At 41.3% G+C, this 72,089-nt stretch overlaps 1 protein-coding gene across 1 annotated transcript; it reads right to left on the reverse strand.

Moving 5' to 3' along the window:
- Positions 1–2,363: 2,363 nt before the first annotated feature.
- LOC105265917 (uncharacterized) lies at positions 2,364–39,111 on the reverse strand. Its single transcript, XM_011303734.1, has 6 exons — positions 38,383–39,111; positions 19,609–19,817; positions 19,096–19,231; positions 17,424–17,557; positions 6,335–6,572; positions 2,364–4,319 (listed from the first exon to the last, which is right to left on the reverse strand). The coding sequence occupies exons 1-6, from the start codon at positions 38,435–38,437 to the stop codon at positions 4,234–4,236; spliced, it is 858 nt and encodes a 285-aa protein (XP_011302036.1). The 5' UTR covers positions 38,438–39,111; the 3' UTR covers positions 2,364–4,233.
- Between the last annotated feature and the right edge of the window lie 32,978 nt (positions 39,112–72,089).

The following is a 72,089-nucleotide window of genomic DNA, read 5'->3' on the forward strand; positions in this document are numbered from 1 at the left end:
ATCTTCTCGGTGAATCCGCTGATGCTGGGAATACTCTATTACAAGCATCGCCTGTATGTGGGGAGCATCAGTCAGCATCACTTGTCATCGTCTGAAAGATGAATGGTGGACATCCAGAGAACTGGACGCCTGGGATCGCGTTGGAGTGTCAGAGTGTAAACCTCATTCCCACCATGTCTCTGCTGTTTCCCGAATGTTCTTCAGTTACTATTTGTAAATTCCACTCACCAAGATTTAGCTGAGTAATTTATCGCCATTAATAACTGGACTGCACCACCAAGACGAGACAAATGAACATCCCGAGGGAATGAATATTGGCTGGAGGGGTGTCAAGTGGACTGAAACAAAAATTAATGGAGAAAAGATGAAAGCCCATTCACTTGCCGTGACGAATGACATTACCAAAAGAGAGAAAAAAAAAAAGAAAAACTAATAATAAAAGGTGAATTCTGGTGGGCCTTTTTCCCTTGCCTCACCACCAATGTCTCCCCCATTACGCCTGTCATCCATGAACACCATCTACTTATTCCGTGTTCTATCATGCCTTCGTAACGGCTCTATATGTTGTTGACCCAAATGCCGCACAATGGCATTCCCCGCTTGTTCACGTATCTTCCACAGTAGCTAGTGGTGAATTGTGATTGTGCCAGTGTAGGTGCACCTGGACGAGCTGAAGGTATTGGCGAATATTGTTCTCGACGATCTCACAACGAATCAATCTGCAATGGCCATAATACATTGTGAATTACACCGCTGGGTTCCGTAATATCTATGCTTCAAGGGTTATCAATTGTTTACTTAAACCCAGCGTTTTCCATCAATTTGTTCTGCAGCTTGAGCATTAATTTCGTAGTAATGGAGTTTAAATCTTGCCGGTTTCAGCTGGGAAACATGTATGGAATGGATGAGGTCATTAGGACAACGGAGCAAGGCTCCGGTGCTTGGATTAGCCGACAGGATTTGCGATGAGTACCTTGCAAGTGGAAAGCACAATTCATGAGGCTTATGTCATCAGTTCGCTTTTACCAATTCGAGATGAACAATAGCTGGGAAATTGTGACGAGTACAGATCGAATCATCCAATGGGAATCCCAACCTGGATGAGGGAATCAGCTATGCTGTATCTTTTGGTTCTTCTCTCCGAACGCACATTGAACTCTTCACCTCTGATCAATCCATTCCTACAAGACTCTCATCACTCCCTTTTTTGCCTTCGATTCTTCTGAAATCAAATGGTTCCTTCCACCCTCAGTTTACCTTCACTATCCGTCTCACCTACATTCGAAACCATCCATTGTGCTCGTGATTCGTAACATTCTTCGGTGAATCAAGAATCTCCGCCCTGGGCTTTCCTCTGAACGAACCCATAAAGGTGTTATTCAAGAAGAGGTAATATTGTGCACCCTTATGTACACCTATATACTTTGTCGCAGTATATAGCCAACAGCTTCAACTTCATCCGAATTTAAACTCACCTTCAATCGAATGTCGAATCACAATTGGTGATGCTCAAGGCAAGCACGACATCGGGGCCAATCGAATCTTCGAGCGAGTCAGGAGGGTTATCCAGGGTGAAACTATTCACTGTAGATGTGGTCCGGATGAAAGCGGAAATGCCAAAGGAATTCGCCGTTCAATTTTGCTAAGTACAATCGATTGAATCATTGGCAAATTGGTTATTCGACTCCACGAGCCTTCCCCGGCATTCGTCATTATTCTTTGAGCATTCTCCGAGCATTTATCGAGTACTTTCAAGCGATAACACAGCATTCATTGCACCTATATTAATACATCATCATGTATATGCGCTGAGAAGCCCAGCGATGGATTGCAATTTGCACGGTTTTGAATCCTGAGCTTCCGCAAATCCATGTACAATAGGAAATGTAAGTAAGGATGGAATAGAGGCTGTACATAAGGGTGCGCATCTGGTTGAATAGAAACCTCGAGGTGCCCAACATTTGATAGTACCCTGGTGAATGTGTGCATACACTTGAACCCCCTACCGTGAAATCCACAAGTATGTATAATATTCACAGAGAACACCGATATCAAACACTGATACTATTAGTACACTGGGAGATCGCCAATGAGCTTTGTTGAATGTGTGGTTTGGGATGAGATGGAAGAGACAGGTAAACGGAGGGTATCCCTGGGAACAAAGTTTATTTTGAATCAGCTTGAGAGCTCTTGCTGGAGGGAGTTGTGGACTGGTGTATGTTACCCTTCCGCTTGGCTGTATATTCTCGTTTATCCCCCTTTTGGTCTACCTTTAGTGTCTCTTGAAAACAGGCTCAAAGTGCATTTGCTTTGAGTTAATTCTTGATCTCTCATGAGGATAATGGAGGTGGACAAGTCATTACTATCATCATTCCATCGATAAGTTTATTTCTTTTATACACAACAATAAATATCGACCGTAACATAAGTCGCATTATCTTTCGCTTCGTTTATCATCATTTTTTTTTTTTTTTTAGTTAATTCTGCTTAAAAATTGTCATCTAATATATATGCGTTGCTCATCGAAACAAGAGAGACATGAGATATTTCGAATCACCGCAAGATGAGTCTCTCAGTGCCTATATGTTACTCTTTTTGCGTACGTGTGTTTGTAACTCCCTCGCGCGTCTTTATCCCCCTTTGAATCTCTGGCAGCGTTCCGCATTCTCCAACAACGCAAATACGTGCAAATACTCCAAGGGGGAGAAGAACGTGAATGGGGCGTTGAGTGGTTTCAATTTGAAGGGAAGTTGAATTCTTTTTTCGTGACTCCTCTCTTTTAGACAAAATTGCCAAACAGATGCTCAACTATTATTACGTTTTCTGATTCACTGGAAAAATTGAACACACGTGCCGAGACACGAGGCTCTACATCCGTGAGATCGTCGGTTATTTTTTATTTTTTATTTTTTTATTTTTTGGGTTTTATTTTAATTGGGTGATGGATTTCTCTTTTTATTGTTTTCCTTTTGTGGAAAAACAAAGGATTCTTTGGCGATTGAACTTAGGTATGAGATTACGTAGCGATATCCAAAAATGCTTACCAAACTTTTACTCGTAATTAGTTAACTTTGATTATCGTAATTGGCATTTCAGTTTAATTGAAGTCAATCGTTTTTTTTCGCACTGCTGAGATCGATCTCTTGTAGGCGCCATTCGAGGGTATCCAAGTACAATAAATTCGGAGATTTCCAATCCTCAAATTTCTGCACTAAATTGTCGTGGAAATAAATTATTTATTATTATTTTAAATAAATTACCCAATATTCCGTGGCATTTTATCTTCACAAGTGAATAATTTTTCAATTTGACAATCAGTCGATTGTCAATATGAATATTATAAATTTTAAGAATATCCTGTAACAGTTGAAGAAAAAATAACAATTCCACAAATTCAATTCCGAAATCGCGGACTCAAAGACGGGGTAATTAATTGATTGTAAAAAAAATCAAGTACTTGGATATCCTTAACGTAAAAACGAAAGCCATGCACATTGGCATTGCGTGTAACTGTAATTCGTTCCTCGAAACACATTTGGTGGAAAAATTCGACAAGTGAGAAAGCTTGAGTATTGTTAAACGTAATATCAAATTTGGAAGGATATTGACATGAATCTTTTCATATTTCTCAACATACCGCCCTGATACCCAGAGCCTAGCAACAAATTTCACTCGTGTCCCTAATTTCTCGCAAGACTGACAAATTATTGACGGACAACAACTTCATTGGAACTTTATCGATCAAATTCCCCAAGGATAGTTTCCATACTTCATTACGCAAGTTTCTACCGTGTAATTTTGACATTCTCCGTTAACAATCGCGATGAAAAATAAAAACAGCCTTCATTGCGCCATAAAGCTAGGATAAATTAGGAAGAATAATTAATGGCAATGTCACCTCAACGAAGCAAAAAAAAAAATAAGAAATAGGTTGTTTCTAGAAAATTCTTGTACATGGCCGTCTTATTTCTATAATGAAACCTATATAAAAGTTACATGAATCGACGTCGATTAACAGTTATTCCGACAATCCATATCTGAAACATTTTTATTCGTATCATCACTCTGCTCTCTGGTCCTAGGACATGAAAATTGCATTCCACATGACCCGGGGCTCTCTAATATTTCACTTTTAAAATCATGTCGTGCTCGAGTGTCTGCCCTGTTATTTGGTGACTAGTTTTGGCCTTTTCCGTGCTGTAATGCTCCCACGAGATTTCCACCGTTTCATGACTATCTTAAGAAAGAATGGAGTGCGCGGAGTGATAGAGCTGCTAGAAGATGTGCACTGGAGATGGCCCTGCTGCTGTCTGAAGTGACTGCAACAAAAAAAAAATGACAATAACCTTCACCTTTAATATTGACAAACCACCGCGATAAAAATGCTCCAACGAAAAATTCCCAGTGAGACTAAAAAAAAACTCGTGTCTGTACTTTCAACATTTCACTCTTAATATTTACAATGGAACAATTAACACGGGCTGTAATGATCGTCCCATCAATTCCCTCGACCAATGAACAGCATAAATGGCGGTTGGGAAGATATTGGCTTTTCCCAACCGAATGATTCGATTTTCTCCCTGTATTTTTAAACCCACTCTATCTTTGTCAATTTCAGTTTTCAATGTACGATCAAATATTTGGCTTTTCCACTGCACGTCGGTTGGACACCAAAGAGCGCTCTCGAGAATTACGATCTCTCTAATCCCGCACCGATGGCTGAGGGAGGCAGAGGGTTATATACCCAGGACCGTATGTAACAGCTGGTTTTTCATGTCGTGTGTAGGTGAGGGTATCCCCCAGGCGAGAAAATATCGGAGATCGTTTCTCACGAGTTGATATATTGTTCAATGTATTTTTGCACACAGTTTCTTTTTCACCCACACGATTGAGAAACGTTTGGCGATATAAATACGGGGATTTTTCGGAGTTTGGTGGTGGTATTGAGTGACTTTTTTCAATCTGTGAATCTAGATTGTGCATCAATCAAGATTTAAGTATCCGCTATGAGAAGGCCTAGGGAATTTCTCCATAATGAAACTCTAGGCCATTTGGATTTTAATTTGAGTCCGGTACTTTCTGCAAACGCGTTACGAGAGGTAACGCATCTTAAACTATCACTTAGGATTTGCCTATCTAGTCCTGGCGGAGATCCTCAGCATCCTCAGCACTGTAGATGAGGAGGTCTGAGACAGAATAGAATGGCGACGGCGTACAATGAAGTGGGTGCTTTCAACTCACTGAGTGTCAAGCCGTAAGACGAGTCGATAAGGATTCTCAGAGCATCACGTGACTCTCATGTACGACGAGGATGTAGTTTACAAGAGAATAAAACGAGCCGAATAATCAGGTATGCAAAGGTTTTTGATAACGAGGGGGCATAAATGTTTGAGAGGAGAATGAAGCCCGCTTGAAAGTTTCCGAGTGCGAGGGGTAGAATGAGGTGGGCTGGTCTCTCAGGGGGTATGTACATGTGAGGAAGATGTATATGAGAGTAGACGGAAATGGCAACAATTTTGGCACCACTCGTTGCATGAAGTGTGTGGAGAATTTTCAATTTCACATGGGACTCGGGCCAGTGGTGAAACATGATATGTGTCTTCGAGGTCCGTGAGAGCGTTATGCGAAGACTTAATGGAAATATTATGGATTTGATGCATAAATGTAACAACGTACATACTCGGAATATTTTCTCAGTGAGAGATGACGTAATATCACTATTGGGGATTATCGGAAAATGTCCTTTTATCCTTCCATTTTTCGTTGAAAACATTCTCTACGCTTCTAGTTTAAATTCACTCCTTTAATTCACGTCCACGCAGCCTGATTCCCAGAATTCACCGTTAAGACTGGATAAATGACTTATCAGTTATCAAGCATTCACAACGGGCGTGATCAAGTGTTGGTTGAATTGATCCCCCGAAAGTTTTCATCAAACTTGAGACACCCAATATCATTGAATCCTTTTTGTTGCATCGAATCCCCCAGAAGAGGATTAGTGCACCTGGGATTTAGCTAATTCACGCAAGAACCGAGAGATAGGGTTGGATGGGAGCTATATACATCAGTGGTTTACGATGTGTCAAAGTTTTGGAAACATCCAGTCACTCTACCCCTGTCTTACGTCAAAAGATAGCAAGCCTCTGCCTGTCAAGCCCCTCGAGCTTGGCAAGTTGGAAACAAGCTTTCCCCCTTGGAATCTTTTGGTGGTCTGTTGTGTCGCGTTGCCCCTGGGTTGTCCCTGAGAGGCTCTGACAATTCACCACTTCAAGTGACAATTTTCTGGGGGAAAGAGGGTGGGTAGAATGATGTAATGTTGTGACTGATAACTTACTTTGAGCGGGTACAGGCTCCCTCAATCCAATTTGCACCTGCAACTCACTCTCAGCCTCGTACATCCCCGGTATTCGTGCGATGCAGTGAATGGTTAACTGGTTATTTGAGTAATGGAAGGGGAGGAGATCAATGCTCAGTTCGCCCCACTGTAGTTGTGATTCTTCAACGTAAGGAGAATTATTACCCATGTTGTAGTCCGATCTTTCCATCAGTTGACTCGCATTTATCGGTCCAATCTGCAACATCGATATATCATAAATTATATTTACATCATCATTTGAAATAATACCTGATATATTCTTCTTGGAATTGCAAACCAAAAACATTTAACACCACCATATGTTTTTCTTTTCGTTGTCATAATATTCGAATAATGAGGATATTTGAAAAAATTTAGCGTAAAAAGGCTGACCCGTATAGGAAGGAGTTAAGAGTGGGTAACGGCTAGCCAGCACTTTTTAGTATGTAACAACCACCCTCGTTTGGGTGGAAAATTTAAATTTCGCTTACGTAAACATCTCACTCATGCAGATACTCGCGCACACGTATATCTGTGTTGAGTGCGTCAGCGTTATGAAAAAGTATATAACGATCGAGCCAACAGTGAGTTAAAAAAACGGTTTTTTTTTCCTCGGGCGAGGGGAGGGGAATTTTTCGCAGTCGAGGCTTTTAAATTGCCACAGAAAATCTGACAAAATTGACTCGATGGCCCTCATCTTGACGCAAATCCCAGTTTATCTAATGGAAAATGAATGATTCGAGTATGAGGACATTGCGCATTCCAACAGAATTGTACATTCAACACTGGAATTCACACACCCGTGTAATTCGATGTTTGTTTTGAAAACATTCATGTCGGTAGCGATTGATGCCAGTGTTTACCTGAATAATATTAATATTAACCTCTGGCTTGGTTACAACAAATTTTGGTGGGAGCGCTTGCATGAATATTCAAATTGAAGGAAAATTCACTTCTACTTTTGAAATAAAAAATATTCGTTTGTACGAAAAAAAAATTTTTTTTCTGTATATGCAACTCCACCGAGTTTGAATATTCAATCGTTTTTCACTGTTATTCACAAAAGACTGTTATCTATCTCATGTGAAATTGGGGTTTTATATATTTATCTGATGGCGCGTATTTAATCTCCAAAAGTGTCCGGTTTTCGGTGCTCCGATGACTATTTGGAAATTGTGGGGTTGATATAAATGTGAACTCTCTCTCGTGAACTTTGAGAATTGATTGAATCGCATTTGGGAATTAAAATGAAATGCATTTACTGGACATGATCAGGTTTCGTTATCATGTTTCATGACAATCAGAGAGGGATTTTCGTTGATATATATATTGAATTTATAAAAATCATCAAACGATCCGAACAATTGTAAAAAGTAGAATAATATTTTTTCGATTAATTTCTCCTGAGGATTCCTAAAAATTGATAAATATTTTTCTCCTGGCCTCTGGTGAAGCGCTGACTGGCAGACCTGGCAGGAGATGATAAAAAAAAAAGAAAACAGACAGCGGTATTATTTCATCAACGCTGAATGGTATGACAGTAGAGAGTGATTTTGAAAACCGGGTCCATCCTCTGGTGTAAGAATCCCTGTCGTCTGTTGAGGCGTCGATAGCCGTCGACCCTCGGTTTCACAGTCAAACCATCCCCACCTTCACCAAGGACAATGATACCCGGATTAAATTCAACGGATATCACAATCCCCACAACTGGGATTACTTCGGTGCCAACATAATACGACGAAACCTTCGCACTGGCGCAACTCCAGTCTCTTTTGATGCAATGATCGTTGGAAATTCAACACAAGCGATGGTACGTGTATAATCGGGACAAACTTCACCACTCACGTAGATCCACTGTGGGAAACTCCAGAGTTCCACTCGAAACCCGTAAGCACACTCGGTGAATTCAACGTTCTCCACTCATCCACCTTGAATTTTGTTTGTATACATTTTACGCAACGGCGTTTTGTCCGACGATATAGTGGAAAAACCGGCGCCAAACCCTCCCCATCGAGCCCCCTCCCCTCCCCCCTCCCTACCCCCTTTTGTAGAATATAATTCACCACTTGGGAAATGCATTTGTGCGCGAAGAACCCCAACTCCCCCTCAGCTCACACGCTCGTTTTGTACCGTTGAATTTATGCCGGCATGGGTCTCGTGAATTCTCTCAAACGGGCCATTTTTGCCATCGCAGGTTTCCACCTCCATCCACAAGCACCAGGAATGATGGTGAGGGTAAACAAAAAAAAGGAAGATAAACTTGAGGTTTTACAGGGTTATATTTGATGTCACACACACAGCAGCGATTTCTCTCCGTTTTGTAATCATCGAGGCACTGGATGTCACCGCGAATCACTTCACAAAAGTTGTTATGAAATTTTGTCACTTGCTCCTTCAAATTAAAATGATATCGGTTATTTCTATTTAAAAAATATCCCATGGGAATTTACGAGATTCGAATCGATGGTTTTTTTTGTCGCATGAAAAAAAATGGAGAAAATTAAAACTAAAATCGCATGGGGAGAGACCATTTCCAGCCTCGAATCTTTATCCGCTCTCTCGATGAGAGCTCCCTGGGGCCGTTTGAACTGAATAGAAATTCCCTGGTGCCCCCAGTCAATCGGATTTACCAGTATAAATCTGGCCACTGGTATGCCCTCCCAAAAACGTGGACGTTAACGTCAGAGTGAAAACCCATAAAACTTTCTCGAAACATCACGCCCTCTGTATCATTGGAGTTTGATGCTACTTGAATAGTTATCTCCATTGTATTGCATATCGTCTGCAGAAGTGGTTGGCCGATGGAGCCCAGCAAGCACGAGCAAAGTGGCTAGAGGATGGGGGTGAGCTTGGAATCCTTGAAACTTCGTATGCATGCAAATTCGAAATGGGGAAACGAGTAGACGAATTTCAATGCTCAACTCACTCAAACATCTACAGCTTGTAACGTAGAACACCTCGACGCTTGTAGCTTAGTTGCATCCGATGTTTGTTGTTGCTCCATTTTTTTTTTTGTTAATCGGTGCTTTCATTATTCCCCAGCTACCTACCGTTCTCTGTCCTCCACTCCTCTGTTTTTATCACTTAAGGTTTCATCTCGCGTCAAGATTACCCTCGCTCAGTTTCCGTGCCATGCAAGCTTCTATTAGGTTTTTATGTACAGAAGAGGGAGGAAACGAGATTGGGAAGAAATGAAGAAATGAAGTCAGATAAGCATCATCAGGTTTATGACACCACTCTGGCATCTCTTCAACTCGGATCAAGATTACGGAATGTCAGGGCCAATTGACACGTCTCGAGATCAATCAAGATGATATCCTTTTTATCTTGTTCTCGTGTGGCTGGAATAATTGAAAGTGAAGGAGTCAAGGTGGCAGGGGGTGATCCGGGTATCTTGATGTGAATCTAGGATCAGAAATGGAAGGCTTGTTGGGATTCAACTTGGATTCAACAGCATCTGCTCTTCACTCCTAAATATCCATCTGAATGAGATTGAAAGGATTAGGTGTGTATGAGTAACGAGAGTTGAATGAGTACTTGTTGTAATTCTGGTTAAAGAGCAGCAATGGAGTAGAATTGAATACTCTCCTGTCACGGGTCATATACACCTCGTTCTCTATGTCCACCTCCGTCATCTCTTAGTGGTCGTACTCCTCTCGTAAAACGATACAACACAACTGAAGTGGCAACTGCTGGTTGTTCCGGACATTCAACCTGTTTCGAATGGCTAGTCTCGCGCCTCATATTCATGACGTGGATTTATATCGGCCCAGCGAGGCGTCACCATGCCACCGGGTTCACGCTTCGGGTAAGGTGAACGCGAATTTCATGGAAGGTCATAGAACGATCATGGGGACTTGGTTTGATCTAGTCACGGATCATTCATACGATTGATCGACAAGAGAATCTACATTACTGATTATTCTCATTCAACTGAAACTATACTCTCATCACCCAATCATGCACCATCAAATCTGATCATCTCATTGAATATAAATTTTGATATTGCTTCGAGTAGCTCATATACATTTCAGTGCAAAAGTTGAGTTGATCCCTGGAAACTTCATCGACCAGAACAATCCCAAGGAAACCAGAATGCAGAATCTGATGTATACTAATGTAGTTGGAGGAGCGTCAGGAGAGACTTATGAATTGAAAGGAAAAATATCCAGTGCCTCAGACAAAATCAATGCAACTAAACAAAAGAAGAAAATCACAAGGCTCTTAGAGAACAAAGACCTTCACCCGAGGGTTTCCAAATTGAATTGCACCGAAGGGTGAGTTAGGGTATGTTTGATGGCAGAATAGTGGGTGGAGGGGTTGGAGAAACGAGGGCAGAGATCGCTTTGTTGAGCGTCATCGGTAAACACAGCATCTCAGTATTGCCAATAAAATGAGGAAGTCCCGCTTTGATGTTCACATTCGAATCGTAAACGACGGTAAAAGGTAAATGACAAATATCTGTAGAAAGTCCGGACGAGGGGGAGGAGAAAAAAAATATTGGATTTTCCCCCTATGCTTACATTACATGACAAACGACAATGGCGAATGAAATATCGCTTAGACGTTCTATCTTCATCTAATGGCTTGTAGGATTTGTCCTATCGGCGCCAGTGGGGAGGGCTATGGACTCACGTAAACGCTATTTCTCCACCTTGGGGTGGCAAGAAGTTTAGATTGAGGGTGTTAGTGAAAGAAAACTTTGGCCAGACGATACCGTTCGGTCATCTCCGCCATTTGCAATCCTCCGGTGGAATACAAAAATTCAATTGGCCGACGACGATGGTCAAAGTGGTTAAATTGCTTCGCCGGACGACGGAACCCGGAACCAGGAACATCCTGGGTTCAAGTCCGGTTTGAGGTACTGGAGTCTAGACAACAAAAATCGTCGGAACATCTGAAAAAACATATTTTCCATGATTTTCGTTGGTCACCAGGAGAGTCTGCACGTGGGGGACATCTCCTGGGATACAATGCTACATCATCGGATAAAAATTCGGGCTATAACACCGCAATAAATATAAACACCTGAATATGGTATTCATGTCGAATAAAAATGAAAATAAAAGATAAAAAAATCGAATTAAAAATTAAAAACAATGATTGCCCATTGAATGTCCAATTTCCAATGGTTTATCGTTATCGATTTGGGGATTGGCAACCAAATTTCACCGTTTTGACAAAAAAAAAAGAGATATTTATGGGAATGAGGTAGGGATTGGTGTCGGGGGAATGCAAGTGGCACTGGGTGGGAGGGCAATGGTGGAATGAAATGCAGGGTGAGAGGAGACCAAGATGAATGGAGTGAGGGATCGATCGCCGCGTGGGCGTTTACACACTGAATAATATTCTGGTGCTCTCGACATCATGAATTGTCCCCAATATCTGGTGCATTCCAGCAATGGCTCGACCCCATGGTGGACCAAAACATCCCGGCATCTAAACATCCTCTTGGCAGTAATCGGACCGTGATAACGAGGGGGATAACTCGGTGGGCTGTATTGATATAGCTTGTATCAACTCAACTCCACCGTCTCAACAAATCCCGAGCATACAACTCATTTTGTTCCCCCAATTTCTGCCCCAATGCTGATAGAAAATGGTATCCCTTTTAAAAAAAAAGGATGAGAAAAAAGAATCGTCTGGAATAATAAAAAAAATATTGTATTTATCAATTGAATTTAATTAAAGAAGAAAAAAAATTGAGTTAATGTAAATTACCGCAAGTCTTGACAATTTGCGGACACTTGCCGAAGGAGAAGCTTGCGTTCCCTCATCAACAAATATTTGTAGAAAAGTTTATTCTTTGAGTTAAAAGTTGGGAATCACGCTCATGAATTCGGTCCGTCAATTATCCCAGGGGCTAGGGTCGATGCAATAGAGGCATCCGCAATCAGACAGCCGTCTGTCTCAAGCGAGAACCGGCGAACTTCCCGTCCGATCAAATCCATAAAGTTTAATCGTAGCTATTACACAGCAAGCGGATACGCGAGATCCCTGCATATAACCCCCAGAAAACGAGATGACTATATATCCAGCAAGTACATAGTATCAAGTACCTGGTCGTATAAGCCCGAGTCTTACATGGACTAGTGGCTGGCACGGGGTAAAATTCTACTTTCTGTCCCTGGATGCAGTCACCGTGGAAAGGTAGATTAGATACAGGGTAGATGGCTCTATGACACTAAAACGATAGTCAACCCACTAGCCACGCTAGTGAAATACATCCCAGCAGCATCGCCCTTGATAATCCCAGTGCTACACTCTATGAATTACTCACGTGGGGATAAAAAATCTTCCAACAGCCCTCTCGTAACGGGCAAAATTTATCTGGCACTCACTGTCCAACGTATTTATGTTTTGATAAAACAAAAAGGGGGATGAAAACGCGGGAGGCTGAGGGGGTTGTGGATGAAATAGAATAGGGAAAGTATTAGTTCATCCCCATCCATTACCAAATGGCATATGAAATTTTTTTACGTCCACTAAAATGTGATGTTTACAAATTCGAATATTTCCGGCTTTTTTACCTTTTAAAGAGATTATTTTCTTCTCATCTATCATAAATATTTCAAACAAAATGACGCATTGAGGAATATTAATTTTTCTCTGCTCTCGAATTTCTCAAATAATCCAATGTAGACCAAGTTTATATTCCAAGGAGTAAAAGAGCAAAAAGAGGAAGCGAAAAGTTTTGCTTTATCTCAAATACTCTACCCGCTGGGTTTTTTTTTTTATCTCCTTTAACCCTATAACAAATTCCACTTGGCTCGTTCACACCTGAAATACGCTTTACGGTGGGGCGCAGTACGGCAATCGTAAGATAGAAACCGGATATCCTGATGCGCATAAATTTACACCGATTTTCCGGAGTCCAAAGGCAAAGGGAAGTCGATGAGGCATGTTTGACGGGCTCTTTTTTTCCTCTTCTCTTTCTTCTCTTTCTATTACAGTATCAGCGAAGCACTCCTCTGTGTGCTATCAACGAAAGCTCGATCGATAATTGGCCGTTCGAAGGCAAGCTTTTACTCGGGGATTGAAAACGTTTGGTCGCGAGTACTCGTAAAAAATGACGAAGAAAAAAAAAAATGAAAATCGCACTGTGTTGCCACCGCTTAGAGTTTTTATTGTCATCCAAGTCTTTGGGATTTCGTTTTATTGGTCTCGATGGACGTGAAAAGAATCGCTGGGTTGGTGATAATTGCAAATGAAAACGTAAATGCGGAAGTGAAAAAATAAAATGGGAGTAACGGAAGAATTAACAATTATCGAATGAAAAATTGTTGATTCTTGAATGGCCGATGTGACGAGCACAATCTCTCTCTCACCTGTACAACGATAATTTCGCAATTGATCACAATCTCAAAGTAATTTCCTTGAGAAGTAATTGAGTGAGAATGTGCACATCATTGGAACCATTAATGATCCTCATTTCTACATGTTGAACAATTCCTCCTCTGGCATTCGCCATCCTCAAAGTAATAGACATCCCCTAAATTCCGATATTTGCAAGAGCCTGCAGTTGACATCAGTCACCACAATGACACGAGGGATATGTCTTTCCCCCAAAATGTCGAAACCAAGAATCCAACCGCTTCCAAAAGGCCCGAGCATCATTACCCAGTAACGACGAAGTGTAATCTTCTCCAAATGATACAGAACATTTAAGCTCCCTATCTCCTCGAGGTAGACGATACGAGCTTAAACGTTACCAGATATTTACTCAGTCAAATATTTGTCCAGAGGCAAGTGCCACGTACCACATTTAGACAGAACATAAATGTTAAAACTACTCAGCAGCTAGGTTGAGAATTATATTACCCCCAAATGGTACATCCCAATGGAGAGAAATGACCCCTTCACTTGGGTGAATAGAGGTGAAATGAAACAGGGGTCTTGATGGATTTCAAATGAAGTGGTTCATCTGTCATTGTGGAATACTGAAGGTGGGAGTTAAGCGATTTGGATGAAGGGGGCCAAAGTAGGATGACTGAAACAACGGAGCCACCGATAGCTTCTTCACGAGGAGACAATAGATCCATCTGCATGGGCCCTCCATTACCCGATCAGAACATTTGCGTTCGTCTATTGACTTTGTCTTCATAAGTAAGTTTAGCCCGTCGACTAATGGAATTCTGGGCTTGGCTTTTCCACCAAAATTTCTCCGACTCCACTCAACTTCCAGTTGTTGCTACCATTGCATTCATCTCACTTTGCTGTCTATTTACACTGGTGTTGTACCTCACCGGGAAGATACGAGTTCATCCTGTGGACGTGTTTCGTGTACCAACAAGACGGGGTTTAATGGTTCATGAGGCAGATACCGACCAGTGAGGATAAAAGGGTCATCAGGAATCCCAGCTGCCCATGCGTTTCGCTTTCTACTTCGTATCGACGATTGAGTTCATCTGAAATGGATCCGAAGCTCAATTAGAGGAGCACGAAAGGGCTTTGGGTTACACATAACCGATATCATGTAGATAATAATGCCCCAGTCAGGTGAGCATTGGGAGGGCTTGATGCCAATCTCCATGAAATTGGAGAATCGGATGTGCCTGTTGAAGTCTCCCGAACGAGAATAGGACAGAAGATGTGGGAATTAGGGCAGAAGGAGAATGGATACTGAATCCGATCGGCAAATGAGATCGCCACTGAGAGCCGGAAGCTCATTGACATCATTCCACGTACAATTAGTCAATCGTCGGAGTTTATGGCAGTCCCCAAGAGCTAGTGTGCCACTGAGCCCTGATGGCATTTCTCTTTCCATCCAACCACTCTTCATTAACCAAATGATGATAACGGATGCTACACTCAATAGGATGACTGATCTGACAACGTTATAATCAGCATGATCAAAGCCATCATCCATGCTCAATGGAACTCATGTGACGCTTCTGCTATTTATTATCGAGTGCCGAATGAGCTATCAGTGATTGAAACAGACAACGGCAAAGGGACTTACAGCTTCTAGCCTCAAAAAATTACAGGCTGTACATGAGCATAGAGAGGAAAATAACAAATGATGAAACTTGATATCAACAATGTCACCTGACAATAGTGGGATTCACATGGGCGCTGGTTGGAAACAATGGTCTCAGCGTTGGGTATCAATTTCTTGACTCAACAAGGCAACATGGATCTCATCATGCATTGGTGTCCCCGCACTTGAAGTCACCGTACAATTGAATTCTCACTGTCGACAAGTTAATTCGTAACGAGGGTAATGCAGCATCAAGTCGGGTGTAAGTTTTCACGAGGTCTCGCCTGTGGCTTTAATTATAGTCGGCTCGAGTTGAAGTGCTGAGAGATACCTGTGTGTGTTGTACACGGGGTAAAGGCGGGCCCCGGGTTATACGAGAAGAATCCTCTCGGATTTCAGGATGCGGACGACAATGCACTCCGCATGTGGCTAGCAGGAAAGGTAGAATCTTTATATTACAAAATTCCAAATCGAATAGCTTCTCCTTCTCCTCGATATCCATTAGAAATTCAACATTGCCTTGACATACGTTGGATATAGCTCGATACCTTTATTGCATCGGAAATTAAAAGACCATTCGGAATAGTAGCACCGAGTAAAAGCTGTTTGACACCGTGAATGGTGTTTTACAGGTTATCGACGTTGCGGGATACTGCGTAAATCCCCATAGAAAAGTCGTATCCGCGGGATATACTGGTCTTCGGGAAATCCTATCCATCGTACAGCCAAATGACCCTGACAACGTCAGTTCTGACGGGATAGCTGGAGAATAAAATCGAGAGAAGAAACGATGAAATCCTCGAAAGATAAACCGCACAAGAACTCGGACGGATTTCCATGCACCGGAGCTGTGACTTATGTATACTCTTTACTATTTCGCCGACAGTTTATTCACCCTCTTCTGCTATTTTTCTTTGTCTGACTCCTGGGTAGGGTGAGCCACAGCTACAAGAAGCCAGAGCTGATGTATGCACGGTGTATTGTTGTACGATTAGAAGGGTCGGCAAAATATGGCCCATCACAACCATTCCGCTCCGAATAACTACCGACATTATCGCACCCCCCATGGACCATCAGTTTTATTAGAATGTATATCCAACACGCGTTATTCCACATACTCTCTCATTCTCAAATGATGACATCGCAGAATCATCTTGTTTTTATCTGCATCAGTTGCACGAGTGGTATGTGGTCATCGATTTTTCATGAGCTACCAACTAATGGAAGAGAAGTGGATAGATCCGATTGACTGTACGGAATGAATTACTTGATGTGGCGTTAAGGGATGGGCAACGGTCAAAGGATTGAGGGAGAAACATCAATGGCTGAACCTGCGAATGAGGACTCCATTAGATTTCAACATTTCCCTTCATTTTCCCTCGCACTCCTTGTAGGATCAAATGGAATCCTATCAGAATCACGTCATCAACACCCGCTGATAGTCCAAATCCCGGGAGGATATCGATTATCAGGATGCCATTGCCATCTTGTCATTATATTCTAGCAGTTGATTCTTCCGCATTCGTTTTGTGAAGTTCTGAGAAAGAAATTCCTCGCGGATATTTTTCCTTTTTTCTCGATGAAATTTTCTCGTCATGAAATAGAGAAATTCTCGCTAAAAATCTAGACTGGTTTTTCTCTCACTGGCGTAAATACGCTGGGCTCTATAGGAAATCCGAAAATATAAACTCGGATCACGGAGGGAAGTAATTTTCCACGTGATGACGGTCGTGCGGAACGATCTTTCTGGACGTGGAGGGTTTCGCTGGATCGAAGGAGTGTATCCCAGGCGGAAAAAAATAAAAAAAAAAAATCTAGTTCAAATGGCTCGCTGAAGGGGTGTGGCAAATAGTGAAACTTTGGTGCACACGTTCATTAGATCGAAGTTTACCCCGGGGTAATCTTTTTCATTCGCGCCAAAAGTGGTGGAACGTTCGTTACAAGGAAAGATGGGGGTGAAAGGGTTGAAATTTGGTGATGGCGATGACGAGGGCGTCAAGATTGGAATTGAGCTATTATAGTAACTGGTGGTATGAGCTGAGACGATGGGTTCTCAGGGTAAGAGTTATTGGGCTTATGTGCATTTACCTCTATGGTGTTCAGCTTGAAAACAAATTCCACCGGGGGCTTAGATGGTGTAGCTGTGCAATTTGCTTTGAGCGTGTCTCCAGGATCGTAACGATTTCGTTCTGTTGAGATGATGGGCTTGCCCTTTGGTAGAGCTGAAACAAAATCATTCCAGTGAGTAATTCATTGAATTTATTTGATTATCAATAAATTTTTGTCTTCCCTGTCATGAGGATGAAATAAATTTATCCGAAATTTATCCGAAATGTATCCGAAATGCTCCGATAAACTCACCGCTTCATCTCTAAAGACATAATCCAACTCAAATCCGTATTACATCTCGAATTAAACTCATTATTTGTTGGAGGTAGAAGGGGGAAAAAGGGGGAGATCACCAGGTGAAATTCACAATGATTGTTACATCTGAATATACCCACCCTCAAATTCACCCCATATCTCGTAACCGCTCACGCTTCCCTTTAGATTTCATACGTCGTTTAACGTACGAGTTTCACCCTAGTTTTCGAATGAAATTGCTCAACTGTACCCCGAATCCCCTCGAAGCCTTGGAAATTCGTGAATTTCTCTCATTGCCAATCCACACTAGCAAATGAACTCACGATTCGCGAAACGATAGAACAATTAATCGAATCGGGTTACCGTTAGTTTGGGGTGCGATCGTGACCTTTATATCTCGAATATCCAAACGGCACACAACTCGAAATAGGTTTTCTCAATAAGCGAATAACCAAAAGAGAAAAAGATAAAAGCTGTTAAATTTTTCAACCTCTACATTGAGACAATCCAATCGTTTTACGCAAATACCGATGTACCTGGAGGTAGGATTGAAAAGTAGAAGATAGTAACGGGGTATTCCCTTGTGGTTAATGCGGTCGATCGTCTCGATGTGGTGGCGTCACGAGAGAAATGGGAAAACTCGACGGGGGCTTCGTGATCCTTTGAGAAGCTTCTTGCCTTGTCTATAACCCTTTTCGAATCTCCACGGTGTAGCCGCGAAACCATGGCAACACAACCACAGGGCTCTTTATCAAGAAGCAGGTAATGTAATCTTTGGTGAGGATCAGCGTGAAGCAGACTCCAACGTGTCTTTTCTTTTGTTCTAGGTATATAGGATAGTCTCGTTATCGTTGCATGCTGATTAAAACTTTGGTGTACGCGACAAAGGTGGAGTTTCGCTGATGAAATTTATTGGTACTGACGGCTGATTAAGGAGGAGTCGTCCTTTGTAGATGTTGACTGTCACATAGTAAGGCTATTATAATCCTCATTGGCAGATTAATATATTTTTCATTTAAATCTTCATTACATGAAGAACTCAATAACTCCCAATGAAATACTAAAATGACATGGGTCTTTGTTTTTCACCCGTTGGTAATCGAATTTGGAATCGAGAGCAACTCCGGCTTTCTCAGAACATGTGCCACGTCGAACCTGATCAGAATGGATCAATTCCAATCCAATTCTAGTCCGATTGGAATCGGGTATTGATTAGATATCGGTGAGGAAGAATACGGGGAGCTATTCATTGATGAAATCACTGTGTCATGATATTTGACAACGAATAATCCATCGGAGGAACGAGATTAAATGAAAACTGTTAAATCCCTCTGCTGACACCCTCGGACACGAAAAAATTAATCAACTATTGAATGATAATGATAATAATACGCACAAACAACCCAGAGCTTCTTGATGCTCTCCTCCGTGGAGAATGTTGGTGCATCAGCTGTCACCTCGCAGCTGAAATTACCCGTCAGGCCGTACCCCACATTCATTACAGTCACCTGCTCGTGATCAGAATTATTACGCTGAAACGAGAAAAATAAAATAATATGCATTAATCCACCAACGATACAAATCAAATATCCCTTTTTTATTTCACCCCTGAATATTGAAATTTCATGTGAATTAAATGCTATCGTATTTGCGATACTATTCATGGATTGTCACGGTGCTTAGGCTCAAGCCGATTGCAAATAGTCCAGGGGTATTTGTGCAAATGGTCTGGCAAACAATGATTCACGGGTTTGGGTATGAGTGCCACAGGTGCGAGTGCTGAATTGACAAACTTTATTTCGTTTGCTGATGAATAGCGCGATGCACCCATAAAAAATATCAAAATATATATCATTTGGTATTTTTTTTTTTTTGGTTAAATCAATCGCATGTTAATTGTCATACTCACGTGAACGGTTATTCCAGTTATGTTGAATACTTTAATGGGTGGACTCTCTGATGGTGAATAGCGGTAAAATTCGTGCTTACCCCGATACCACTTGACAGAATACAGGGGTTCATTCTCTCGTTCGTAATGACAACGTAATGTTACCTCGTGACCGCGTTCAACGATCTCCGGGATCATCTCCAGGACGACATTCCTCAGACTACGCACCCCTACAAACATAGAAACAGAGAAATGATAATTTCAACGGGACATTAAAATAACTCGTGCTGAATGCCTGATCGGGTATTTGTAATGAGTTTTTTTTTTGACAAAAAATGGGGTGGGAAAAAGAGAATGCATCAAGTCTAGTGCACGTCATTAGGCGGCTTTTATACAGAGGGACAACGAGTGCCGAGGGTTGTACGCGTCAGCGAGAAATTGCAATTCTGGCAAATGACTTCTCGTGGCATCCTCTCGGTAACGTCGGTTTTCCGTTTTCCGCACGCTCTTTCAACTCATCCCTCCCTCGACTTGCCGGTCCTCAGCCTCCTTTTCTCCCTGCCTACGCGCTCCAAATTCCAACCACTTTGCCACCACCAGTGCGCGAGATTATTCCCCTCATCGAGCCTCAACTCCCACTCGTTTCTATTATGGACATTGTCGTATTCGTTCAATATGTGGTTAAGCCAAAAAGAATTGGAGGCCATGATTGGAATTCTCAGTCAAATGAGTTTTTTTTTTTTTTCTTTCTCTCCGCATAAACTTTTTCATCCGGACGATATGACAAATCGAACTTGCTATTCACGTCACAAGTGATGGGATCAGGGGAGATATCAGTATTCATCGAATAGCGTTTGCCTGTGAATTCAGTGATTCTGTGTTTGTTTGATTTTTTCTTTTTTTTCTCATCACAGCTGGTGGATTTTAATAAGGAAATAATGAGTTTATCGCCCCGAAAAATTGAGGAAAATCCCAGGCAGTTTGAGGTAAGAAAAATTCACGGAGTAGCTCATTATCATTTGACAGAGACTAATTACGATTACTAGCGTCTCTCAAGGAGTCGAATAAGTGCGCTGGAAAATGTTGGACTTGGAAACCCAGCAACAACTCTACTTGAGCACATAGGCGTGAACTGTTGAGTCAGCAACTTGCAATTCAGCTGGATGGTGGATCTCACCCAACTTCTGGAGCAGCTGTTCAGAAAAGTTTCTCGTCCTCCTATTACTCGTTCAATTTTTAATTATCGATAAGAAAAATAAGACACGTCACTTATTTTGCAGATTTATCAAGATTCGAGACGTAAATTCAGATGAAAAAAGGATTTATGCAGTCTATTATTATGTCTTTGGGATTGAAGAGCTCAAGAAATATCACATCAAGTTTGAGTTGAAGAGGTGCATCACCTAATTGTACTCTATCTACTCGTCACTCGCTTTATAAGTGACGGTCTAACCCGCCAACCGTCAAGTTCTTTCGTACTTTAAGCGTTAATTTTTTTTCGTTCCGTCGATTGCCTTTCCCTTCCCGAACAAGGAGAGAGAAGAAAACATGAGCAGAGCCGAGGGGATGGGTTAGGAGACGAGTGCGAAAGTTTTAATAGCTGCTCTTCCCTCAGTATTCTGTAATATATAGAGGAACTGGTCTATGAGATATTTTCCTCAGCCAACTTGTTGAAATTTTTTTACCTCCCCTGGACTGATGAGTATTAGAGAAGAAAATTGAGGGCTCCGGAAATTAAAGGAAATGAGAAATCCATCGAGAATATAAAAAATTCACAATTATCGTGATTATCATTGCGGCAACACTGCAGTTACTGGTGATTTTTTTTTATTCTTCTGGGGTTTAGTGTAACGATCCAAGTGATTACACCTTGGAACGCAAGATAGGGTGGAACAATTAGAGATGAAAGTGCAACATCGTGAAAGAAAGTGTAAACGATGTTGTCTTCTTGTTCATTTATACTCCTCTGAATAATTGCACTGACACTTTGTGATGCATTCATTCGTAACTTCCCTCGTTTCATTATTTGCATCGTGTAGAAACACATTTACGGTGAGTTTCAAAGAGATGAATTCACGATAGTTACGGCGATAGTATATACCAGGTGGCTGGGACATAGTTTTACAGCGCCCGCATCTGCAACGTCTCAGAGGAAACTACCCTATAAGTACTTGCATATCCAAGCCTCATTATTTTCATGGGATTCATGAGACAACAGAGAAGTTAACTAACGTCGGATATCAGGAACTCAACGGTCTATTTGCATTCTGAAAATTTACCGGTAAAAATTGAAAACCATTACTTCCAATTCCGTTGACAATCGCTTAATCGTCAACTCCACGCGGAATAATTCATCAATTTTTGTACTCTCTTCAGGATTATTTTTGTTTTTTCAAGTGCCATCAGGTTTATTCGTATATTTTTTATTCTCTCAACAATAATTTGTATGCACCACCGTAAACATTGACGGTAGGTGTGAAGGAGTATCACTGGCTCTCGCGCGATTGGAATACATATCGATTCACACCGGCGTCGAGTGGCTGTGGACAAGAAATCATGTACTTTTTATAGTTTCGATACTACACACTCTGAATGGAAAGATATTTTACCAGGAAGAATGGCCTTGTCACACCCAGTGCATCCTCCAATATTCTAATATCGAGTAAGAGCAGAGAGTTTCGGTGTCAGCGCTCCTCCGGTTAAATTCAATTCGATGAGTTCATAAATTATTTTTTTTACCGCGGATTCTGCTGATTTTTTAAATGTCATTTTTATTTATTTACGCGGACGTGAGTGGGGGTGTGAACCCTCGACATAATGACGAGGTGGGAATTCTCAGGGAAAATATCTCAGATGGTGAACAATAGAATGAAGAACGGAGAGTGAGTACCAGGAGAGGTCGTAGATTGGGACGACTCATCCTTCTCGCTTCTCCATCCGGAACTTTACTAGTTTCTCCTCTTCAACCACGCGAAACTATTGCATTTTCTCATGATCAACGAACTAGAAGGAGCCGCGACGCTTCCATCGTGCCATAGTTCACTCTTAGGACTCCACTGTTGGAAAATTACTCTTGAAATCTTCAACAACGACAAATTTACAGGAAATTCACGTGCATTTTCCCAACGGTAAATCATTTAACCTCTTAAATATTTTATTAAATATCAGGTTGACTTTTCATAACAATTATGCATACCAATGATCACGTAATTATTATTTATCCGTCAGTTTTTTTCATAACATTTTTTTATTCCGCATAATATTTTATTGAGGAATTCTCGGTTTTACTGCGCCTTAAAATAACGAAATTACCGTGAATTTACGTGAACGACTTGATCTGAAATTGACTTAAAATTCATTCTGGAAAATGCAAAAATTTTCAAAGAGCATTGGACTTTTTCCACTTCCACTGAAGAATGGCGCGATAAAGTGGAGAATTCATATCAGTCTGAAAATCGCAATTCCCGTTGTATCGAAAACTCGTCCAATGAAAGAGGATAATCTTTACTACCGGGTGTGAGTCGAAATTTTATACTGCTGCATATAGATGGAGTATACCAAAGGAAGAGGAGGGTTATTGAATATATTAAAGGTCATTCACGATTTAGAGATATACCCACGGAAAACTTATCGTGTATTTTGATGGCCGAGGGCGAGGAATGCGTTTTTATTGACGGGGGGAGGGGTTAAGGGGAGTTGAATATAACGATTCCACTATCTAATAGGCAATCTCTTAAATTTTCAATTGACTTTACGGATTCTCTAAAGAATTAATCGAATTTCCTAGTAAAAAAAATTGCAGAATAATTTTTTACGCTCCAGTTAAATTTCAAAATGTGACCAGACATTTTTAGTCTAGGGATGAGGAATATACAGAATTTACCCTACTCCAGTAATATTTTATCTTGGGATGCAGGACTACGACTCTTTGGCAATATCCATACTGGAGTAAGCATCGATTTCTCGGGTGGTCTCGGGGTTTATCGTGTCCAAACGTATCAATCCGTTTCGGTGATTGAGCGACAAAAAAAAAAAATGGGATGAAGATGGAAGCGTTTTTTGAGGAGAATGGGCCACAGGGCGAGGGTGATATTTCTTTTTAACCTAGGAGAATGGATGACGGGTAATAATTGAATTTCAATGACACTGACACATTCAATGACATTCGTGTTGCGGTGGTGGGATTACTATCTATCACGGTGCGTCTGACAAGCGGTTGGATTTCAATGAATGCCGTGTCAGGTGATTAACGGTTATAACGCAAGTCTGAAGATTTCGATTTGACGCACTCCATGATATTTCAGACCAAGAAAAATTCATTTCTCTTTTTTCGGGATTCAATAGATTAATTTAGAATTTCCAGTAATTTCCAGTAATTCCCATTAATTTCCAGTAATTCCCATTAATTTCCAGTAATGACCTCACATTTTAATGATTACGAAAACACTTGAATTCACTTGCATTGATCATTGCATTCTCGGAACAAAATACCCCCTGGGTATCACCGGTGAATAACCGTCATTGTTATTTCTCCGGTGTCGTACGCGTTCACCTGTTTTATATCGAGCCTTTTGTCTTAGCGTTCTCGAATAAAAAATAGAAATAAAGCCACATGGTAGAGTGAAAGAAAACGAGGGGAAAAAATTGCGCATGGCCAGGCTTCACTGGCGATGCAGTCATGCTTACCAATTATCCGTTCTTGTACGATACAAGAATACCCATTTATGCATCACGAGCTTTTGTACGCTGATCGTTCGGTCGTTTACGTGGGAATATGTCAAGTTGTGGACAAGAATAAATTGTTTGAATGAAAAACACGTGAATTCCTCCAAGTCTCACTGGACTATTATATTTTATATTATTTAAACAATTTTATTTAATTTCATTCAGCAATTTTTTGATATCTGTATCGCTATATCCAATTTTTTAATGTGAAAATCTTGTTAAAAATTTAAAAGCTTGACAATCAAAGGGAAAGACTGAAGCTATGGCGACAGAATAAGGATTTCTCGAGCAGCGGTGGACGGGAGAAAACGAGTAATTGATGAATGCAAACAGCCTCCACCCACGAACATGCCAAACAGACTCAATACACAAAGCCCCGGAAATTACTCTGCACATTAGCTAGTCTCATTTACTCATCAGCGGCTAACAACCGCGTGCATTTGTTCACTAGATGAGGTTGAATGACCCATGGCAGTGTGCAACCAACTGCTCGTTGTTTTCTTTCACCCTGCGGCAGCAATTCCCATTTTTTCCAAGTTTCCACACTTTTCCCCAGAATATTCCCCTCAATTTTCATTCTGCCATCCGCCACGTCAAACATTTTCAAACATTTTCAAACATTTTTCTATATCAGGCTACACTGGTATTTTATAATTTTTTTTTCTTTTTTTTTTTCGCAACTGTCAGTATGTGAAACAGTGGCCTGACGACTGGATTCATCGGAAACAGAAATTTTAATCACCACTGCAACTTTATGAGCGAACGAGCGGATGAATCATATTGAGCGTTCATAATCTCTCGGTTTATTTTTAATCCTGAAAAAACTATCGTACCGCCCCATCATCGATTTCATCAATGGTTAAACGGTTGAGTGTACACGTTTCATAGTGAATCGACACATATTGACCGCCGGAGAGATATTCAATGCGTGTAGCATTTGAAATTGCATGTTACCGAGTGATCCCTTGATTTGTTCGTTGATGTTTCACCAGTGTTCGGTTGTTCCACTCGAAAAATTCGCTTTTCCGATAATTCCGCGGATAGATCCCGTTTTAAAACCAACGCAAAAACTTCAGAATTGACCGCGAACTTGGAATTGAGATTAAAATGCTCACCCGTTAGCAGAATCTCTTTTTTACACCGGGCGTTAAACCTTTGGCCATTGATGAAACCCGGCTTTTGATCAATCACCCTGAAAATCGAGTTGAATCAAGCCAAAAAAAAAAAAATCAATTTGCATTAAGTGGCAAAAATAGAGTTAACCTCCGGTGAATTATTGAAGTCTCTAGTTGAGACCGATTTTCGGCTTGACGCGGGATGTGATTTTTTTTTTTAAGTTCGAATGAGAACAGGTGTGAGCTCCAACAGCGGATTTCTCATACCCGTGGTCTTTTTCTACTTTAATATATCTTCGGTGGAGTCATTCGGATCTGTGATAAAGTGCAAATTCCGAGTGGAATCCGCAAAAGGAAAACGCCCGCTCGCTGGCCGCTCGGTTTTACCGATGATTTACGTACGCGAGTACAGTTGGAGCATATTCATACAATCTTCTGAGTACTCAGTGCTTTCACTGGGGAAATCCATGTGTTCATTGATCCTCTTCCATCGTAATCCACCACACGGTGTTTGTGGGTGGAAGACGGTCAACCAACACTACGTGACCCAGATACTAAAACCTCTGTAATCATTTGGATTAAAATCGTACGTCCGCGATTTTCGTGGAAAATTGTAATAGCTGGCATTTACTCCATGCGACCGTAATATTCAGTGATTAATCATTCTCGTTATTAAATCATTATTCCATTCGTTTTACTGAATGCCCGACTAGCATTTGATTATTTTTTTTAATCCCGATTACATGCTTTCGAGAACATTCGGATATTATATTTTATCTCATCAAATTTTATTTTATCCAGTATATTTTCAATCGCAGATTTTTTCAATTACCATTTTCCGGGGACTAAACATGATAATTTCTCGGAATGAATAATTTTTGCAATTAAATCGCTATTGAAATGATTTATCCGAATTTCCCGGAAATGCTGGGAGTGTAATTCGTTGAAATTCTATTTTATTTTTCCAGAAAATTTTGGAATTATTGTCGAGAGCTGAAGATTGATGGAGAAGTGAAATATTTTTACAATAATTTATGGAGTGGACGTTCACCCCAGGAAATTCTAATTCTGCTCCAGGAATATTTTCCCGACAATAGACATACTTGGTCGTTATTTATACGCCCTCCACCATATGCTACCATACGGGCTCTTGGTCCCGTGATCTCATCACCCTTTTGTAGATAAACAAACTTTGAATGCCACGGAGGCATAGTGAGAACACTTTTGCTACGATGCATAACGAGGACAGTACAAAGCGAGAGGCATCTGGTTCAAGTGAACAAGCGTAAGTGAGAGGTTACCAAGTTGTGGGTGCACGTGACAACTCGTCAACTTCTCGCTACCGAGATCCCCTTGCCACTTATATTTTCCTCCTTTCCACATTTAATGGAATACGTCATGTTTTTGTTTCAAGAATCGAGTCGCGAGTTGCTGATTAAAAATAATCAATGGGTCAGTGGATTTAAATCTTATGAAATCACTTGCAATCATTTCAAATCATGAAATGAGCAATTATTTTATTCCATTTGATGAGGGATAAAAATATTGAATATTTTCTTTTGAGAAATCAATTCGCTCATCCATCATGTGGTTTTTTTTTTTGCGAATACGTCCTCAACCTTTGAATGGATAACTCCAGTTTTTATGGAAATCGAAGTGCAAACATTTTCCACTGGAATTTTTTCTCCGTCCATATTTTTTTCCATAAGAATTGTCAACGACAAATGTTTTGTTATTCAATTTTGACAAAAGGATTGTGAGGACAATTGGCTTGCTGGCCGATAAAATTTAAACCGCCGTCAGTGAAATTTTTCTGAGGAATTTATCCCCGAGCGAATGTAAATTTCATAATTCATTCCTAGAATTCACCATTGAAATTCCCTGATATTTCAATAAATTGATAATTCAGGGAAACTAGAGCTGCATTGAATATGCAAGACGTTACCCGATTCCGCAGTGCCACAATGGAGATAAATTTAATGCGCCTCGCCGTTAAAAAATAAAGAGTTTAACTCGAAATTTGACGAGTACGTTTTTTTAACGGCGAAGGTATCGCCGTTAAGTCCCCCCTCCGAGTTTCGATGAAAAACTGAAAACGATTTTATCGAAAGCTGAAACTAAGATGTTTCTCATGACGGAGTCTTGTCCCAAGATCGTGAGACGGATTCGGTGAAAATCCTCGGTTCTCCGACGTAACGGCAGTGGTGCATCGAGATCTCAACGTCGAAGGGCTCGATAGTAAAAGGAAGACTCAAAAGAAAATGGAGAAAAAATTGTGAGTAGAATGGGTCTACGTTGAAGGCACTGACGCGATTGCCTTCTCTCGCCACTGGGATTTTCCCGTACAACTGCGAATCGAATTCGTTCGTTGGGTTCTCCTTGCCATAATCCTAGATCAGCCGAGAAATACGATCAGTCGGTGGGTGGAAAAGAGGGGAAAAAAAGTAGAAAAAAAAAAAGGGATGAGGGAGTGCAATACTAAGTACGTTTCAAGTTGAAGCGTACGCCGAGTGAACAATGCGTAAGTTGTGCTCGTAGAGTGGAAAGTAAAGAGTATCCGCGGATAAAAAAAAAAATGAGGGAAAAGAAAAATGAAAATGAGGGAGTGGAATATTTGAGATATAACTTTCGAATGACTGCAGACAACGTTCATTCCAATCGCAAACTCAAGCTTTTTTGTCATGGAGCATTCGTCTGAAAGTTCTTTGATGCGGGATTTTTCTTTATACGAATAAAAGTGGGCAGCACGCAGCGGCTAGAAAAACCATTTGCTACTACTGCCAGGGAAAAAAGACGAATTGTTCTCTATCGTTCGTCGGATGTGCTATAGAAAGGGACTTGCGAGATGTACGAGCCTCAAAAGTTGGAAAATGCTGGTGTAGCTAGTCTCTAACTCGAAATTGAAAATTGCCAATGGGTAACTATTGCCACTGACTGCACACTTGAATTTCCCCCATCGCTCCGACAATTAATCATAATCTTTATAACTTCATTAACTTATCAGATAATCATCGATGAGAACAATAACTCCTGCAGATGATGATTGAAAAATAAGAATTAATTATTTGCCTTTAACTATGGATTTTCATATTAATTTTCCGCTGTTTTTTTCCGGAATTAATTTACTCAGAGGATGATACATTGTTTACATCTTGTAGTGGGGGGTAGTAGAGTGGAAAAACCGAAAGAAATGGGGAAAAGGGGGATGAGGGGTGGTGTGAAAATATTGAAAACGCGTGGGGAAACAAAAGGTAAGTACATGTCTTATGGAGAGAGTTTGCAGTTTCCTGAGCAATCTAGCTCGTTTCACATCGTTTTCACCACTCGTGTCTCGGAGGCATGCGCCCTGAAAACAGTTTAGCAAAGGTCTCGGGTAAAACGTCGGCTGCGTGTTTTATGAATACTCCATGAGGTAATCCCTTAGACCGTCCATATCCAATAAGTGTCTGACTATCCTAGATAAAATGGAGAAGTGAAAAAATTTATCAACACCAGTGAAAAAAATCGCATTCAATTATTTTTTCTCTTCAGAATTCATCAGTAAATACTTTATAAAACCAGAGAATAATTACCGCTATTAATTAATTAACGGGATTATTTACCCTCGGAGGGGTGTTTAGGATATCGATGCATTACCATAAACGACGGGCGATCGATCTCTCGAAGAGTTTTTCTTGAAGTAAAAACGAGTAGATTGCGTAGTCGTTGTCTCTTGGGGTCTCACACATTCAGAAAGTCCGGAGTAGGAGAGAATAGGAACTAGAGCCATTGAGAAAGTGGGAGAATGGGGCGGAAAGTCATTTATTAGATCTTGGGAATGTGTACGCCGTGAGGATCAGTGATACCGAGCTGGGTCAAGAAAATAAAGTCGCAGATTCAACTCAGAGGAGTTTGTGATTCGGATTCTGAGGGCTTCAGCGCAGAGGACACGGAATTAAGACGTCTTAATACGTTCGATGGTGATGAGGGGTTAAATTCCCTCCGACGATTGCATTCCGAAAGAAATTTATTTGACTGATCATAATCGAATTGATTTGTTCAATAAAATTTCATCATCAAATTTTTTTTAGATTAATTTATCATCAACTGGCGGTTAATTGCCTGTATATTTCCACTGGTGATATTAAATCCCTCAAAGAGTTCCAAAAAATATTCAGAAATATTCACCACAGACTTTGTACTGGAAAAATTATTCGGATATTCTGTTTAATCCCTTCGAATGGTAATTCTGTCTGTACCCTCACGTAATTTACGTACTTGCTCATTAAAATTGTCATTTCATGAATGTTCGGTGGAGCTCAGCTGGATGGAAATGAAAGGGCTCCTCCCCTGTGTGACGAAGATAATTTTTATCAGAATCCTCGTTACTCCGAGTCTAGTAATATCCATCAGGATGGAGTGAAATACGAGAGGGGACGTGTCATAGGGGGAAAATTCCCGACCTCGTCAATAACTTCCAAGAATATCCCGGGCACTTCTGGGCAGTTGGCAACAGATGTGTGGAGGGGTTACGTTCAATCTCGGGTTTTCCTCCATCGGCTTCTGGAGGAGTTGCACTAATTCTTGAACATCGGGCTCTCGAAGGATTTATCGTCCGGGTTTCTTCACTCCTGGTGGAAGCTCATGATTAGCACCTTAATCTCTCAACATCTCCGCCAATATATTGCCTTGATATTTTCTTTTCAACGGAAATGACTCCTCTCTTTTTACGATACCGATCTGTACTGGAGTTGATAGAAACATTTTTCAAAACCTCAAGACTGAAGTTGACAGACTCATTAAAATCGTTACACGGGGGAAATTAATTGGTGTTTAATTTTACCGTAACTCAATTTATTTGAAGGATAGAAAATAAAATGATTATTTTAATTGCGATCTTTGAGGGTTTTTTTTGTGTGGTAAAAAACAAGAGAGAGGAGAAAAAGAGAAAATTTAGAAAAAAAACATGATGATTGATTGGGACATGCATAACTACCCCATATGGTACATAAACTGGAGTTTCTCTAGAGTACAAGTGACTCCGAATGCTTGTCGTTATAGTCCCCATATGTTCGTTCACAAATCAATTCTCATAGTCTCGCTATGCTTTATGTACACGCCCCGACACCGAAATAACACCACTCTGTTTTTACGAGCCCAGACAAATGAACCAACACACTCCCTTTTCCCTTTTCCCTTTTCCCTTTTTCCGAATTTTTAAAGTCTTCACTCATTAGCCTGTCAGCCATCGTGTTGGGAGACTCAATCTTTTGGGTGACGGCCCTCGCATCGGTAGACATTAGTCCATAATGGAAAACGTAATTCCACCGCTTTTTTTTTTTCACAGTACATGTGTCGAGGGTGATCGATACGTTCAGTCTGTAACGAGATTTCCCATATAATCGATTTCCTTGGGGACAAAAAAAGCAACTCCACAATCGGGAGTGATTTTAGGAAAAAATGTGAGGGATAATCCAACCGATTTTTCCATCCAGAAATAGAAATTTTACGGGCCAACACGTGAATTTTTCTCACACTCATACGAAATTCTCTCATAAATCTTGAGAAGTTTTACTTGAATAGCACTAGAATTTTTCACAGCCGGAAGATTGTGATTTTTCCACCACCAGGGTTGGAATTTATCTGGAGAATTATTCTCCGTGCCGTCTTTCAATGATCATTACGAGATTTTGCATTCGATCATGATGTGAATTTCCATTCCCGGTGAAATAGTCATCCGTCGTCCGATCAACAGCAGAATACTTCATTCCATTGGGAGCAATTTGTCCCGGGTACGTCGAATACGACGGGAGAATAGGGGAAGAGTCAACGAAAATTTCCGCGGGCGATTTTCAACGACGAGGAAAAATCCATCGGACGCGCGACGAATAATTCCCCCGCCGACAAGAACATGTTCCTTCACATTTTCTTCGTTTTTCCAATGCTGTCCACTCAACTGTCCTCGATCGAGAATGAATGAGAGAGAAGTCCCCATAGTTCCTCCTCGATTTCCCGTGCATTCTTCTCATTCTGCCTCGTCTTTTCTACCGTGATTTATTTTTCCGAGGGATCGTTTGGGAATTACGCGACGGTAGCTTATTCTTCCTTCTCTTTGATGCTGCGCTACTTTTTCCACCATTTTTTTGTCACCATCTCTATTTTATTCATTTGAAAAATACACAGTAACTCGTCAAATATCCAAGACCCCTTCGATTTCACTAATTTCTTTTTAATACCGCTGATGGTTTCGTCTTTTTTATTCCATGAATCAATCAAGAGAGCCGCGGAATAGTCTGATGACAGTAGTGAGCTAACAAACTTTAAGCTGTGGGTCTTAAAGTTCACTCGGATGACATGAAAAATCTATTAGGAAAGTTTCAATCAGTCAACCAGGGAGATTATTGTTCGGTGGAAAAAAAAGTTCAGGCTCTGCCAAGAGTTCAAGTCCCTCGCGAAATCTCATGAATAGTACCTTTTGAGAATCAAATTAATAATAAACCTTAATCATCCCTTTTTTTTTCGATTATTCACATTCCAATTTCTGGAAAATTTCAAGGAACTGTTGACACAGTTGTCATGCTCAATATATGGTAATTTCGATATCAATATTGGCTGAGGACATACACATTTTCGCAATATTCAGACGGGAAACGAGGACAGCTAATAATGTGTGGACATACTCCATAATCACGGACGGTTCGTGTGCTTTGATGCTCGGATCCTTTATGAAGATTCTTCCGAATAAAGCCGATGCTCAATAGCTAATGCAGCTGTACACTAAATGAAGAAGAGTCGCGGTTGTCATTAAAAGTCAAAAACATCCCATAAAATGGCGTGCACAAAATGGCGCGTACCACGAAAAATTTCGAATGATAATATTATGAATTATCGACTGATGGTTATTTCTACGTTTGACAGCTAGGGAATTTCACGCCTGTCCAGGGTTTTCTTTAGTGGAATTATTGAAACTCAGATAATTCGCTAATTTCGGAGGGATTGATTAATGAAGATGATTAATTATGGAAGTGTCTTTAGGAGTTGTCTGTGCACGCAATCCTGGAGTGGAAAGAGCCACCAAAATCCACCTGCCCTCCGAAACGAAAAATTCCCCATGAGCATAAGTGCGGTGTAAATCCAATTAACCTCGTATTATATCCCTTCATAGAGGTAAAGTGGTCCGGTTTAGCGGGGGCAGAGATCGGGGGGATCCCGGTGTTTCATTAATTAGGCCTTATTAGGCTGCATTATGCAAAAATGAATCAACCACCACGAGTACTGGGGCCAGAGGGCTGATCCCTCCCATTTACCACATGTACATCCCCCTGTAGTATCCCCCGGTGTTCACCCTTCACAAAAGATAAGCGACACCCGATATAATTATCGGGCTTTTCCCTCCCCCCCATTTTACCTCCCCCACACCACGAGGACTTAACACTTCAACCCCTATTGACATTATTCATGAGAATTTTGTAGTCTCTTCCGAATATACATAATTCTGCTTCTTCCGTGTATCAATCCATTTGAAATATCACGAAATTACCGGATAAATGACTTATTCCATAATTTTTAAAATGACAATTCACCTGTCCATGAAATTTCAATTTTTCTTTCCGAGTATTTTATAAACTCGAGAAAATAAAAAATATATAACGACACCGAAGACCTCCATAAACATAGTTTTCCGACAAGTACATGCTCCCCCTCTTTGAAACTATTCGCAACAAGAAAAAGGAAAGAAAATATAAAATTTTTCGCGCGCACAGCCCATAACTGTCTCCCCCAAGGAAGAAAACTCTCCAACTTTCCATCCTCCACATGATGGGGTATTGTATCTATAGAAATTTTGTTTTATATAAACTCGATATCGATATTCCCATCATCCGTTTATTTATACCATCGGTACAGCGATATGAAAATCTCATCTAGTTTCATTTTTACTGCACCGTACGGCGAGCTTTTTATCGCTTTTCATTCAGGAAGAGAATTTATAACTCCTTGAATTCATCTCGCAGTGAATGTCTCGCGTACACTTGTTTGATGAAGATAATGTACCGTGAATCGACTCCCCGAATCGATCAATCGATCTGTTGAATATCGCAACATGTCAACACGTCGATTTGTTGTCGCCATTAAATCGAATACTTCCGGTTTAATAAATACCAAGAAACAACACCCCCACAGGTATCCCCTCATCCGCAAAATCCGCTAATTACCGACTCAACAAAAGAATCGTTAATTAGCTATTTTCGTTTCCGCGAACAAATACGAGTAATTCCCCGACAATTTCTCTGTGTTTATACGACTCGATGCAACCTTTCAAACTTCTGGTTAGCGGTGATTATAATTTTTATACCCCAACCCTTCCACGACGCAACATTCGAGATATCGTGGTTGATGAGTCCATAAAAGTTTTTTTCAGTCTCCCTCTTCTCTTTTTTTTTTTATTCCACGACAAAAAAAAAACGCCTGCAATACCATCAATACTCAAGCGGCGATGAGGGGATGAGGGGATGGGGGGATGGGGGGATGGAGGGATGTTGGTGGTTGCGTATACAAGAATAAACTGCTATTCGTAAAAATGAAGTAACGAGTATTCATGCTGCATGTGAGAGGAAAGATGGAGTTGAAGGCCTATTGATGCATTTCTCAGTGGGTGTGGGGGAGGATTTTGGCATTGAGGCATTTATGACTGGTGGAGGGAAAGCAAGTGGAATCTGTTTGCGATTTAATACCGAGGTTTTAATTTTTTTTTTTAAATCACGGCTTTTTGTTAGTCTGGTGAATGGCATTGGCTCCCCCGAGGGGACGGAAATTTTTTAAATCCACATGATGGTGATGAGCCACGGAGTTAACGACACGGTTCGGGGCTTTTTGTTCTAATCCCCTGGCCACTTAAGTCTCTTCCGGATAAACAGACGTCATAACGGCGTATTCAACCCCTCGGTTGAGTAAATATGTGCACTCGAGTGATTTAACGGTGCACATACGACTGACAAGAATGCCCTTTTGGTTTTTGTCTCTTTTCGTTGGTTCATATTGTTAATGATCTTTTTTTTCAAATGACTAATAAACATGACGAATATTTTTCAATGGCAGTTTTACTCTACTGATATATCGACTCCAGAGCTTTTGCTGATCCACCGCAAAGAACACCCCCAGGAGTGATTAATCGAGAAGAATTAATTAGCAAAAGCAGGGAGTAAATCTCCAAGCGGAGCGAAGAATCCCCGGAGTACTTTGAGTGGGAATTATTTCGGAGTGGGTTGGATTCATCGGTAGGTGTGGAAATAAGAGGCCCGGGATAATATAGTTCAAGCGCAGTTATCTCTACAGCAAACTTGCCCCCAACTCGAATATTCCCTGAAAGAAAGAGTACACAGAGAGGACTGGGAATAATTAATAAAGGTGAATCAGCATTATTATTGGGTCGCTCTGATTAAACAACTAGTGCTGAAGGATTACGCCGTAAAAACACCGAGCAATTTAAAATCCTCCGATTTTTGTTGTTAATTCGAGCGGATGTAGACCGAGAAGTTTGTTATTTCTGCTATCACACCAGTTGGACACTTGGCGTTGTATATTATTAAACCACCCCTTTCAGTTTATTTTTCGTATTCTCTTCACCGGGAGAATGAGAAAATGGAGATAAGTCAAAATCTAAAATTATCCATTACTCCCTCCGTCAACGTACCTCTCAGCTACCATGAAAAACGTATAGCCCCTTTTTCTTTTGTCTCAGACTTGAACTTCTCTATACAAGCCTGATTCTACAGATTTCCCTTTCCAACCCTCTCTCTTCTAACTCACTGGAGAATGTCAAGCTGGAAGAAATCCCTCTCAGATGGTACTGGCGTCGACACAAGGCGCTCATGATGGCGTGAAATTTGGAAAGAGCCTTCGCGACTTGACTTGTATGCCACACTGAGTTAAGACCGTTCCATCCACCTTTTCTCCATCAGAAGTGAAACGTACAAATAAACCTTCTGGGAGAGAATTCTCTAGAAATTTTCCAACACCCGCGACGTCCGCGAAGTCCTAATCCTCACTTATATCGAGAGTAACATCCTAAATTTCTTAAAACCACTAATTATCTTTCTTAACCGAAATCAAATGAATTCCAGATTGCATCAGTCATGTTCTCTTCAAATTAAGTGCCAATCTTAATCATCAGTTAACGTCACGGTGGAAAAAAAATGATAGAATATGGCAAAAGCCGAAAATTAAAACCCGATGTTAACTCGACTGTATCCCCACATGTGCTATTTTTTTTTTTTGGTTTTTTTTTTTTGGTTAATACGAGTCACCAGATTACGATCGGCATCACCGGGTTCCCCCGGGTGTGCATAGGGTGTATGTGTTTTGACATTCCATGTCTGACGTTGGCATCCCCGGAGTCGCCGAGGTGGAACGGGTCGTGGTGTGTCGCCATATCCCTCCAACCGGACCATATCGTTTTCTATATATAAAGTTGTATAATCTAACACGCACTAGTTTATAGAAGCCCCTGACCCTTCGCTATTCGTCACTTCGAGTAATTTTTTTTTTGCGAAAAAAAAAAACCGCCGACTGACTCATAAATAATTGTATTATTCCTTAGCCCAGGGCCACGCAATTGAGAATATTTTTTTTGTTTTCCATGCGGCGTGAGTCATGAAATTTATTTGTAGACACGAAGTTCATTAGTATTGAGTGAAAATCGCTTGAATTTTTTATTCATCACAATTTTTTTTTTGTGCAACTGAGTATTTTGTTGAGGTTCACTTTAGGAAAATTCTAGGGGAATTATAATCTAGTGAAAACAAGCGTTCAATTATTATCCAGCAGCGGAACAAAGATCATTCAAGAATATTTCTCCAGGCATTGAATAATTCGAGAAGTCTTTGGACTTTGAAGAGGCTTGTTTGACCCGTGTTATTCAGAATGGTGAATTAACCAGAGGGAAAAAAGTCCGGGTTAAGCAGAATAACTGAATCTCAAACTATAAGGCGCCAGCGGGCAAGATGAGAGTGAGATTTGCGTTCGATATAGATTTTTGCAGTGGCAAGAGCGAAGGGAAAAATGCGGAACGAAGCAAAAACGAGTGAAGTATAAAAAGGGGGAAAAAAAAAATCAAGAGAATTACAAAGAGAGAAAAAAATGAATTCGGGGTCCAGCGGTTGAGGAGAATGAGGGGTCTGAATGGACTTTCTCGGATTTCCGAGGCGTAAATGCTGGAGGCGGTTGAGCTTCCAAGTCCATACAGTGACTTTGGTGAATTTTCTTGGCGCCTGTGGCTGAGGCCCACACTTGCGGAAATTCAGCCCAGAGATGAGATAAGTTGGTCGTATTGTAGCGGTAGAAAATGAGTTAAAGGGAGACAAGAAATTGGAGACTGAAAACTAGCGGAGGTTGAGCCAAATGGATAAAAGAACAACGCAGCTCGCGCGATCAACTGGCAATTCGAGATCTCATCGAGATGAAAATTGCTCGAGTCGACTGAAAGATATACCCGTCCTCCGACAAATAATTCAACCTCAGCATTTCCATAACCCCGAGAATTATATTCCAGTAAATGAACAATTGTCGTACGAGTAATCGGTGTACGAGTAATCGATGTAATGATTAGAAAAAAAATATCGGATTAGATAAGAAAGTGTTGACCGCGGATTTAATGTCTTCGGTAAAATATAAAAAAATCCACTATTTTTCCAGGATATTTCTGGACGTGTAATGAAACCCCATGAAAGATTATTGAATTACGGTGGGAAACTCAGTGATTGTGAGTCATTGGGAAAATCGTAAAAACTTTTGAGTCGTTGGGAAACAACTATACACACATCGAGAATGGGTTACACCCATGTGCGCCTGAAAGAGGGTCCCTTTATTGCCTAGTCGTAAACGAGGTGAGGGCGTAAACGTACATAGTATATGAGACGATACCCGGTGCCCGTTAGGGCACTCCGGCGATGAGGAAATAGTAGGTGGTAAAACCCAAGTCCAATGATCGAGTCATTCACGGTGAAGTTGACTCCGTATTCTCGTCGGTTTGAGGGTTGAACTACTGCTGTCGGTTAGCATAACACCTGGCATGGAAATGCCTAATGGAATACACAGCATTAGCATTTTGCTACTATTTCTATTTTGCATTCGAGTGTGAGATACTCGAGTAATTATTCAGAGCACTCTTAATTGGTACCGCCAGGTGATGGCAGTTTTCTCTATTTTTAATTCAAACGTTGACAAACCGAGTCAATGTCGTCACAAACGAATTCAACGAACGAATTCCATATTTCAATTAACTGGGGAGAACGAGCCGCTGGGCGGATTAATTCTCCCCACAAAAAAAAATATCCAGAATCGACCCAGAATCGAGAAGGACTGATCACTATCTCTTTTGCAACGAAATTAAACAAAAATAGATGAACATATAAAAAAGAAAGGCAGCCACTCATTTTACGCCAGCTTACCTCCAGGGGGAGGGGGTGGAAAATCCGGGGAGAGGCCGAGGGATTTGAATTTTCCCGCAAAGGCAACTGGCTTTTCCACTTGCGCCGTATTACGGTTTGAAACGTGTGACAAATTATTTGCGCGCCTTCAAACCGCTTTCTTTGAGTCAATGTAAAGTGCATTAACCTCGGGATAAACATTGAACATTATTTTATGAGTTGCGGCTTACAATTGAGATTTTAATTGATTCAGATAAAAAAGGAAAACAATTATTCCTTCTGTCTGAGGAAAAATATCTTGCACGTGCGAGCAGATAATTTTCAGCTGAACGTCAGACACTGAATTAATGAAAAGCTTATTTTCGCTCTCATCTCGCTCGATGGATTTAATATTCCATTCATGGAGAACTCCGTAAACTCGGAAATCTCGGAAATCTCGTACCTCCTCCGGAGAAAAGTCAACTACAATTTAATTCGCGTGACCACGTGACGTATCAATAAACTCGGGTTTAAATTTTTCATCGGTATTACACCAGCCTCATTGAACTCACCGGTAATTGCTGTAATGATCAGCACGATCAGATTTATCCAGCGTAAATTTCCCATTTTCAGTGTGTCCTCATTAAAGCCTCGTACTCTCTGATGAATTTCTACTCATTAACGATGCTCTCAGCACGAGATTCGATGACATCCTCCCATGTAGTGCGCCTTGATTTCTTTTTCACAGCACAATTTCACTGGGTGCACTGTAATTTGTCCAGGGACCGGTGACTTTCGTCCAATGTCCATTAGCCAAATTGACGTGTGTCTATCCGTTGGAAGGGTCCGCAGGGCGCACTGATACGTCCGTTTGAATTCCCCCGTGTCCCCCCGAAATCCGTCACCACTTGTTATCACTTCTTATTTTCTACCCAGTAGGATAATCGCGAATAATCGCGATTAATTGCCCGCCCAACCAGCCCCCACCACCAATATCTGTAGATATCACATGAACTAAACTCTCGTTATCACTTCGTATTTTAGAAATAAAAAAACCGATAAAAATTGCGAAATGAGTTTTTTAAATTATGCAATTATGGGAGATTAATTTCCGGAGGTAGATTGCACTTTGGTGTACTAACTTTGATTTAGGGGGTATTTGCGTGATGACTTGAACTGTCGGTGACAGGATAATTGTTGGTATGTCTCCGCGGGATTGGAACGAGACTGAGAGTCGCGGCGCGAAGCTGTGGCGGTTCTGTCTCGGAAGAAGACACATGCGCACGGAACTCAGCCACTGCGATACTAACCCCCCACACATTGCGCGCACTCGTACAATCCCCGTTGTATTGCCCCCCACCCATCCCCCATCCCTTCTTCTATTACCCCCCACCGCTCCCTCACCGCCCTAGCGTCCCCACCCCACCGTCCCCACCCCACCGTCCCAGTATTTTTACTCGTACCCCTATGTTTTTCTCTCATTCCGTTTTTTTTCCTCTCTCTTTTTTTTGTTTTTTTTTTTGTCAGGAGTTGTTGCGATGTAAAATTAAGATCGGATGTTCTCCCAAATGTCAGATACTTTCGTCCGAAATTACTCCCCAAAGCCAAATTTAAAACTTTTTTTATGAATCCATTAAAAATAATATTATGATGATGAAAGTATGTATGGGATGTAATTAAAATTATGATTGTTGGATTTTTTTTATTAATTGTTTGAGTTGGTTTTTTAGGTTGTGAATAGAATTTATTGCAAGGAAAATACTGGGTAGATCCACAAGCGGCAGTCGCCTTGGGGCGGTTCAACTAATTGTTTTCTTATTTTACTGGTTACGCCCCCTCTTTCACTGGCATGTTCAAAGTATTTTTTCATTACTTAATAAAGTGTTAATATAATAAAAATGATCAGTAATACGGGAAAGAGTGGATTATTTATTGGCGTGAGAAAATGTTGAATTTTTATTGAAAATTCAAAAGAGAAAATTAAATTTTTGGGGATATCTATTAATTAGCTTTTTTGTAATTACCAAAAGTCTCGTGGAATAAATTGATAAGCCCGAACAATTACACCTGGAATCATCACGATTTCACATTGCTCTCAACTTGTTCAATTTCTTCTCTTCGCATTCGAATTCACCCTTCCACCCACCAAACGAAAAAGTCCAGCACACGGTGAATTCAATTTGTGGTTACAAAAAACTTTTCCACTGTGAATAAGGTTTGTTACCTATCCCTTCACACAAACCCGAGCTAGATTAGGGGCCATTGTCGGTAGCACCTTCTCTCCCGTACGCGAACCACATTTCGAGAAGTTGGCGAACCTACACTCACAGTCACACACAATCACACGTTCTGAATGTTGGTTTAAGGTTGGAAGACACGAGAAAAACGGAGGGGATGAGTTGGAAAAAGGTAGAGGATAGCTCACAAACTTCGAGAATCAACTGGAAAAAAAACGGCCAAATTGATTTACCAAGAAGGTATCAAGTCGATTGGAGACCGTCCACTTGAGTCACCAATTTTTCCCAACATTCTCCCATTTCTCATTTTTCCCCAAAAGCTCTTCCCTGTGAGCACCATATCCTCATCTGTCTCTGCTATTTTTCATTTCAATTTTCCTAACGACTTGTCGATTGAAATCACTTAGTGACAGATCAATTAAAAATGAATTAAAAAATCAAAATAAAAAATCGCCAAGCAGTCAGCAATGGCCCCCAAAAATACAACGGTTTTATTACACTTTTGAGGGGTGAGTGCCGTGAAATATTTCTGTTTTCTCCTATTTTCCCAGTTGAAAAAACAGAATGCATGAGGTTACTTAAATTATCGTTGTTACACTCTTATTTCGTTCCCCATATATTCCATTTCTCTGTATATTTTCTTTATATCTTTCTTTGCATAAGGGCTGGTTACACACACATGGAGTAGAGGAATCTTGGATGTCGTGAAACAAATAAAAATGAAAAAATCTCCCCTGGCATATACACTAACACTGGGTAAGGGTGGGTTCATGCGGTCACGTACGTGACTACAAGCCGGCGAGTTACGGGGACACATTATATTTCGTGTCGGCTGGGCTAAGAGGGAATATGAATGGGTGTGCCAGAGAAGCGTGAAAAAAAAATCATTAAGAAAAAACTGAGAAAAACTTGAAATTAAACAAACGGAGGGGGCCTCAACCAATCACTCCTGACGCTTTTCATTTCCTGGAAGTTTAATGTAACTTTTATTTCCAGTACACTAATTACAGTATACGGTATGCAGCAAACGTGAATTTATCGATGAATTTATCTCCGTGCGAATTCGTTTGAATTGACGGTGACGTAAATAAAGTTTCCCGCGTCTTTTAAATCATTACGAAATCGCAGAGGGACTCAGACAAGTCCGAAATCCAGAGAAATCCCATTGGCGAAATGGCCGGTTCACTGATGATATACTGCAATGAGCATCCTTTGTTATGGTATGATACGTGGGCAATTATTTATCATGAAATGCGTCTGTGTGCCTTGGCTCTATTATGCCAAGGGCCGTCGACGTATTATGCCCGATGTTCCACAGCATTGGACGTACGTGTGGTAACCGTTGGCTTTGCCAAAAATCAGGGAATAATTGAAATTTAGAGACTCACCGTCGCTGCGGTATAACCCGATGGCAATATGGAGAACCCGGACCTTTCGTTTTCCATGAACAATGACCGTGTTTCATCTTGATATCGACAATTGATTATCTTCCATCCGGAATAACCTCGAGCTTTCGGCAATGACAAAGAGCCTCTCGTCCCCTTTATTATTATTATTTTTTTTCTTCCAGTGGACATCTCATTTCCTCGTTGGCTCCATCCGCAGACGGCTCTTCCGTCTCTCAACTTCATGAAGAAAAAAAACGTCAGTTGATGGTGAAAAAAAATAACGATCTACCATAAAAAACGGGAGATTTTATCATATGATAAAATGTTTATTCAGTCAAAAGATATTATTAGATAATAATAAAACTGTATTTGTGGAGTAAATGATATTTATTGGTGAGCTTTTGATATTCTCGTGATGATTACCTAACTCGAAGGGATTAAGACAGCTATCGAGGAAGTTTTGGTACTCAACATGAAAAATATTTTCTCTGAAATCAAGTGAAAACTAAGTTAAGAATTTAGTTTTTTTTTTTTTTATCAGAAATAACAAACTTTTTTACTCGGTGTTATCCCCGTCACTATATAACACACTCAACATTTTTTCTCTCTCCACTCAACTCTCACTTTTCCCGATTGGTAGATACACATGGGTGATAAAAATAATAAAAATAAAAAGCGTCTATTTCCCCGGAGGGAGTGGATAATTGACGGAGGTGATGACGTACCCTCGGATATATTTTTTTTCTCGGTTTTTTGGTTGGCCTCAAAGTGCTTTATGAGGGAATAATCGTCGGGGATCCTTGAAAAATTGTACAGAGACACTTCAAAGACCTTTCAGGAAAATCCCTGTGCCCTGTGCGCTCATGACAAAAGTATGTACATTTACCACCGACAAATGTGAGAAAAAAGGGAGTTAACACACGTGTGAAAAATCTGGGTTAAAAAAAAGTAAAGTGCCTTCACAGGCGTCAAAGGGATATCTTTATATCAGACCCTCGGACGTTATAATTTTCCCCTCGACGAATTGTTGGCGGACCCCAGAAAATGTGTTGAATCTCACAACGCGAATGCCCTTGACGCTGTTTGTACGGGTATGAATGAAAGAGATGGCTATATACTTCATCCCACAATGAATAGAATTTTTTGTTCCACCCGGGGCATTCGCGATTCACGCCAAAAGCACAACATTTAGATTCCTTTATATTCCGTCATACACCGCAGCAGTCTCGGCTTTTTTTTTTCTCCTCTCCTCCCCAGGGGAGAGATAGAGTCAAAAGCTTTCGGAAATATCGTACAACCATTGAAGGTATTGTAATCACTTTGAATCACATGACTACACCTCGCATAAAAATATATTCCATAAATATCGACAGCTTCTGAAAATTCCGCCATCCCGCGATTTCCCGGGGAATCCCGCGTTTTCAAACCGCAGATCATTCAAGAATATTCTCGATTTGTCGTTTAATATCAATTCGGTGGATTAAATTCCGGGAAAATGTCCAGTGAATTTTAATGAATTCCTGGTGATATTAATCCCCTAATATAAAATATATTGATATTCAAATACCTGATTCAAATATGATATCGATAATTTGGTATTGTTATGCCGCAACCTGGCCGGTATGTGAACGAAAAATAAAGGTTAAATTTAAAATGATTAAATGCATAATTAATTGAATCACCCGCGGGCCTCGGGAAACCACAGATATTCCCAGCCATAGATTTTCACCAGATGCGTGTAGCGTTACCAATAGAGCCACAAAGGAAAGACCCAGGCAGATTGTACGCTGCATTTAGTTTTACGTACGTGTTTCACGTCGGCTACGTGAACAAGATACGAGCCGCACACATGCGGTTGTACACGGCAACAACAGGGTAGGGCTAGAGGAAGATAGAGTTCCTGGGGATGAACGGGGTATGTTGTAAAGGTCGTGGGGAGTGCAGTTTAGGTCGGGTGCTACCACCCACGTTTGTTACCCCACCCTTTCAACCAACTTTCCCCACTCTTCCTGTTCATGTGTATCGTTTCCCTGAGTTAGTGGCTAAACTCAGTGTATTTTGCAGAGGGCATCAAGGCTCTTCACATAAATATCACTCTCGTAATCTCCATCTGACTGCCAGATGGCATCCTGATATGAGGGGATGGGAGAGAACATCGAAAACTTGATGAGTCGATCTGACCTTGTATTCGATAAAAAAAATATTTGACCAATCCATATTGTGGGGTTTTTCCCCGTGTACTCCGGGGAAAAATCATAAAAGATAACGATCCCGGAGCATCAGGATAACCCTGGAATTATCCTCGAGTTCTGCCCCATGGGACAGCTCCGGTAAACTCCACAACCGTGTCTTAGATTCTCGCTGGGATAACTCCCCATTAATTTTGGCAGGCGGCATTTGGAATGTACAGAGGAAAAAGAGATAGTGGAAAGAGTCGTAATCGCGTGTCCAAGATGTTCTCAAAGGGGTGGGCCACGTACCTTTTTCGCATATGCTCTCAGTGAAAACTGCCATATACCACTTTTGTTTTTCCGCCGTTTCCACTTTTCCACTATTTTTTTTTTCTTCCCCTCTGTATCATACAAAACGATCTCCCCCGGAGTTAGAATATCGTTCCCATTGGGATGGTCACGGATTTGAAAATGCGAGGAAAGACCCAGTGCATGGAAAAACTTACAGGGGGGAGGGGGGCTTTCTTTATTTTTATCGGTCATCGTAATTTATGATTTTCCGAGTGGGGTCGGACGCAGTTATGCCTGGGTCAAAGGAGGACTGGAAAAAGAGATAAAAGACTGGACCTGGAGTGACGTTAATGTCGAGAGAAAATGGACGCTATTTTCTGGGGTGAATTGTTGAATCATTCAAGCATCAACCCGTGACATTCATGAGTTCATGATTTTCTCATTCATTACCCGGGTAAAAAATTGTCATCGGAATGTTTTTTCCAAATTTTCAAAACTTTTCAGAAAATTTTTCTTTTGAAACAAAAAAAAATCGGGAAACAAAACAATTGGATTTTTGGGAAATGTTTTGAAAAATTTTTAAACAATTTGTTTCGGAAAATTTTTTGTATCTTTTTCTAGAAATTTTTGCGGATATAATTTTTTCTTTTAATTATACTGTTGTTTTCTTACTTCTTTGATTTTTCAATATTTTCAAAAAACGCCATTTAAATTATTAAAAAAATTATCCTATTCAAATTTTTGAAAAATTTTGAAAAAATATTCCGATAACAATTATTTTTCACCCGAGTACTTGAAGTCATAAATGGAAATCGGCGATCGAGGTTTACCAATATCCGATTAAGCCATCGCGAAAAGTATTCACTCACGTTTTTGGCCGGTGATAAACGCAACCTCTCAACTCTCCCCCTCTCTCGCTCTCCCGTCAGGATGAAAATTCGTCTCCGTGCAATACCCATAACAATAATTACCCCCGAATATATGGGTACTTTCCGTTCAGTGTATACCCGGCGGCATCTCAATAACAGGAAGAGGCAATCGAGCGAGTCGGTCTTCCGGCATTCCGGCGTCCCGCTTTTCCTCGCTCAGTTTCAGTCTTCCCAGTTTCTACCAATCGAATATGAAAAGCTCTGCCTCGTCGAATGTAAATAGTCGTCTGCGGCTGGTATCGCATCCCGTTACCGGATGCTACAATCAATATTTTCTTATAAAACTCCCCCTCCCCACCCCTTGTCGCGAAACGCTCGATTGAAGAAGATGAATCATCTGTCTGGTATTCTCGAATTTTCCATTAATATCTCTCATTTTTTTCCGAGAGGCTTAAGTACCCTTTTTGCGTCCCTCCCCACTGCAAGATGAATTGGGTGCTTAATCGTGACTCAGATAGTGATAGCAAGATATTGCCGTACAGTGGTGAATACAGTGAATAGATCATGAAATAAATACCAGAAGCTCCTTAAGCCGATCGTTCACGGTTGTCCGGAAAAAAGAAAATTTTAAAACCGAATTGAATCAAGTGATCCGGAATTTTCATCAACTATCGAAATATTTCAACTAGAAAAAATCGTCGAAGAGACACCACCATTTACTATTTATCACAAATATTGTCATGTCTCTATAAAAAATAGTAAAAAATTCTCATTTGACCGGCGCTAGATTCTAAGCTTCGACGAGTTATCGTAGTTCACAAACGTTATTTGAATAAATATTTTCACTCAAGTATGGAGCTGTGCAATAGCAGGGCTGTGTATGTTCGATAAATATAGTGATATCTACCGAGTGACTACCGACGTATATAATATGTACAGAATCGATTGACGATCAAAGGGAATTGGCCAGTTGGAAATTGCATCTGTACCTTCGTTACCCACGCTTTTCCCTCCCCCAGTTTATAGTCATACGGTGTCCTCAATAGTATTACATCCCCCCGCTCTGCTATCATTTTCATCTCGACAAACAATTCTTCCCTTCTCGTTTCAATTTCAATCTGTTCTAACCGATTTCCCAAATGCCGTCTCGTCTTCGGTTAACGTCGATGAACATTTTTCATGATGGATTTTTTTGGGGGTGAGAAACTTGTCGGTTTTATCACGAGTTTTGAGAGGTGAATTTCTCAGATGGCTATTCCCCTGTGTTTTTTTTTTTCTTCAAGTGTCATTTGACACATGTGGGGGCTATCCAAGCGGGAAAGGATTGGCACGAGGTCACAGCGATCCAATATCAAGAGTTGCCGACTGCCAGAAATTTATGAAAATCCAAGTGTTTCTTGGAAAAAAAAAATGATTTCATGTTCGGTTGAACAGGTATTTTGTCATTTCGAACTGCTCAGGGTGTAGGATTTCCGTCTCAACACTCTGTCATGGGATAAATCGAAATGATCGGTACGAAGGCGTTAATGTTGCATGGAGATAACACGAGGGCCGATGGTATATCAAAAAATTCGATAATGGAGAGTGCAATTGCGACAAAAGCTTCAACGGTAGCTTGGAGGCAATAATTCTCATCTAGGAAGCTCACCGGATAGCATAAGAAAACTAAGCGGGCGCCAGTGGGATAAGAGGGAATTGAGAAGCGGATAATCGCAGACTTGGAGAGTGTAATTAGCACTGGAGGAAACTCCAGGAGGGGTTGTGAGAACGGCGTCCCGACGCTGATCATGATTACCGCCCCATCCACTTTCAAATTCACAAAATACACCCACGTCGAGTCGCATTTCACCCGGTGCCCTTTTTTTTTCTTCCCTCTCCCTTTCGCGTTACTCTTCGAGGGGGTTTCCACCTCGACTAGCAACACTTCGAGGGACAAGTGACGTCAGCGTCTGGAGAGGGGAAAAACTTTCTTGGCCCATTACCATTTCGATTTCTCTGGATTTCTTTGAAATGCCATTTGAATAATTTTTAAACTGACGAATGTCTTCATTAATCTTACTGCCTAGTGCGGGTTGTGTCAGTCAGGGGTGAGAAATAATGCTGTTGGATGTTTGAGGTGTGCCAGTGGGTGGTCCATATTCATCATAATATCACCCGGTTGTGGATGTGAAACAAGGAGTCGCGAGATATCCTCTGTGACCCCTGGCTGTGCTGGATGAAGCTACGATATTCTGGAGAGCGTTAAAGTCCTAGTGGGCCACTGGGGAATGGCCCCCTGGTGCTACTATGAGGGAAAGTTTCGCCGTCTGTGGTAACTGCTAAGGAGAATGTAAAATATTACATCACGGAAGAGCCACTTTTTGGGTAAACTTCCTACTCGCGGTTGGATGACACGTCTTATGATGAAGATTTGATATCAAGACTTGCTGCCAATTTTCAGAGTTCTGATTGGATTGGATTCGAACATGATGGCTGACAAATCGGCCACTGGAGTACACGAAAAATCATGGGATTATATTTTTATTTTATTCGTTAATGATTTAATAATGAATAATGATTTAATAAATAATGAGCTAAATGTAAGTGGATTTGTGTTTATCAATATGGAAAATTGATAAACACAATCCAGAATGTGCACTCTAGGAAGTACGAATGAAAAATATTATCACTCAAGTGATTCTCCACTCGTATCCCCACCGGTCCAACAACCGAAATGTTTCCCGTGACTCGAACAACCCGTTCCACATGCAAAATGACACCATTTGGGTGAAATGCTGCGGGTGTGTCTCGAAATAGTAAATCCCGTTCTCCTCGCGATCGATCTCTCCTGTAGGATCAACTAATCTCATCCCCATCGACATCCTTATTTATCCTTGGTTAAAAATTGCGAGATGAATTTGGCGAGGATAAAAGAGTTGAAGTAAAAATAAATGATTTCCGGTGGGAAAAGGTTAACTAACTCGAGTATGAGAGTCATTCATCTAGCTGGGCGGACATTTTTTCGAGGAGTAACCGAAGAAAGAGTGGTAGAAGAATTGAGAGAGTAGTTTTGGAGGGTAGGCGAAGATAAACTGTGCTGACGTTACAATAGAGTCACCCGATCTCTCTGGTTTTCGGGTGGTGGCCTGAAAGTCATCGATTCGCGGGACAACGATTCACGACTTCCCTCACGGAAATACATATTTCTTGTGTTTGGTCTAGCTGGGGAGAAGTTTCCAATGCAGTTCGAATCCAGGGAAAAAGGGGATGACGGCTATCTGTTATGCCCCAGAAAATGGAGGAGTTATCCATACATAGAGATGTAACGATGAATTGTGGAGTGGAGAATGAGACGAAAATAATATTGATATGTGATGGTGAATTGGTTGTGCTCTTCTTCTAGAGAATCTTGTTGGTGGGTCCACAGGATTCCCCTAATGTCTCCATGATGCTTTGACGCTAATGCAAATCAAATATCCCTTGATACTGCCTCGGGATAATATTATTGCCAGAACGTACACGGGCTCTTGGGTATGTAACTGAATGTCAGCGGGTACGTGTCGTATGTGTTCCCGTTGTGTGGCAAGGATCTTACGGCAATTACACGGTCTGAAACCCTATGGAACAACCTTGGCGTGTACACGGTTTGGCATTAGTGGAGATTCAGCGCATTTCACGTTTAGCACGGCTTGCTACCTCCAATAAGATGGGTGAGATACAGCTTTCCCCCGGTGCATGTACAGGTGAATATATACACGGTTATTCCATTTTGCTCCATTATTGCATCGAGGAATATTCATCGGTTTCGGGAGAGTTTAGGTGCAATATGCGAGGAGTCAAGTTGCCCCGGCCTTTCAGGGGTTATTCAATTTGTTTAAAATGGCAAACGCTCGAGATGCACCACTTTGCTACGGAAGTTTCACTGACCAACTTCCACAATTTCATAAGTTGGGGAGGGCTTTTATCAATCTTGGAATTGATGACTTCTCGGGCAAACTTTAGATCAAATCAAGGCTTCGGATGGAAGGCGTGCATATTCAGGAGATGGGGTCATGCACTCTCGGGGGAAAAAAAAATTGAAAACTCGCTAAGATTTAGGGGTAGAGACTCATCGGGCGCCAACTTTCTCAAAAATTCAATAAAATCCCTGATTTTTTTTAACGATCGACTATTTTTATTATTTTTCTGCTTTCGACTCGAAATATCATAGTCATATGTATTTCGTATATTTTTTTGATAGACTCTGATAATTTTTTCCGCAGAAAGCATAGACCAACTCGTTTGGTATCGTGACTAATTATTTTGTTCGGGGTATGTGGAGGTTGCCTCCATTAAAATTGGTAACTGCATACGAAAAGCTGGAAAAATAGGAAAAATCCATGAACGAGAAAAAAATTAATCACTCGAATGCCGAGTCCATACGTGCAAATACATATTTGTTTCCCAGTTATTATCATCAAATGGAAGCTATTCGGCCCTGAGTTTCGCAGATATGCCAGCTTTGGAAGGAAACACGATTCCATTTATTTCATCGTCAGAGAGGTATTCACTTTTGGGTGCCCGAGGGATAGGCGAAAAAAAAAAAATCCTACACTGCGATGCGTTGGAGATACGACTGCTACGCACATTCGAATGACAGTGAATCACTGGTTGAGCGGTGGAAAATAAAAGCGAAAAATATGCGATGACAGTGGACGGTAAAACATGCGTTGCGGGTGTTGAAATAAATATCCGGGGAATGAAGGCAAAATATTGAATCGCACCGGTGATACGATAGCCCCGATTGTAGTTCTTATTCGAGTTGAGTAATTAATGGGAAGGTTTCACCCGGATAATGGGATTCACACCGATTTCATTCACTTCACTTTGAAACTCGCGACTATTCTCACCCTTTCTTTCAGTCCTCTGGATGAGATATCTTTCTCCATTCAATTCATTGTTGTCGGAAAATCGGCAATCAGGAGTTGGGAGTGGAACATCAAATGGTTTCAATGAGAAATTCATTCGGAGTTGCTTTATGCCCGAGAGAGCTTTAATTTGAAACGTATTTATTCATCTGACGCATTTTGATGTGGAGTTTCAATTGAAAACATTGCAAATATTGCGCGGTGCTGATTGTCACCATTAATGGAACGATGAACAAGGCACTGTCACAAAAAATTGCTATTTCACGGACAGCAGAGTGATAATTGATGTCAACGATACGTTACAAAGTGTAAATATTTTTCATAAATCTTCTGCATTAAATCATCTGAATTTCTACCTCTCATCAAATACCAATATTGATGTGCAGTGAAATTTGGAGGAGTGAGTGATGCGTAATGAATAATGCGAAAGGATTTCAGACGTGATAATACAACCTCCAGGAATGAAAAATCCAAAGCGACAGTTAAGCCTAAGCCGACGCACTCCATTTCCAATGAATCAACGTAATAAAAGTCGATCCAACGCTAGCTCATGACGCTGATAAAACGCCAGCAGCCCCACCCGAGATCAACGATCCCACCATTTGGAATCTCCAAAGTGTCATTTCCCCGTCGCTCAGATCGAAAACTTTTCGAATCCCTCCAAAGACCGGAATTGGTACGAAGTTGTGGATTTATTCTGCGTCAAGACTGTTTCATCGTAAATAATTCTACCATCAACTTCTCCACATCCCAGAGCTAATCATTCTCATATTATAAAGTCGAGTCAATGGTAACCGGAATGAAGGTAATTTACGTGAATTTGAAAATGGAAAATGTCCTCGCTTTGAGTTTCACGAAGTAGGATAACGAGCTACTGTAATTTGGATTATTCAGGGGAACGATCCTTTCATGTCCGAGTTCTTGACGACCCCCAGATCCCCCGACGGTGAGTTAACAAGATTCTCAACATGTAAACGTTCTTGTGTCTGAGGGGTTTCATTATAGAATAGCTATTTCCTTATCAGTCATATGACACTGTCAGAGCATTAATTATCAGTGATCCTGTTAAATAAATCTTCAACTCACGGAGTTGCAACAATTTTTTCCAGTTCACACAGACATCTATAATCCTCTGAAAATATATTCTGAAACAGTTGTGGGAGCGTATAGTCGACTAGTCAAATAGTCGCAGTGTCAAGTGTCTTCCGGAAGCTTTGAGATTCGCTCGTTAAATGCGCAGTCCTCAACGATCACATGCTGAAGAAGCGGTCGTTTTCCACAAACAAGTCTGCGGGTCCCTGTGAAAAACGTATACTCAAACCAAAGATAGTGGAGACTCCGAGGCGATTCACTCGCCTGCACCGGAAAGTGAAGCGTTCCCGTTAAACGCTATAAATTTCCACATGAAAACATACGAAACGATTTCACAGGGCCTCGCTCTCCACTACTTTCGGATAATCGTAAAACTGTGGGGTTGGAGGGGAATGGAGGGGGAATATGGAGGGGGATAGGAGGAGGAATTGCTGGAAAATTCATTGGGCTCGGCTGCAGGGGGATCAAGCTTTCCGGTGGGAATAGGGGGAATAGGGATACCTCAACCAGTTTTTTTTATGAACACCAAAGAATCATGAAATATCTTGGTCCAATGCCATGAGATGTGGTGATTGAAATTCGGTGGAATCGATTGGCAGGAGCTGTCTAAGGTCCTCATCTGCAATCCATTCCCGGTGGTACGTGACAATTACCCAAATTCCGGATTAATTCAGGGTGATATTGGACATGGTCCTAGGATGATTGAATGCGTATCAATACCAATTTCCTGGTTATTGTGAATATCCTCGTGAGAAGTCGAGCCGGTGTGAATTTTTGAATTATCCTGGTGCAACTCGAGGGTCAATGAATATTACGAAGAGTTCTTGGAAGTCCCTCATTACTCAACACCATCAACACACCACACACCTCATTCCCTCGAGACAGCAATCAGCATAAGTTGGGGCCAATCAGCTGGTGTCCTTCCATGCACAAATTCCAGTCCTGAAATCACAAGCTACAGTTCGTCAAAAACCATTTGGGGGCGAGTTGAGTTGAGAAAGGGCTAGACCACGACCGCGATAAAGTGCGACAGGATTTGGTAGAGGGACTCGGTAGATTGCCACCGGACTAACGTGGAAATTGAGTTTCTCCTCGACTACCAATTAGCGGGTCTAACATGGTCACGGTCATACTCTCAAGCAAGTTTCCATACTCTATCATAAAAGGATGGAGTCGGTGAGGGTTTGAATAACGAGCGTAGTTAGGGTACTCGAGGGTAATAGCATTGAGTCATTAATTCTGGCCAACGAGCGGATCTTTACACATTTCACTTGGTGTTTTAGTGGTGTTGTGTAATTCAAAGGTGATGCTCTTCAGGATCTATTTCTTTCTGTTGGACAATTAGTCTCATATCTTATTATATCTTGAGTAACGCAGCGCGATAATCTTCCTCGACTTGGGCCTGATTGAGTGAGTCTGTGAGGAAGGTGAGACTCCCTAGCAACATTTGAAGTTGGGAGCCACATCCATTAATGAAAATCGATTGCCTATCATCGGGTTATGCTCGGAGTCACGTCACAACCTCGTTGAACACAACATCCTCCTTGAAAGTTGGTGCATCAGTCTTATACATGGTTATACCAGACGAGCATCTCAGATATACAACATTCGAGATATTTAAATCGTTTCCTTTATCATCAGGTACTCGAACGGGCATCAAGCATCGCTCAAATGCACCGGCACATGCATCATTTGTAGTTGTGAAATGTCGTTGAACCGGAAATCACCGATACGCGTCAATAAAAAAATCCATAAGTCGCGAGTGTTCTACTCCCTCCAACTGGAGTCACATCAGCTGATTCCTGATCCCCAGGGGAATATCTGGTGCATCGTTTTGTTGAAGCCTTCTCGAGCAATTCAGACACTCGTATTTGATGACAAGTCAATCGGAAGTGGGAGAGGATCGATAAGACACGACGTTCCCGTGAACATTTTGAAATATGACATGCGAGAGGACTGGGCTCGATTTTTACTCGCTCAGTAAGCGAAGCGAGTCGAAACAATCTCCAATTTCCATCATATATTTCGAAGCTGCGAGGAAACTGTCTGCAAAACACTGACGTCAATCCGACTCGGAATAATTGGTCTCGCTTTGATTCGCTGAGTACTCGACAAAATAATAATTATTATTAAAAAATCATTCTCTCCCCTCTCTCTCTCTCTCTCTCTCTGCATCTTGCTCTGAGCAATTTCTAGGTGAACGCAACCCGTCACTCACGCATGAACACACCGTATTTTCACGCTGATAGCTGCCGTTTAATCAACCACAACAAAGGATCATCGAAATCAATAGGAGTTGATTGGAGTCATTGGTGTTTCCCCTCAGTGCGTTCGATTGACTCGAAACTCTTTTCCCGGAGATGGTGTTGTTTTCCATCAATCATTTTCCCGTATTTAGCGGTTGTAGCACGTACTTCACGTTTCAGTTGTTAATTGGTGAATATTTCAACGAAACGGGACAAAAGGTGGAATTAATTAGTGCGGAGACCGAAGTATTCCGATGAAATCCCACATTGGCAACGGTCCACTAAACAGGTATTGATTCAGTTGTGGGGTAAGGGGGGATGAGGGGTGGCTTTTGAATTGTGACGACAAGGGATTGTAAATGGAATGAGAGGGAAAGCAATGGAGAGATGGTGGAGGAAGGGGCATTCAGGATTGTATTAACCGGTTGTCTCACGTATTTATTTGGGAATTTATATCCGTTTTTACATATGTACTTGCTATTGAAACAACGTCGCACCGAATGGGATGATGTATGACTGGTAATAACTGGTGTACGTCCATTCCAATTCAATTTATGCTATTCAATGACACTACATCATTTGACGATTTATCCGCTCGGTTTTCGTGTCAATGGTTGCACATTCATGGATATTGATATGACGAGCAAACGACTGGGGTAAGCCTGATGACAGGTCGTTACGTGGTCAGATCGACGGGGATTAAGGTGAATTCACTATCAATTTGGGTAATCGGAACGCGTGATTTCCGGCATTTCTTTATTTTCAGAGGAATTCATCATTTTTTGTCGGACGAGTGTCTGTTTCAGACAGTCTGAATGGATTGAATAACAATTGAAAATAATCCAACGAAAAAACAAAAAAAAAAGAAACAAGTCGTGCTGACAGGTCGCAGTGCAAATATTATATTAAAATAATAAAATACGGTATAATATCACTGAAAAATAATGCAATACTCGTTATTTTGCGATTGATTGCCTCGAGCGGGAGTTGGTGGGGATTATTCAGATGAGTAACAGTCCATTCTATTTTTGGATAAAGTTGTTCATCAAGAGACAGATAGAAACCACTCTGGATTTTTTTTTTTGAGCCGGTCTTCCTGGAGTGCTTCATTGTTGTCCGAAAAAGTTGCGTTTGGGTGAGCCGAGGAGGCGCCCTCCGACAGCAACTGAATTTCTTCATCGCGTGGGCAATGTCCATGGCACGGGCTTACGGCAAAAGCTAGTTTTGTATATATTTTTCGAAATATACTTTCCTTTTAACGTCTTGGAGAGGGACCAAAGTTTGTTTCTTTTCACGGTCCAACTTCCACCTTAAGAGTCAGACGAAGTGAGTTGCCGGCATGGACAGCGTGTCTCGCATGGCTTCCGACCTTGCCATATTTTTTTTTCTCTCCTCCTACCCCTCTACTCCGAACTTGCCTCTTTTTTTTTCATTTGTAGTTGTTATCCAACCAATCCCCAGAGAATTCACCGGGGGATCAGCGCTTTTACCGAGGGTTCCAGTCCTACACTGAAATCACTCCATACACCCTAGAAACTTACTCATAAGTTATGGTTTCGGAAGTTCTCGGTGGGTTGTAAAAAATTTCTGGGTAAACTCGTGATATTCAATAAGTCCCTTTCTATCAGAAGTGAATTTCTCATTTCTTGCCTTTTGAAATGTGATGGAGAAAGATCCAAGGTGCATGGGTCCATCAGTACTTCTTGTATCCACAGGATTCACATGTCTTGATTCTCTGATCCAGTGAAACTGTTTGAAAAACGAGAGAAGAAAATGAGAGATTGTTCAAACCCCTAAGTGTAACAAGATCCATCAATTTGTTCCTTATCTCGTACCATCGGAGCTTTTCCATCAACATCTGAATGACATTAATCACGTATTCCATTACCAGAGATAATGAACAAAGTCAAACACTAGAGGGCGAGTATAATTGGATCAGAGGGCTTCAAGTTTTTTTTTTTCCAAAGAAGAACCGGAGAAAACTTACGCATTAGGGCAATGCCAATGTGTTACGTCTCTCTGGGCTACCGTCATGATTTCATTCATCATCCAGGAGAGGTCTATTGAATTAGTGCGAATGAAAGGCTCGTCAACTAACACAGAGAGCGTCCAGACGGTTAAGCGTAATTAATTGAAGCCCCTGTAATTTATCATCAAATGGTTATTAAATAGAGCGATAATTCCGGACTCAACGGATTCTCGTTGGTCGTATCAGAAAAAATTTCCGTCTCTTTCGAGGAAGTAATCTGGGAGATGAGTCAAAACGATCTGTCGAGATGTTCCCGTTGAAAATCGGTGGCGATAAAAATAATGGAAAGAAGGGAGAAATCCTTGGAGGCTTTGCATGATTGAAATTGATTAATTCGTGGAGTAATTAATCGTTCTGGTGTATGTATTTCGTCCATTGGGGTAATATGGATCCTCCACTGGGGCGGAAGGGGGATGAGATATCATTATTCCGTTGGTGCTCGCAATATCGGCTGATCGCCTCGGGCTAGGTAATGATGGGCTCGGTTGCCTTTTCAGCCTGTGGAATTGAGTTAGGGCATGCTGGACTGTGATCGCAAGGCGTGATCATCAGGCTAGTTTCAAGCGTTATGCTGATACGCAATCATCCGGGGATGATGGATTCCGGAGTTTTGTGACTGCCATACCAACGACACATCATTCTGGCGTGTTGGTGGAGAAATTTTGGGATGATGGAGATTATTAGACCGCAGGAATGTTGATCATCTAGGTGGAGTTATGCCCCCTGATTTGATTCTCCAGGATTGGACTGTGACCTCCGTGGGGAATGTCACGATGAATAACACATGGAAATTATTCAGATAATTCAAGATACTCTGGGGCTACAGCTGTAATTGTTGCTCAATTATTTGGAGATGTACATCGGGCCAAGTTCCGATCATTTTTTTTTTACCAGTCAGATTGATTTTGATCACCCTCTACAAATCTCTCGAGCCACACTTGGATCATATTTCATGCCGTTCGGTCCATGACATTCAACAACTTTTTTTTCCCACGATCCTTTGTCTCACCCAGACCAGCTGTTTCACGGAAGTTCTTTTTTTTTTCGTCAAAAAAAAAAGTCAACGCCCAAGAATGATGAAGAATCAAAGTTCCGTTTTGACAGAAAATTCTTGATGAAGCCTTGTTGAAGCATCTTGAGAACTTTCGTTAATAGCAACGGTCGAACTTTGCTAATGAGAAGAACTATGTCTCTAATTACAAAAATTGGATGAAATAAAAAGGGGTTGTAATTCCTCTAGATCATGTGCTTCAACACGTCTCCCATCCTTCAGCATCAGAGAGAGCGCCACAAAAATATAAAGATCTGTTCCATTAAGGGGTGTGATTAATTAAAGTAAGTATCATTTGGTGGATGGGTCTGTGGTGCCGTCATCAGGGCTCAAGTCGAATTTGATTATCGTAATGGTTTGAGAGTGGAGGGACTGATGAAAAGGATTACGGGGCATAACAATGTCTCGTGTACGTTGGAGTCACGCAACTAGCTCAGGTTGAATTTTTTTTTTTTTCGCTCTCTGGGGCACCTCGCACTCAGTCAATCCTTCGTGTTGCCTGTGCTCAGTACAATGTCACCCTCTTCTGCACTTTACAGTCAACCGAGGCAGGAGAAACGCGAAATGACAAACCCTCGCGACTCCGCATCGCATGTTCACAATACTTTTTTGTCCATTAACGTAATTACACATTTGGGTGAATTACCCTACGTCGGGGTACCTGTTTTTACAGGCACACACCTCTAGTATCAGATAGAATTTACCGACTGGAAATTCGATAAGATTGAAATTATCGAATGATTGAGTATCAGTAGAATGAATTATTCGTTAGGATATTAATGAGTTTTTGGTGGTAATTAAATGAAGGGGTAAAAATTCTGGGGCCTCTCATCGATCCTTCTCCTCGGAGTGACAACTCCTTGGCAAAAGTCAACTCTTCAGGCTTAAATACACTGAATCTCAATATGAACACTTGAAGTTATTCCGACAAGCCTCTCAGTTTGCCAACAAGTTGGCAAACAGAATTGCCGTATAAATGATTGTCAGGAGCGAAGGCGTGTCTTTTGTTTCGCGCACTTAACTTCTCTGTTGTGTAAGATGTAAATGACTTTTTGCGGCTTCATGTGTTCACTGGAGAATTCAAAGTTCATCTTAACTGCGGGACAACAATAAAGTCGTGGTAACTTAGTTTTCGGGTGGGTACGTTCGGTCGAATTTCGTTAGGGGACTTAATTTTCAAATGGGGACTACTCAGAATTGGTGAGTTTTAGTTTTTGGGGAGGGGCTGTTCACTCCGGTGTGAAATGATATTCATATTTACGTATGTCACCCGGAGATGGGAGCGGGCTTCCAGGGTGGGATGAATTTCCATTGAATCCAGGGATGAAGTGATGTTCTGTTTGAACTTGTCTGACGATTACTTTACGGATCAGTGGGTTCATGCAAGTGGAAGCTCGCGGCCCTGTGACACCGAGTATTTAGCACTGTGTGCTGATCCTGGAGGTATTCCGAGGTCTCAGGTCTATTCGCTTATGGATACAATGTGGCTGGAGGTAGACGATGAGAATGGAAAGGGTGACGAGTCTATCCACCGATCCAACCAAGGATTCGGTTCTCCTCTCTGAAAATTACCCTTGAAATTTCACTCAAAATCCCTTGATATTCGCTGTAAATTTATCAACATTTGGTTATTGAAATATCCAGTAATATCTTGAATGATGGCTTGTAATTTGTCATTTGAGACTTGTAGAATAGAGTTTAGGTGGAGGATCGATGAGAGAGCCAAACATTTTGACTGATGAACTTGCTCGGGAGATCCTCATCGGAAAGAGGACGTGAGGGAGGATGAAAACGAGTTTGTCCCACGGGAAAAGACTCGAAACAACATGGGGTGGCCTGACGACCCCACACCTCCGTGCACTAACTCCTCGCCAACGTGTTTGTGGTTTGTTAGAAGGACGTAACAAATAAGGTAATCTTCCGCACATATAGTTGGGTCGTTGAGGTCGGCTGCCGCACTGACTGTAAAGCAGTCGACTCGAGGGGTTGAGGGGGTAGAAGGGGGCAGAAGGAGGCATAAGGGGGGTATAGAAGGGGATAGCATTGTACGGGATGAGGGTATAGACGTAGAGTCAGTGAGAATCGAGAGAAACGTTTCACAGAGTGCGATAACCTAGGGTATAGAGAGACATCGACAAGGATAGAGCTAAGGTTTATTTTCTATCTTGGTTTCGTTACTTTCATCTCAGTTGTCGTACCTTCTTACAGCTTGGAGCATCCAGCAGCGACAGAGGCTTGGGGAATGTCAGAAAAGAAGACGAGAATGAGGTTCACGCATGCAAGAGACGCTACGTGAACTGAAAACTTGAGAGCTCAACTCCCACTGGTGCTATATTCTGGATTTCTTCATTATTAGATCATGCACCAGGCGAGAGGATAAAAACCTCGTGGAGTGTAAATGAGAAACTGTTCTTTATAATTAAACTCGCCTGAATCTCCAGTCGATTTGGAATTTTATGGTGTAGAGGGACAGTTTTGGTGGTGAGCGAGAACTTTCAAGTTTAAAAGATTATCCAAGCTCGGGCGAGACCGAGAGCTTTTTGCTCCTCGGTATGGCTACAGGTGGCGTCTGAGGCTTATCCATGGATACCTGAGGATTTTCCACCGCCACCTTCATTAACTTGATACTTTTAATATTCTTGGAGCGTTTAGTGCAGCACCACTATCCGAGGAGGCATCCACTGAAAAGTCCTCGTAATTAGTTGGCAGTCGTTGGAAATAATCCAAGCGAAAGAGGCAGGTCCCAGTGGTCATTTTGATAGCGTGGGCAAGTTAGTAATTATGTGTCAACAGGCATTCCCGGGTGTCATCTCAGGTGGTAACACCAGTAACCCCCTGGGGCATACTCCCTCCTAGAGCGACTTCAAGTGCACGCATTGACCCAACGAAATAGGGGCGATGTGGATGATGACAGCTAGGATTGCTCGGTTCACAGGGTGCTCTGAATGCCAGATCACTCCTCATCTTTCTCTCATTATTTTATCAAATTGAATTTTCGTTTTAATTGACGAATCAATATTTTCTATTTCGATAAATCTTATCGACTGTTGTTTTTTTTTTCTGTTTTCGTTTGGATGTCGCAGCTGCGAGAGTGCACTGATGTTTAAATCTTTCGGTTGACAAAACAAAATACTTGATCACCGGTTGTAATCAATAGCATAATTCGTTATCGATTTCATCCCATCCCACTCAGCAGGCCATCGGCTAGCATATGTCATCTGAGGAAAAAGCGTCAACATTTTAAAACTCCATTAGCGTATCCGCGTTGCATCCCTGGGAAATATAAAAATTCCATCATTCCCGTAACAGGTTTTTACCGATATTGATTTTCCATACGCTCTATCCCCAGTTATACGAACGCGGGTTTAAAAAAAAACAACATGAAAATCCCGTATTCTGTGCAATCATATTTTTACCTCGGATTAAACGAAAAAGTCGATCAGTTTTTGAAGAAAATGAGAAATGGGAGCTGTAGAAAATGTGGAAACTGTGGAAACTGTCTCCTTGAAGACTTACTCGGTTGATTTATGTATATAACACGCAGAAGAATCGTCGTTGCCATTCATCAAGAGTATCGGTATGCCTACGGCTGCTGACGCAGTCGGCAAAGTACAATATATCAATATCAAGATTGCCGAAAAACTTTGAATGCGAGGCTCCAACTTCTACGTTATATCCAGCCACTCCAGTTCGTCCTCCCATATTGCTATACTTCCAACTTTCCAGATGAGAACGACGGGACAACCCTGCGAAGGAGTTGCTGTCGTCGATTGAATTGAATTCCCAAATTTTCAGTCCCCATCGAGAGATGAATCGTCCAATATCTCGGTGCCATGACAATTTAGCTCTCGTCAATACCATGTAATATCAGTATTGCGTTACATTTATTTTTTTTTTTCAAGACGATTGTACTTTGGAAACTGACGCACTCGACATCCCTGCAATTTAATCAGAATGAAAGCCGAACCGCGATACCTCAGGGCGAAACTTCGTAACAGGGGAAAAGCTTCATATGTTTCGAGACGTTTACTTTTTATTTTTCTTCGGTATGAAAAAGCATTAAGGTGGATGAATCGAGAACTTCGAGAGGGTAAAAAAAAGGGAAATATGTGATTCCAAGTCTCGAAGGTCGAGTTGAGTCGGAAAAAGACAAAAAATTATGAATTTTTTACCACTGCCTCTGGATTAGAGTGAAAAAACAATGTACTCCGATATTTTTAATGACTGTGAGAGTTATATAAACATTTATGCGATGAAAACGTTAAAAAATTAAGCGTCCATTTGAAACTTGAGGGATAATGTTTAAATAATTTAATGACCTATGGAATCGATATAATCCCCTAGCGAGAACACTGAAGAAGTGAAAACTAAAAGGGGATTGGACTTGCATTAATGGATTAACGTGAGCTGAATTACGTTTACTGCCTGACGCTCTGAAAATAATCAGAAATAATAAATATGTGTATTCCTAGCTCAGCAACTAGCCATTTCGATAAGATAATCTCCCCCGTAATATTTCCTCTGAAAACAAGACTAATGCTGATGAGTCATGGATTCCGATGAAAATATGATGATGTTCATGGATATCTCTAGGAAAAGGGCCGACCGGGTGAGGATTCAATCGGCAAGGGTGGAAGGAAACCCCTAACCCAGTGACGGTGATGTTTACTCCGTAAATACTGAATGTCGTTTATTTATTTCCTTTCATTGGCGAATGTAAATATTCTGGTTGTCAATATGCTTGCGGATATTGCTCCACCAATTCCACCAATTCCACCAATTCCACCAATTCCACATATCGAATATTTATTTATCGAGTTCCTAAGAAGTGCGCAAATAGTCACCCGGAGATTGAAATTCAATGAAAATTACCCGAAAAAATGACCTTTTCACAATTTAATTGAGTATTCCTGGTGGCACAGAATAATCACTTAATATTTTCATAAGTCGTGGAACTCCATATGCTCGACATTCTCAGTCCCTTCGAGTTCTGGACTCACTACTGGGAATATAATGACGTGTAAGAGAAATTCGGGAAACTCCTCACGTAATGAGAAGGCAAATGGAATGAAGAAAAGTGTGGAAAGTGAGGTGGAGAAGCAGCGAGGTGACAGAAGTGTTCTGTGCAGGTGACTGGAATAAGAAATTGGTTGAAAGCTGGTGGAATTGATTAGGGCAAGTCGAAAAAATGACACCTCTACAATTTTTCAAATGAATTTCACCGCCATTAATGTTAACCTCATTGAATATATAAACTGTCAATTCTTATACGGAATATTTCACGAGGACAATCCAATTTTAACCGATTCCCTACCTCTCAACGAAATGTTAGCTTTAACGAGTGGAACTCTTCAGCTGTTGACGCTCACCAGCCCGCGCTTTTTGATAGGATTCCCTTCCTTCTTCACTTTATGACTGGAGCTGAGAAATTTCATTCCGCGAATTGTCCCTCTCAGGGAATATCATCTCCACAAAGTCTTCCACAAGACCAGAACAACAAAATGTAATTGAGATAAAATCGATTCACTCGACTCGAGTGAAGAACAATTTAAAATGTCCTTCAATCATTAAAAAAAAATTTCTTTCAGTTCTTTAAAATATAAGAAATATACGAAAATAGATAATCCATAGATCCAAACTCTATACAGAACCTGAAAAAACCTCGGATAGCTCTACATGCTCGTTGGCAGGAATTTTATCGTCTCCAGCTAGTTTCCTGTTGGCTCTGCGGATCGTATAAATTAAATGGCCGTAAGACCCGAACTCTTACTTGCTCGGTTGGAGGATGCATCTCCTCATCCTGGGTAGGGCAGTTTCGCCGTGAAATCGTCTAGAAGAGGATGCAGAAGCCAGAGGATTCCGGTGTTTTCAATTAACTCTTGTCGGGGATTTTTTTTTTTTCATTAATCAATTCGCTGTGCAGCTTCTTTGGAGACGCCACCTTCATCAGGAGAGAAGCCTTCAAACTTTCTCTACCAAACAGGATTACATGAATCAACCAGCCAGCACTTTTCCCCTAATCTCCAACAGCCGAGAATACGGATGACGTAATGGTGCACTCTGTTTATACCCTTACATTTTATGACAGTTGGAAAGGAGTGTAACTGTACGGTTACAAGACACTGTTAGAAGCACAACTGCTGGTGAGTAAAAAACAACTCATACATAGTCCTGTTGGTCCTTGAAACGGATGGTATAAGTATCGTGACAGAGTTGTCCCGGTCTTTTGGCGCGTGATCACTCGGATAGTCTCACAAAATCCTGTGAAAGTTGAAAGTTACCGGGGTAAAGCCAGTTTGGGTTTTCTCCAGTGCTCACGAAATCCATCGGACGACTTGACTCTCCTTTTACTGTTTCTGTTGAAGAAGAGGAAATACAAAGCCGTCTGTTATCGCTCGAGTCCCGTACTCTGAACGGCAATGTCTATAAGGAAACATCCTGTCATCTTTCTCAAAATTCATGACGCCCAAGGGGTAGTGATGGAATGAATCCCGGGGAGATGAAACAACGTGTCGAAAATATGGCACGACGTGGCTTATATAAGGAATGATCTAGTGGAAGGGGTCGAGGGGTGGGGCTGAAGAACAGATTTATGAGTTAAGAGGGTGCCAGAGCCACTGGCGCCGTGTAAGCATCATTCATTTTGTCAATAATACAAGTCTCAAGATACTTCCACCATTTCGATTATTCTTCCGAGGATTTCTTGATGGGTCAAGGTCATGGTTTCTATCATCTGGACCAAGCTCTCCTCAACTGCTCTTCATTCAAGATTAATGAACTGCTCCAAACTCCATCGAACACTCAGACAAATGTTGTTTTGTAAAATCTTCACCAAAATCACCAGTACAACACCATTTTATCTCCAGTTGGTGATTCCACTTTTTACGATCAGCATCCATTAATCCCAACGAAATGGAGATGAGGTCAACCCACAAAATGGAATGGCAGATGATCTGCTGTTGCTTTTCGTTGACCAGAGGTTTGATGCACACCAACGATTATGACGATCAGAGCTGGTATGCAGGTAGCACTGGATAGGATAGATACATTTGATGAAACCGGTAACCCAGGAACATGGGGATGTGCACATCAATGGTACAGTGATGGTTTTACTCTGTAGTTGTAACTCACGCATACACATCTCTAGATGTCGAGTTAACATCAGTGCTGGGGAGAGAATGACGGAATGTCGTTGAGTGGAGTAACAACTAGTTCAGTTATATCGTGGATATGAGTTGCATATCGATGAATAATTAATGAACAATAGATGCTAGAATATTCCGGTGGAAAGTCACGAATTGTGGCAGCGATGAATTTCTATGGGCGTCCGGAGTTGAGGAATTAATTATGCCGCATGGGGAATTGGTTGTAAGTCAACAACGAGACTGTTCATTATACCTGGGTGTACAATTGCGATCTGGAGTTTCTGATCCATTGTTTCTTACCTGTTAATTCTGAAAAGAGTTGTACTATGGTGCCATGATGATGGACAATCAGGATAATTGGCATCTGGACAAAGGATGCAGTGAAAGAAATAAAAGTCTGGGATTAGAGGGTGTGATAGGGTGAACGGAGAATTTTCACACGGCGTTAATTATCCCCTTTGTCAATCACGGGGATTGGTCAACTGATTTGCAACGTTATCTCAACGTTTCTCGATACGTTCGTCAAACACTGGGGATGGACATACGAGAGGGTGGATTGGCCACCCCCCGGAGACTATCCAACATCTCTCTGGATGTGTGCATCACTAGACGGAAGTTACGTGTTTCGGGTCGTAGGATACAAGCCAGCCCCTCCTGCTCACTTCATCCCTTCAACATTCCCCTATTCCGTCGAGGCTTTTTCCCACCCTCAATTCGAGAGCGTAACGCCAGTGTTTGCAACCTGCGACGACAACGAAGAAAATTGATTGCACTGTTGGCTCCTTCAGCCAGACGGTGAACAGTTAAAACATTGAAATATTATTCTGTTGTCGTTGACTACCGGAATACACTATCTCCCTCGTGAAATTAAGTGAAAAACCTATTCGGCTGGTGCTCCATTCTGGTTGAGTAAAACTGACAGGCCACTGAAGGAAGGATTGAATGCGGCAAGAGTCGCATCAAGATTGACGGGCCATTTTTTTTTGAAAAAAATAAATGGAGTAAAAAAAAAGTGTGTACAATCCGATGGGCGATTACGCCGTCGTGCATTGGACGTACGAAACAAGAGTGCGAGGGGGTAGAGGATTGACCGTCGAGATAGTTCATCGGTGGAGCGTGAGTCTGGTGGTCGAGCCGCCGAAATGAAATATCGACATTCAATCCGGCATAGTTTAACGCCTAGTTGATTTCCAACAGAATAGCTTGGGCGAAGCGGTTTGGTCCATCGAGTTTCAGTCGTGACGAGTCAAGCCGCGGTGTACACATTAACGCATCTGATGGTGAATCGAATGGTCAGTGGCTAATGGTTCAACATCGGGTGAGTGAAAAATTGCGGAATGGTCACCGATGGATGAAGAATCATTGCAACCACGAGAGACTGATCAAGGACTGATCAAGCACTGAAAATAGTGAAAATCCTCAAATCCTCAAACCCTGAATCACCACTGACCACCGATTCCAGATGCAGATGAGAAATTGCTGGAGATGCATCTCGGAGGATTTTTAAAAATTCTTTTTTCACTTTTTTCTCGTCATAACGAAGGAGATGAGTCTTTTTCATGGAAATCCGGGTGGCAGGTATGTGCTGCGGATGGATCAGGGGTGGGTATGTGGAGTGAGAGATGGCTGAGGGGACAAATGAGACACGGTACACGCTCCGCATGTATTTGAAGGTACGTATTCACAATTGGCGAACGATAAAACTCAGAGTATACATGTTTTAATGTGAATCACGTAGCCCGGGTATGCGTCGTTTTTGAAGAGACTTCATACAATCTACGTAGTCCACTCGTTTCGCTCAAAATGCGGCGAGCTACATCCGAGTAATGGAATGCTCTCGGCAAAAAAAAATTTATACCCTCGTGCATGGTTTGATTCTCAATCAATGGAATAAATCTGAAAACGCAGCATCGGCTTCAATACGCCTTTTTTTTTTGTTTATTCTAGCTTTTATTATTTCAACGGTGACGAACATTTTGCCTGTGGGCTTCGAGACGAATTGATCATTCGTCGATGATGAAATCTGTATACAAGAACACGAATTGAAATAGAACTCATTCCACTGTGGAGTGACACTGAATTAATACTATTGAGAGATGATCGTGTGGAATGGAAACTGAGTGCCTCGGTAAATTATGCTTTCAATATTCCAAGAGGACTCTCATTACGAGGACGATCAATCGATTCCATCGGAGTGAACATTATTATCTCGTGCTGAACGACAAGCTAGTGATTAATCGCATCAGTCTAGCTCTGTGTCTCATCATTTCCTGTTGTCGGTGAATTTCACTGTGATTCAGCATTTATTTCACCACCTATCCACTGCTCAACTTGTTTATTCCTTGTAAATCTAACACACTCAGTTTTTCATCTCGTATCTGGTATGACGTACATCAACTCGACGTCGAAGTTTTGTGGTCCACTGGGATGGGGGTGAAAATTGAAACTTTGTCGGTTGCGCGTACCCCGGTGGGACCTCAGGTACAACGCCGTACCCCGTGAAATTTCCACCGTGAATAAACTCGCTAGGAATTCCGAGTAATCCCAAAATATTAAAAATAATCATAATTGGTAAATAAATACCTGAATATTTATCGTAATTTCAATGAAATATTTCAGCTAAACGTCAGATTTTTTGATAAAAAATGACCAAACTGTGCAGAATAAAATCGTCTAGTGAAACGCAAACAGCGAGTGGTAAAAAAAAAAATATATATATCCGTGTAAAATGCCAGAAACATTGCTGGCGGGAAAAGGTGCAAATGAAACGTAGTAATTGGAAAAATCGCCAGCTCAAGTTAACCGAGATGGGTGAATGTGTTTGTGCTGGTGTGTACCATCCGAGTAACCTCACGTACTGGCGATTGCGATATACTGCTGAAACAGCCATTTCCACCCAGCAACGTCTGATTGGGTGAGCCGAAGTGACGGGGAGAAGCTTGGACGCTGTCCACTTGGCAACAAATAAAAAGCCACGAGAATTTTCAAACTACAGCTCAATTGGCACATGCCTCTTTGTTTGTTTTTGTTACTTTGGCTTTTTTCAAAATTTTTTTCCGTCCTTTTATTATCTTGATTCCGGTGAAAATTTACCGGTGGTAAATTGAGGGTGATGAGCTGCATCAATTTATTATCTCTGAAACTCAATAAAAAAATCAACGGGGTAATTGACCAATTGGTATTATTTGAGATTATCCTGCGGCTCAGTCGGTGGTTCAATTCACCACTTTGTTTCATTACAATTTTTTTGCGTAATTAGGAAAAATTTTATCTCATCCCCATGATTATTTTTGAATGCAACAATTTCATTCGCTCGCGCTACGCGTACAGTGAATTGATTGATTGACGTCACACTGTGATAACGATAACGAGGAGGTCGGGGTCTTCCCAACTCTGATCTATTATCGATGATGATAGCCTAATGATGAGTCCCTGAATTGGCTCTGATCTCGAGTAGATCGATTTCTTATTGGTTTACAATTCTATCCACTTGTTCCAGCTTCCGCGAATGAATAAATCAGCGCGAGTACCTCCATCGATTTATTGCACCGTCAATACACATCGAGAAAATATATTCAATAACCCATTTCATAACCATTAACTCGTGCATTGTGTAAGGAGGCAGAGTGAAGATTGAATTCACCATCGATCTTCGTGATGGGTCACCTCTTGGACAACCGCCCAGTGAATTCGCATAGAGCATCTGGCCAATTTGCCAATTTTCTGTACTCGAATGAAAAGCACTCGTTCTTTTTCACCCACCAATCTATTAAATGATTCATTTCCTCGGTATTGAGAGATGAAACGGATATCGCTAATCTCGTTGAAAATTGGAGGGTAATTTTCGAGAAAATTACTGGACCCCGATGGAGATCAGAATCCATTCATCCCAGGGTTTACGTTGTCCTGTTAATTTTGACTCTTGTCATGACACGTCATGACCAGTCAATGATTGGAGGTCAGGAAACTCTAGCTTCCGGATACAGGACTAAACTTTTCCACTTGAGAATGACTCGAGCGTGTGCTTCGCTTGCTATCGATTAATTGTTGAATACTAGTGCAACTATCTTCTCTATTTCAACTCGCCTCTCACCCCGCAATTGGATTTTTCCAGATACCAGTGCTCAGAAAAACCAATGTTATTGGATCTGCTTCTGAGAACGCATACAGTTAGTTCAAAGCTCAACGAAAAGTTTCGACGAGGCATCTGCTGCGGGGCTGTGAAAGCACTCGGTAATGTGATGTTTCTACGGTTTTTTCTTATTTTTTTTTTCTTTTCGCCCCTCTTCTCCTTGAAATTAGAAGAGTTTTCGCATCAAGAGCAAAAGGAAGTTACGATACTCATAATGCCTTTCGGGTGAGGAAAAGTATGGAATGGGGTGTGATAACAGTCATTCGAGAAGTCACAAACAAATTGCATGGGAGCTGGGGCGACAACTGGTGCAGAGCAATGGAGGCAAGTGCAGAAGAAAAAAGTGTAATTTTGTTTTCGAATTGTTTGTCCGGGATATAGCTGTGACGACTACTTTAATTAATTTCTGTTTACGCTGGAGAAATTTCAGGGTGAGCTTTTTGCTGGTGGAGTGTGAATTTTTTTTGTGACTTGAGCGGAAGTTGGATCGATTCAAAATAAATATTTATCTTCTCGGCTCAATAATGGATTTTGGATCCCATCACCACTTCTTGTAACACTTCCACATGCTCTTTCTCGTTGGTACCATTTATGAAATTCAAATATGGCACACATCATGAATAGATCCATTGACAATAACCTATTCCGTGGATATCGATTCGCGTGTGGAATTCTCTTTGTGGATAATGCGAGATCAACACAGCAAATTCACTGATGAATCCTGCACTCGGACAGGCTAAATCGTGATGTTGAAAAATATAAAGCCCGCAATCAAAGGCTTTCAATGAAATTTCCATTTCACTATTTAACTGGAATACGAGTGACATTCATTGGCCAATTTCGGTATCGGTCGGCTTATTGTATCGTTGGGATACAATTAATTCGTGATTAAGGCAATGAAGGAATTATCGATTGGATTGAATCAGGAATTGATAATTAATTAGAGAGCTCGGGGTTTGAGGAGACGAGAGGTGAGTTATTCGGGGTGTATGACCGAGATGACGATGGCTCGGGGCAGACGACGGGATGAATATTAATTCAGGGGATTTAGGTGTCTTTCCAGGTGCCGAACATTCAAGAGCAGTTGTAATGGTCAGGGCGTCGACGACACCATCAACTCCATCACCCAAAAGAACTATCTCGGACAAGTCCAAACCTTATACACCATCACTTCCATTGATTAATATCAGTGGAAGCCTTTATCACACTGTTGGATTTACCAAAGGACATATATCCATCGAGAACACAAAGGCGAACAGCCACCGGTGAGAGCTAAAGTTTCCCTGTCTCCGCCATTTAACCGAGTAATTCATTAGTGCACCGTGGTAATTAGTCCAAACGCAGGGAGAATTTTGAATTGAACGAGTGTCAATGGCCTTGGAGTTCATAAAGAACTTCTTCCACTATCCGAATTGATCGGACATTCAATTGATACATCAGTTATTGATTTATTCGCGTGATCAGCACCTGATTGGAAAGTTTACGATCGCATTTCCAAAGTTTCTGGTTGTACATAAATTGGAATTCACCTCGTGCTTCAGATATTTGTAATTGATTGGCTTATTCACTCTCTGCATTCGGTTTCTCGTATTTCACTTCCATACATCATCACCATTGTCCATACAACCACTGGCACTTTATCATCTGGCAATTATTTTTCACAACAACCTACAGTGTTTCATCTTTTTTCTCAACAACACGTATTCGTACAGTGATCTTTCATAGTGTATATATAGGCCATGTTGTAGGCGTGTCAGCGGTGGTAGCTCGTTATTTATTTTCTTTTTATTTTTATTTTTATTTTTTTTTCCCGGTAACTGTAATTTTTCAGGAGCTGCCCAGCTCCACACCCATAGACCACCACCCCTTCTTCCGTTCTTTCCTTCCTTGGGCCAACTTTTACTCACGCTCAACACCCCTCGTACACCCTCTTCATACCTCTCTTGCACTTCGACCCGTGTGTGTATGGACTTTGTCGCACTAATGCTACACCACCTTGCGGCGGCGTGGAAAAATGTCACAGCCTGTTTTTGACGTGCAGAAAATTACGAGCCCCGCCGAGGGCCGAGGGCCGAGGGCCGGCCCCTTTTTGTCAACTTTGTTTTCCGAATCACAATGTAAGATCGGGGGTTGAGAAATGTGAAGAATTATTCTGATGCAGTTCCTTCAACTTCTTCAAGTTCTCGATATTATTAAATAACAAATTAACTCCTGAAAACTGACTCTCATAATAATGGAGCATGATAAATGAGCTGGAGGTCACGTGAAGGTTATGCAAAGGTTGTGTAGGTCTTGCGGAGTTCTTCGGCAGGTCCTGGAGGTCAGAAAGAGGTCAGAAAGAGGTCAGAAAGAGGTCAAGAAGAGAAAGACAACCTGCGAGTTGAGAATAACAATTAACTCAACAGTAATAAACAAAAACTATCCCAAAATGGTGGATGCAATTTGAAAAAATAGTACAACTGTGAAAATGACAATCTCTCAATTAACGAGTGACTGCTGGAACACTCATTGATGAACACCGGTATCCCTCCATATTTCGCTCAACATTGTGTTAGTCATTTGAAAACAGGAGCTCACGCATGAAATAAAAAAAAAAAAAATTCAAAACATGGAGCACGGTTAACTGACCCCATTGATGCTTATACGTGCCCCAAACATTCGATTCTCATGTTAACGACACCACACGCATTTCGAACATCCCCTTCACATCCTGTTTCATATTAACAACGCACGCGTGTAATAAGTTATTCCGACGTTTTTATGAGCATGGGTGTGAGCGCTCAGCGAATTACCATTGAGTTTCATAGCTGTTGGTTTGGATTTTCATTATTATTACTGAAGGCGATTGATTATTCATCGATGGCTGTTGTACAAAATCTGCTGCTAGAGCAGAAGTATTTGTATCATTCGTTCACTTGATATTGAGAATGAATGATGCTCGAATGAGTGGAAATAGTTGGGATGTACCGGCTTTTAAATCTCCCTCACAGCGACGATTTGACGCATGAGTGAATTTTCTTCCTCATACTCAAGTGAAAGCATTTCTATCGACTGAATAAATTGTAGTAGTTCCATTGTCGTGAGTATTTCATTCGATTTAGTCCCGTAGATACGGTGGAAAAATGGAGAAAATATTACGATCAGATCGGAGGAGGTATTTTTATAATACCCGGTGGAATGAACACTGAAGGTAGAATGCAGTGATTCTGGTGAGTACCGTGAGGTATTTGGGAATCAAAATTTTTAACAGCAAATCGTCAGCATTTCATTTCAGATAAGGATGGAGTGGGGTAAATGGCTAGTCTCGAGTAATGTCAACCAAATTGGAATATCGAGGGAATTTTCCGGAGGTATGTACGTTGGAAAGCCTCGATTTCCGTGGGCTTGAGGTTCCTCGACTTATTTAATCGCATACCGATAAAGATCACCACCGAGACTAGTCCATCTGGACCTGATCAGGCCCATCCAGATGATAAATAAATCTCATCTCTACGTCAAACCCGTGATGGTGATCTCGATTGTCTTGAAGACTCTCAGAAGTATAGGCGAAAAAGAAAATCTGGGTTACAAGGTAAAAAAAAAAATTCCCCAGATTATTAGTTCATCTCCATTGAACGTCAAGCCGTGCTTTATCATCATGATTGATAATGTCCCCTTTGTGTTACCATTTTTATAATAACCCGGAATTTGTAAAAGCCTGGGAAATCAATATGCCAATAACCCGTTCTAATTACTTCGTTACTTTGTCAGTATATCATGATATAATTGGAGGGAGATTGTTTAAATTTTACAGGTGGAACCTCTGAATTTCGTGTATACGGAGTAGAATTTTCGCATAACTAACTTTATTGTCGTGATAAGTAAGGGAAATCGTAGGATGTAGAATTGAGCTCATAATTTAGCGGCTTCAGGCAATTCTCCCACTTTGTCCGCAAGAACCACCCGTGGCTTAACGCTAGGGGAGATGTAGGGGTTTTAACAGGGGAAAAAGAAAACTCAATAGCAATGGCGGATGCCTTCTATATGCGCCGAATCAGACACCAGCGGAGTCAGCCCCTGGCTTAGTGATGGTTCAATAAGCCGTTCAAATACTCATTATCGTTTAACTTCCTCCAATGGTTTAATAATTGAATACCACAGGAAAAAACGGGATTGGAATTTAATTGATCCAAGTCGGTACAAAGTACTCACCACATCACGGGTAATGAGGTAAAATGAGAAAAAAATTGTCGCGTAAATGGTGAATGATGATGCAATTGAGTTAAAAAATTTGTTTTTGGTTGTTTTCACTCGGTTCAACTATCTCCACGTTCTCTGGTTATCTGGCGTAAAATAGTTTACATCGTGCGGAAAATAGAGATGAGTTGACGATGCGAAGATGGATTGAAAATTATTTATGCCCCACCCCCTCCCTCTACCCCCTCCACCCATTTCCTTTGAATCGAGTTGAACGACGGGTGAGTGCATTCCCTGAAGGGAGTTATTTCACCTGGGGGTCTCGGGTGTTTCCAGTCTTAAGTGCAAATTGAGGGACACACTTTCTACTCCTGGCACGCTTGCTATTCCGAGAAGCTTCAGAGTGATTAGATTCTGAGTCGATCTTGCGGAAGCTGATTCAGGGATGTTGTTAAATTTTTATTATTCCACGATACACCAGTGAATATTAATATTGATATGAATGATAATATTTATGGAGGATAACCGATGGTATTGAAAGGATTTCACATTTTATTGTATTGGTA

Source organism: Fopius arisanus, unplaced genomic scaffold (genome assembly GCF_000806365.1).
Source record: "Fopius arisanus strain USDA-PBARC FA_bdor unplaced genomic scaffold, ASM80636v1 scaffold00033, whole genome shotgun sequence".
NCBI classification, from domain to species: Eukaryota; Metazoa; Arthropoda; class Insecta; order Hymenoptera; family Braconidae; genus Fopius; species Fopius arisanus.

Excerpts from the sequence above, each read along its gene's own strand:
- LOC105265917 (XM_011303734.1), bottom strand. The coding sequence starts at position 38,437 with ATGGGAAATTTACGCTGGATAAATCTGATCGTGCTGATCATTACAGCA. Across the intron at positions 19,232-19,608 it reads TAACTGGAATAACCGTTCAC|CGTAATAATTCTGATCACGA; the intron begins GTGAGTATGACA and ends TTCTCGTTTCAG. Across the intron at positions 17,558-19,095 it reads CAAGAAGCTCTGGGTTGTTT|CTCTACCAAAGGGCAAGCCC; the intron begins GTGCGTATTATT and ends ATTTTGTTTCAG.